The 57,805-nt window shown below is 43.2% G+C and overlaps 2 protein-coding genes and 1 long non-coding RNA gene across 3 annotated transcripts; 2 read left to right on the top strand and 1 right to left on the bottom strand.

Moving 5' to 3' along the window:
* Positions 1 to 6,143: 6,143 nt before the first annotated feature.
* Positions 6,144 to 11,087, top strand: LOC132867083 (endonuclease domain-containing 1 protein-like). Its single transcript, XM_060899803.1, has 2 exons — positions 6,144 to 6,812; positions 9,357 to 11,087. The coding sequence occupies exons 1-2, from the start codon at positions 6,522 to 6,524 to the stop codon at positions 10,746 to 10,748; spliced, it is 1,683 nt and encodes a 560-aa protein (XP_060755786.1). The 5' UTR covers positions 6,144 to 6,521; the 3' UTR covers positions 10,749 to 11,087.
* Positions 11,088 to 26,787: 15,700 nt separating this feature from the next.
* On the top strand, positions 26,788 to 30,714 carry LOC132867867 (uncharacterized). Its single transcript, XR_009650784.1, has 4 exons — positions 26,788 to 26,830; positions 26,919 to 27,017; positions 29,627 to 29,678; positions 29,781 to 30,714. It is a non-coding gene; the product is annotated as an uncharacterized LOC132867867 (long non-coding RNA).
* An 8,152-nt stretch (positions 30,715 to 38,866) lies between these two features.
* LOC132867866 (acyl-coenzyme A thioesterase 9, mitochondrial-like) lies at positions 38,867 to 44,912 on the bottom strand. Its single transcript, XM_060900838.1, has 5 exons — positions 44,858 to 44,912; positions 44,686 to 44,771; positions 44,502 to 44,589; positions 42,282 to 42,432; positions 38,867 to 39,121 (listed from the first exon to the last, which is right to left on the bottom strand). The coding sequence occupies exons 1-5, from the start codon at positions 44,900 to 44,902 to the stop codon at positions 39,063 to 39,065; spliced, it is 429 nt and encodes a 142-aa protein (XP_060756821.1). The 5' UTR covers positions 44,903 to 44,912; the 3' UTR covers positions 38,867 to 39,062.
* Positions 44,913 to 57,805: the final 12,893 nt, after the last annotated feature.

Below are 57,805 nucleotides of genomic sequence, written 5' to 3'. Positions count from 1 at the left end.
ACTTATTTTTGTACTTCATAATTGTTTTGGGCATACTTTGCATGGAAGGAAAATTGACGTGGTGATCTTTGTTTACATGAAAGTAGTATCGTGCTAGCTAGTAGGGGGTAGGGTTTTCCTTAATGTCATGCAAATGAGTACCATTATGTGCCCACCCTACACCCAGAGTAGCTGAGATGGAAAACTTTGAGGGCGATTTTCTCCCTTTTCTGTTTTAAGAAGTATACACTTTCAAAAGGCCACACATTCTTCAAATATTGTCAGATCTCCACATGGAAGGCATCATTGGAAAGCTTAGAAACTGTACTTTCTGAATCTGTCAATAACTCAAAATGCCCCCGGGCAGACATGTGTCCCTGGATTCTGTGATCTGCCACAAATGGTAAGATTATTGAGTCTAGTTTCTTGAAAAAGGTTTTAGTGATAAATATTGGTATGTTCTGCAGGAGATAAAGAAGTTGGGGAAGGAAAACCATCTTAACAGTGTTCAGTCGACCCAGTAAGGAGATTGGTAGTGCTTTCCAAAATTCTATACGGTTTTGAGTTTGTCAATTAAAGGAGTAAAATTTCATCAAACAGGGCTTCAAATTTTTTCGTGATTACAATTTCTAAATAGGTGAATTTCTCCGCGGTTATTCTGAAAGGGAGTCGCTTCAACCATTCGTCATCTGTAAACTGTATTGGCATGAGCTCGCTTTTATCCCAATTGATTCTATATCCGGAGAAAGTTCCAAAGAGATTAATTACCTCCAAAATTTTTGGAATTGTAGTCTTGGGCTGAGTCACATACAGTAATATGTCATCTGCGTAGAGAGAGATCTTATTTGAAGTGTAAGCTGTGTTATACCCATATATGTCTGTGTGTGATCTAATTGTTTGTGCAAGAGGCTCCAGGGCTAAAGCAAATAATAGGGGACTCAGTACACATCCTTGCTTACAGCCTCTACCAAGTGCAAATTGTGAAGACAGTGTCTGGTTGGTCAGGATCCGAGCATTGGGGTTGCTGTACGGTAATTTAATCCATGCAATAAACTTGTCTCCAATTTTAAATTTTTTCATTACTGAGAGCAAGTATGACCATTCTACCTGGTCGAACGCTTTTTCTGCGTCGAGACTAAGAACTACAAGTTCCTCCTTAGGGTCATTGGGGGAATGTGTTATACTGAAAAGGGGTCTAAGATTGTAGAATGAATTCCGTTTGGGCATAAAGTCTGTCTGATCCGGGTGCACCATCTTTCCCATACACGTACTGAGGCATCTTGCTAGAGTTTTGGTTAAGATCTTTTGGTCTGTGTTTAAAAGAGAGATAGGCCTATAAGAGCCCACCTTTTCTAGGTCTCTACCTTTCTTGGGGATTAGAGTTATTATGGCTTCGTTCATGGTAGAAGGGAGGGTGCCATCCTCAATGGCTCTATTATATAATCTAAGGAGGTAGGGAGCCAGAACTTCACTAAATTGTTTATATAACTCATTGCTTAAGCCATCTGGCCCTGGGCTTTTGCCATTCCTCAGCGACTTGATAGATTTTATGATCTCTTCACAGGTGATCTCTGCATCTAAATATTTACGGTCATCCTGATCTAACTCTGGCAATTTGCAGTCACCCAGAAATGATTGCATTAGCCCTGGCAGTGCACTGCTCGGAGATGAATACAGCCTTTCGTAGAACATTTTAAATTCGGCATTAATGTCCTCGTGTAGTGTATTAAAAAGCTCCGGATTCAGATTTTATTTTATGAATATTCCTGTCACTTTCCAATTTGCGTAGCTGACTCGCTAACAATTTATGTGGTTTGTCACCAAATTCAAAAAACCTTTGTTTTGTGTATTGCAAGGCTCTACTTATTCGGTCAGATAAAAAATTATTAAGTTTATATTTGAGTGCAGAGATCTCATTATGCTTTTCAATTGTGGGGTTTTGAGCGTTGTCCGAATCCAATTGTTTTATTTTTTTCTTCCAATTCTAATTGTTCAATCCTGCTACTTTTTTTGGCACTGGACTGGTATGAAATGATGCACCCTCTCAAATAAGCCTTGAAAGTCTCCCATAGTAACACAGGTGAAACATCGTCCTTGTCATTGGTGTCAAAGAATAATGTGAGATTCCAAATATTCACAGAATTTTTTGTTCTCAAATAGTTGAGGGTTAAACCTCCAATTCCTCTGCGGTCTTGTGAATGAATCTAACTTTGAAGAAAAGGTGACAGGACTATGGTCAGAGATTATAATCTTATGGTATTTTGGATTAAAGGCATACTGCAGCATTTTCCCATCTACCAAGAAGTAATTGATTCGGCTATAAACATTGTGGATTTTGGAATGAAATGAATATTCTCTACCTAACGGATTGAGTGTTCTCCAAAGGTCAACTAGATTCATATTCTCCATGTACGTTTTCACCAGCTTGCATGAGTTGGAGGGGGTTATTCTATGAATGTTAGATTTATCCAAGTACGGATCAAATACAACCCCGATTCCCAAAAAGTTGGGACAAAGTACAAATTGTAAATAAAAACGGAATGTAGTGATGTGGAAGTTTCAAAATTCCATATTTTATTCAGAATAGAACATAGATAACATATCAAATGTTTAAACTGAGAAAATGTACCATTTAAAGAGAAAAATTAGGTGATTTTAAATTTCATGACAACACCACATCTCAAAAAAATTGGGACAAGGCCATGTTTACCACTGTGAGACATCCCCTTTTCTCTTTACAACAGTCTGTAAACGTCTGGGGACTGAGGAGACAAGTTGCTCAAGTTTAGGGATAGGAATGTTAACCCATTCTTGTCTAATGTAGGATTCTAGTTGCTCAACTGTCTTAGGTCTTTTTTGTCGTATCTTCCGTTTTATGATGCGCCAAATGTTTTCTACGGATGAAAGATCTGGACTGCAGGCTGGCCAGTTCAGTACCCGGACCCTTCTTCTACGCAGCCATGATGCTGTAATTGATGCAGTATGTGGTTTGGCATTGTCATGTTGGAAAATGCAAGGTCTTCCCAGAAAGAGACGTCGTCTGGATGGGAGCATATATTGCTCTAGAACCTGGATATACCTTTCAGCGTTGATGGTGTCTTTCCAGATGTGTAAGCTGCCCATGCCACACGCACTAATGCAACCCCATACCATCAGAGATGCAGGCTTCTGAACTGAGCGCTGATAACAACTTGGGTCGTCCTTCTCCTCTTTAGTCCGAATGACACGGCGTCCCTGATTTCCATAAAGAACTTCAAATTTTGATTCGTCTGACCACAGAACAGTTTTCCACTTTGCCACAGTCCATTTTAAATGAGCCTTGGCCCAGAGAAGACATCTGTGCTTCTGGATCATGTTTAGATATGGCTTCTTCTTTGAACTATAGAGTTTTAGCTGGCAACGGCAGATGGCACGGTGAATTGTGTTCACAGATAATGTTCTCTGGAAATATTCCTGAGCCCATTTTGTGATTTCCAATACAGAAGCATGCCTGTATGTGATGCAGTGCCGTCTAAGGGCCCGAAGATCACGGGCACCCAGTATGGTTTTCCGGCCTTGACCCTTACGCACAGAGATTCTTCCAGATTCTCTGAATCTTTTGATGATATTATGCACTGTAGATGATGATATGTTCAAACTCTTTGCAATTTTACACTGTCGAACTCCTTTCTGATATTGCTCCACTATTTGTCGGCGCAGAATTAGGGGGATTGGTGATCATCTTCCCATCTTTACTTCTGAGAGCCGCTGTCACTCCAAGATGCTCTTTTTATACGCAGTCATGTTAATGACCTATTGCCAATTGACCTAATGAGTTGCAATTTGGTCCTCCAGCTGTTCCTTTTTTGTACCTTTAACTTTTCCAGCCTCTTATTGTCCCTGTCCCAACTTTTTTGAGATGTGTTGCTGTCATGAAATTTCAAATGAGCCAATATTTGGCATGAAATTTCAAAATGTCTCACTTTCGACATTTGATATGTTGTCTATGTTCTATTGTGAATACAATATCAGTTTTTGAGATTTGTAAATTATTGCATTCCGTTTTTATTTACAATTTGTACGTTGTCCCAACTTTTTTGGAATCGGGGTTGTAAAAAAAATAAAAATTTCCTTTGCAGAATGTCCTGTTCATAATCCTACAAGCTGTGATTTTGAAACTTTGATAAGGAATGGTTCACACACACTTCCTGTCCATGGTAACAAGCGTTCAGTTTCATTCATTCCATGTTGAATTAGCACCAAAAGATGACGGACACTTCAGCAGTCTTGCATCAATGAGCTCAGTCCAGTGTTTCGAGAGTCAAATCACACACAGGTTGCAGCCAAAAAGTGGAAAAAATGCACAAGTACCACACCTCTTGTTTTTATTTTGATGTGAACATACAGCCACACACTGATCCAATCGACCTACACCTCCTACGCTGGTGCTGTAGAGCTTGATGGCTTGTAGGAGCAAGCTTTGGATGACTTTCTTTTCCCTCTTGCTCCACCTTTTAGCGATATCATGTGGATTCTTTCCAGCACACGTTGATGTCATGCCACATGGATAATTTGTCTATCCAGCCATCAAGTCCACTCAGGAATTTTTGATCTTTAAGTTTGGACTGAGATCCCATGAGCCGATTAGCTCAGCAGGTTCCTGTCACCTCGATTCTCCCTGGCTTCTGTTTTGGAATCAGGGTTGTATATTGATGTGAGAAATTATTGGATGAAAAAAATGCCCATGATGGCCATTATTCTGGTATGTTATGTTAGGTTATCAATACATATGATCAATACATATTTCAGCGAAATGGCCACACAACAAGCAAAGAAACAAAAGCTTCCAGACTGTCAGAGACAGCAAATTGGGACTGACACGTGACATGGGCATTCTGAACTGCACTTCAGTGTGTATTGTCAGTATCCAGTGTTTCATCCCGAACAGAAATGTTGAGAAGCATGGAATTTGAGATCGAGTGAACCACACCCATGTTGGCTGATATTTCTTGTCTGCTTTCCTGTTAAAAAAAAAGATGAACCTTATCTCTTTAAACCTGCAGTAGGTAACCTGTATTTAAAAAAAAGCCTCTTTGACATATTTGCTAGAACTATCACTATGCCATGACAGTAATACATAGACAGATAACCTGTGAAAAATCACGCTCCTCTGCCTCAACCTAGTGCTCCTAATCATGTTTTCAACAACCCACCACGCTCAAATCAAAGCAACCAAACAGAGCCAGGAAGAGTGTCTGATGGTGTGTTGCTGCTTGTGCACATGCTATGGACCACTGATTTTCTTTTCAATCTGATACTGAGTCATACTGTACTGAGGCTAGTGTCCCAACACCGATATGAATACTGATACTTTAAAAAGTCTTCTCGGGTACACAGAAACAGGAAATCTTTGTGATTTCTATAGTGAAAGTTGGTAAATGCAGACATCAGGAGTTGTACTTGAAAGCTTTTGTTTTAATTTTGAATGAGAGCAATTATAAAACGCAGGTTCAGTCAGGTTGAAAAATGTCCAACAAATGTTAATATACATTAGTATCCTCTTCCGGAGTTATTCTTCACATCAACAGGTTCAAGCATTTTCAAAGAACAGCGCTTTGTTTCCATTCTGCCATTGTGAGACTGACTAACAGGCACACACTGTTTCTCTGCATGCCTTACTCCTGCCTTTCTACATGCTAGTACAGAGAGTGGAGTGAGAAGGTAGAAGGAAAAGCAGTTTCTATCCTAAACAACAATAAAATAAATAAATGGATGAAATTAAGTTAATAAAATCACTACTTAAAGATAGTGCCTATTATCGATTTTTTTAAAATATGAAGATCGATTTTCAAACCCCATCCTTAGCTGTCACTCGGTGGAGGGAGCTACGAGACCTGAAAGGATTCACAATTGATGCTGAATAAGCCATATTTCTGTTTTATTCCAGGTGGCACGGTGGTGTAGTGGTTAATACTGTCGCCTCACAGCAAGAAGGTTCTGGGTTCGAGCCCAGTGGTCGACAAGGGCCTTTCCTTTCTGTGTGGAGTTTGTGTGGGTTTCCTCCGGGTGCTCCGGTTTCCCCCACAGTCCAAAGACATGCAGGTTAGGTTAATTGGTGGCTCTAAATTGACCGTGAGTGTGAATGGTTGTTTGTCTCTATGTGTCAGCCCTGCAATGATCTGGCAACTTGTCCAGAGTGTCCCCCGGCTCTTGCCCATAGTCAGCTGGGATAGGCTCCAGCTTGCCTGCGACCCTGTAGAACAGGATAAGCAGCTACAGATGATGGATGGATAGAAAGATTTATTCCTTGATTGTTGGCATGCAACGTTGCCATTTCACAAGGTACACGGCAGCCTCTTCTGAGGGGAGGGGCTTTGGAGGCAACGGAGCAGAGTGGAGAGAGACAGGTTGGGACTTGGAGGTTATACTTGTTTATATTTTCAAGCTACATCCACTGTCTTCTCAATCAGATTGTGCAGCTTTAACCTTGTCTTCAGGTATATGATTGTGAACTTTAAAGCAAAAGAATTGACAGAACTTGACTGCCTCCAAAACTTTACACCATGATCATTTTGGCTCTGTTCATCTTCATGACCCTGGCAGAAGTGCCCATTTGGGCAGAAGTTGTTAATAATTTTAACGGGTGCCGTAAGTTCTTTTATGAGCACACTGAACCACAGGGCATGGATCAAAATGCCAAGAAAATCTGCCAGAAATATAACTATGGTGGGTATTTCTATGCTTCACTTTACTCAACATACCACAAGATTCCTGTGTACAGTGCATACCTTCTTGATAACAACTGCCGCAGCCAGGATGGACGAAAAAGCAGCAACTGGTTCATTGAACCTCAGGTAAGATGTTTTTCTTCTTTGGAGAGTGAGAAGGATCAATTCTGAAAAATATGCAATATGCACCACTGCTTAACTGAATATTCAAGTCTAAGTATCCACCCGTTTTTTAACCTTATTTTCAATTCCTTGCCCTTGACAAATTCGCAGGTTTAACAAACTCTGAGCTGAACCCTGAACTCTGAGTCTGTGAACCCTGAGTTGGGAAACACTGTGTTTTTGGTTCCAGAACAGCTGATCTGAGTTAGTTCATTTACTTCCATTCTACAGAAATGAAGCCTAAATACCTCTGCCATGTTGTTGCTAAACCTTTGGTGGCTTCACTTTTTATAGATGAGCTCTAAAGTGCAAATGCAAACACTCAGTGCACAGGGTGACTCTTCCACATGTTAGCATTTCCATCATATGATTACTTTGAAATTAGAGGGAAGGTGAATGAAAAGGTGAAAAGAGTAAAAAGACTTGAATATCAGATAAGAGGAAACCTGTATTTAATAAAAGAAGAATCAGTCCGGGTGGCACGGTGGTGTACAGGGTTCCTACAGATATTTTATGTTGAATTTACTACCTTTTTACTACCTTCACAATTTTTTTTACTACCACAGCGACAATTTGGATTTGGACATTTTCTCATAATTTAACAAGGTAATCTTTGAGTGTATGTGTTAGTCCAAGTGAATGTGCCACATATAAGTTAGTGACAACTCTACCCAAAGAGTTGGATTGATGAGACAAGATAGAAAGAAAATCTGAACGTACCGGTAGTGTAACTCTTTCCCTTTGGACACATAATAGAACCTCCCATTGCTAGGGCTACACATGGAGTAATGCATATTTGCATAAAAGAAAACAAACTTCCACATATAAGTTATAATTTTATTGAACTGTGAAACTGTGGCCCATAACCTCTTAACGGGTACACAGATTTGCACTAAACCTTGTGTGTCAACACTTCACATTAGGTACAAGATCTGATTACATTTTGTCGGCCAACACTTTCAAGATGGCCAACCCTTTGTTTGTGGAATAATCTTTTGCACAGGTGAACAGATTTGCACAAAAAATCTTATGTGCTTAGGTACATCAACTCATTACATTTAAATCAGGTCAAATGGCAAACACGAACCCACACACACACACACACACACACAAAGCGCACCAGGCGCACGCACACATGGGTGCACACACACATGACAAAGACAAGACACACACCCTAAAGATACAAAACACACATAACCCAAGCCCTATTTTGGCAGTCTCTCAACACATTGCCAAGTTTGCTTAAGATAGTCATTTGCACCAGTCCTGTAGTCGTGAAGGCCCGTGGGCAGAGTCAACACCTTCCTCCCAGAGATCAGTGTTTTAGAGGGTTAATCTTAATCATTTGAACAGTTCAACAGATTTGCTCATCACATTTTGGATGCCTCAAATGGCGCGCGCACAACGCACCAGGCGCGCGCGCACACACACACAACGTACCAGGCACACACACAACGCATTACATGTGCCTCAGTTGTTTGACCTTTTCTTCGATCAACTTTTCAATGAACGCCTCTCGCCGATTGCCATCTACCGCCTTTAGCCAGTCTTTAAAATCAGGTTCCTCCAGCCAGAGGTCTGAAAATTTGCATTTCCCCATTGTGTAATTCTCGTGCAGATGTCGCCAGTCGGGTCAACAGATAGATTCAACTAGAGCTGTATAAACAAAGTCAGTCTCGTACTAAACAATCTCTGGTATAAATTTATACTGGATTCGACCATTATTGGAATTCAATACGCATGTGCCACCAACTCCTCACTGCAGTCCTCCTCGATACATAAAAATAAATTCGCCCAAATGTAGTAATTTATGGCTATTATGGCATGCAGGTTAATTAAACGAATTAGAAAACACATAGGCCCAGTTGGATGGGGGTCAAAAAAATTTACTACCACGTCAGATTACGTTTACTACCTTTTACTACTTTTTACTGGCCATAATTTAGCTTATTTTAATTAACTACCTTTTATTACCTTTTAAAACCCCGCGGGAACCCTGGTGTAGTAGTTAGTGCTGTCGCCTCACAGCAAGAAGATCCGGGTTCGAGCCCCGTGGCCGGTGAGGGCCTTTCTGTGTGGAGTTTGCATGTTCTCCCCGTGTCCGTGTGGGTTTCCTCCGGGTGCTCCGGTTTCCCCCACAGCCCAAAGACATGCAGGTTAGGTTAACTGGTGACTCTAAATTGACCGTAGGTGTGAATGTGAGTGTGAATGGTTGTCTATGTCTATGTGTCAGCCCTGTGATGACCTGGCGAATTGTCCAGGGTGTACCCCGCCTTTCGCCCGTAGTCAGCTGGGATAGGCTCCAGCTCGCCTGCGACCCTGTAGAACAGGATAAAGCGGCTACAGATAATGAGATGAGATGAGAAATCAGTCCTTTTAAATGTCATTGAGCCACTAAACAAAAAGCTTCACTGATCAACGAAAATATAGTAGTCAAATTATATATTACAGATGAACAGAATTTGTCTATTCATTTGTTGGTTAATTTATTTATTTTATTTTGTTCAGCTTTCAGGCATCTCAGATAAGACAATGCAACCAGAGAGCAAATATGACAGAGATTTGATCAAGTCCAGTCAAGCTCTGAATGATGATTACAGCAACACGGGCTACGACAGAGGACACCTCAACCCCAACAGTTTCCAGTGTGAGGATGGCCGTGAGGCTACGTTCACCCTCACCAACAGTGCACCTATGGATGCCTGCTTCAACCGTGTCCACTGGAAACAATGGGAGCAAGAGGTCAGGAGGACTTTAAGTGCCCGGTCTTCTGTGGGAACTGCCTACCTGGTAACAGGAACTGTACCTTCAAAATATTATAAAATTCCAAGACAAGGGGTATTTGATAAATCTGGCACAAGAGATTTTGATAGAGTCACTGTTCCTACACATGTCTGGACAGCTGTCTGTTATAAGAATGATGCTGATGATGAGTTGTCCTTTTCGTTTGGCTACATAGGGCAAAATCAACCTGACAGCAGAATAAGCATAATGAGTGTACCACAACTTAATCAACAGCTGTCTTCTCTTTATCATACAGATGTAAAAATTTTCCAAGATGACTGTTTTTCTAACAAACGTAAATCTGAGGAAACCATCAAGTATCTTTATAAGCATATCCAGCTGCCCTTTAGTGACAAACTGGAAATGTCTGATGATGTTCAGAATAAGCTTCATACTGCCATAAGCCAGTCTGACACTGAAGGCAGCGTGCCTTTAAAGAGGCCAAGGCTAACAGGTGTGATAATACACGAGACTTTCAACAGCCTGAAGACTTGGTTTGAAAAGATAGAGGGCATGAAATATGTGTCTGGGTTGACTTGTGTACTGTCCCAACAATTTACTGGGCCCATTAAGAGTCTTAGTAGCACAGGGATTCAAAGAAGAGACACCGCTGATGATTCTCAAGAGCTAGTTTGTAGTCTCGTTCCAGAGGAGGTACGGGGCTGTACTACCTCTTGCCTGTACAAGGAGGAGGCTAGAGGTTATTATTGCTACGATAAAGTTGAAGAGAAATCGTGTTCTCCTGAGTATTCCATAATAACAGTTAGTGGAAAGACGTGTAACAGTAACGACACCTGTGGAAAACACGGGTATGACTACTACTGGTGCTGGGAAGGCGATTCATGGGAGTACTGCAGTCCCCCCTTACCAATGGGCAAAGGAAAGGGAGGGAAGTCTTGCCGTTCCAACCACAACTGTGCCTTTTATGGGTATGGTTACACCTGGTGTTACACTGATTACAATGATAACTGGGACTACTGCTGCAAGATTAGTGATAATCTTTCAGCTCTAAATGGCAAGACCTGTAAGCCTGACCATCCATGTGGTTACCACGGTTATAATTACCTTTGGTGCTATACCACAGATGGGTCTTCGGAATACTGCTGTACCCAGTGACCCGCCCACACACAAACCCACACCGACAGTGCACGCATGTTATAAAACAGGTGTATATATAAACATACACCGATTAACCATAACATTATGACCACTGACAGGTGAAGTGAATAACATTGATTATCTCATTACAATGGCACCTGTTAAGGGGTGGGATATATTAGACAGCAAGAGAACAGTCAGTTTTTGAAGTTGATGGTTCCATCTCAGAAACTGGTCTCTTATTTGGGACATTATGGTCAAAAAATAAATTTTCTAATTTTACTTTTTTTTTGCATTCATCTAACACTCTGTTTCTTCTGTCATGTTTAATAAGAATAAAGATAGTATCTTGCTTTATCTGGCCTCCAGTGTGGAAAATTCTTTTGATTACAATTCAAATGCTTTTGTAAAATTGATTTTCATATAAAATAACTCCATCATGAAGAATTAAAGCCCCTCCTTCACGGATGAGTGAAAATATTGAATAAATTTCTTCTTTTTGATTGCTTGGGTAAAAAAAATGCCAAGTTATGATGACTGAATTGATTATTCACTTAAATATGAATAATATGATACATTTTCAGGGCTCGAAATTTGTATATTTTTTCACCAGCCAGCTGGACTAGTTACCTTCCAAAGTAACTAGCCAAACAGAAAATCAACTCGCCAAAATTTATTCATGTATGAATTTTACTCAGGGGTGAAAGTAACTTTTATTGCTTGCCTTTACTATTATTTTGAGTCATAGTGTGCGCGTGTATCATCCACCTGTATCAGTTTTTGATTATAAATAAAATTGCAAACATCATTTCAACAACACAATCATTTTAATAACATTTTTTTTAGCTGAACAGTTGAAAACTAACTTTTCATTTTAGACATTCTGTCTACTAAAACACTTTGGATACCAGCTGCACACGTTGGCGCAAGATGGTTAAGCAGTGGGCTCCGCGCACTATCTCGCACGCTGTCTGTCGAGTGAAACACGGAAGGAATTCACTTCAGACAGAATTCAGAGACAGGTCAGAATGAGTTATATGCAATGTATATTGAGGAAAACATGTTGCTTTTGGTAAATTGACGTTAGCAGGTGTGTTGTTATGCTGAAAGTGCATTTTTTTTTAAAGAGACAGTATATTTTTCTTTCCAGTACGGCCAAATCTTTTAGTGGTACGCCGGACCAACCAGGACCGGCTTACTTTCACCCCTGATTTTACTTTTGTCAAAAATAACACAAAAGAGAGTAGTTACCATTGTTCATGACTAATGTGCATTTATTTCAAGAACCGGAGTATTTTGATACTTTTGTTAAATACATAAATGAGAACAACACAGAGCACCATAATATAATATCAACAAATAATAATATATTGGGGCGGCACGGTGGTGTAGTGGTTAGCGCTGTCGCCTCACAGCAAGAAGGTCCGGGTTCGAGCCCCGGGGCCGGCGAGGGCCTTTTTTTGTGCGGAGTTTGCATGTTCTCCCCGTGTCTGCGTGGGTTTCCTCCGGGTGCTCCGGTTTCCCCCACAGTCCAAAGACATGCAGGTTAGGTTAACTGGTGACTCTAAATTGACCGTAGGTGTGAATGTGAGTGTGAATGGTTGTCTGTGTCTATGTGTCAGCCCTGTGATAACCTGGCGACTTGTCCAGGGTGTACCCCGCCTTTTGCCCACAGTCAGCTGGGATAGGCTCCAGTTTGCCTGCGACCCTGTAGAAGGATAAAGCGGCTAGAGATAATGAGATGAATGAATAATATATTGGACATTTTTCCCCATCAGCGGGGGGGGTCTGCAGGTTGGGATGTCTGTAAACCAATCAGGATGCTCTTTATCTAGCATGTGCTACATGAACAGGCACACACGCAGCCTCCCTCGTGCATTCCGTCATATGCGCGATGCAGACATTAATGTTTCGCGTGCACGCTCTTGCTCGCTTGCTCTAGATTCCGGGAGATATTCTCCAATTTTTGGGCATCAGGGAGTCACTATCAATATGCGGGAGACTCCCGGAACTTCCGGGAGACTTGGGATGTCTGTTATATGCATGCGCAGTAGTGAAAAAAACGACAGCCTGACCGTCCTGCCGATAAACACAGCGATTAACACAGACACGGCACGCGCTTAATATGTGGTGGCTTTAGTTGACGGTGTGTCTGAATCTTCGCTTCATATAGCTTTTTTATTTTCAACTAGCCAGCCGGGCTGGCTAGTGACAGGAATTACTCACCAAATGACAAATTAATTCGCCTCGGGCGACTGGACCACCACAAATTTCGAGCCCTGATTTTGGATATTTGATATGGCGAAATAGGACACAATGGAAAAATCAAGAACACACTGGAAAGATGAGAATAAGGGCGGTGGTAAAAGAACAGCGACTGCACTGGCTGAAGGTCGCGCGGGTCTCTGCTGCGGCATGTGAGCAACGGGACATCACTACCGCACCGGACGGAGCGGGGGCGGGGCAAAATGACTGGCCGTAGATTCTATCAAAAGTTTGATCTAAATTGACCATGGTTGCAAAATATTGGCCAAAAATACACAAACACTATGAAATATGAAAGTAAGATGAAAAAGAGACATTCTGTTGCCTTATACTGCAAGACTAAAACAAAACTGTCAAAACTCACCTTTTCAGTGATGACGTCCAAACAGATCACTCACGTAACAGAAAGACTGCAAATGGAAGCACGATCAACTTCTAACTGTTGGAGTGGAAAATTCCATTCTACACATGCAAATTGTTAATGTGTGTCCTTCCCCGCACACAAATAACATGCTACGGTAAAAAATAGACCACAACTCATTTTATAGTTCAGAAATTCATACAAGACCAGCTAACATCGTAACATATCCTGTAAGAAACATATTCTAGACCTAACTTTCAGCTTTCGTTTTAAAAAACAAAATCGCAGATTTATAACTAAATTTTTATATGGCGTAGTGATTGTAAGTTACTACTTTTGGTGAGGTAGTGACCTTGACCCTGAGGCTTTCCGTTTAGATCAAAACACACGATCGTATTGGTTTTGGGTATGCGAAAAATGGAGTTACGACGGTGATGAAATATTTTGCATGATGTTTTATTACGGTTATGATTATTCTGTGAGCGCACCAATCCTTAGGTGTATAAAGTTACAACTTAAAATACAATTAGTGATAACTGTAGACTTTTCAGTGGACTACAACCTTTTTAAAGAAAGAAAGCACAACTTTATTCATCACACACTTGTGAAATTTCCTCTCTGCATTTAACCTATCTAAAGCAGTGAACACACACACATAGCAGTGGGCAGCCATGCTAACAGCGCCCGGGGAGCAATCAGGAGTTAATAGGTGCCTCACTCAAGGGCACCCTGTCCCATATTAACCTAACTGCATGTCTTTGAACTGTGGGAGAAATGGGAGCACCCAGAGGAAACCCACGCAGACATGGGGAGAATATGCAAACTCCACACAGAAAGGCCCTCGCCAGCCACTGGGCTCGAACCCAGAACCTTCTTGTTGTGAGGAGACCATGCTAACCACTACACCACCGTGCCGCCCGGAATTTTAAGGGAATGCGATGTAGTCAACCATTTATCATGTCTCAGACCAAGCTGCCATTTTTTCACAAGTTTGCAGAATTTTTGCCAAATTCTGAATAGAGTATTCACATCAAAGATTTAGTTTTATCTGTATTATTTCTTTCATCATTTTATTTCAAATTAAAACCAACATCACCATTCAAAACCATATAGTTTATTGATTTAGTATATTAAGTGGGGTACCCCATTCTTGTGTTGTTCCTGGGTGTCAGAAGGGGAGTCGGCCTTGCAGCTTCCTCTTGGCTGTCACTGCACTGCGTCATGCGTCTCCGTTGTGGGGAGCCTTCTTCTCCTAGGCCAGCTTGGTTTTGGATTATCGTCAGTGCTTCGGTAACAAGTCTTTTTCTAGGTAAGGTTGTTGGCCTTATGCAAATCCATTTAACCTCTGCGAGAGGGGTTGGCGGAACTGCTAATTAGTACCTCCCTGGCGTCTTAAGCCCCCCGAAGGTTACAGGTCTCCCATGCACCAGACCCGGGCAGACAAACCAGGTTGGAACAAGCTGCTACACCTCGACAAGGTTACACAGTTCCTTATCCTGGTGGGGTGCAGGCCCCCAGGATCGCAGCAGCCAGGATCGCAGCAGGACGATGTACCAGGCAGAGAGAACCTTCCTTGTGCTCCCTCAACCAACTAGTGATAGGAGGTAGTATATTTCCCCACAAGAGGATACACAAGGCCACTTGGAGATCCCCAGACCACGCCACAGAGAACCAGATTGACCATGTCTGCATCAGCCGGAAGTTTAGGCGATCATTGCAGGATGTAAAAGTGATGCGAGGGGCCGATGTGCCATCCGACCACCACCTCCTTGCGATGTCAGTCAGACTTAGGTTGAAGAGGCACAAGTCAAACAGAACCACCAAACCCTGCAAAAGATTCAACGTGGGCCTGCTCAAGAGCGTAGATGTCCGGACATCCTTCCAGCTAAACCTGTTGAATAGGTTTCATGCTCTACAAAACCACCTAGAGAGCGAAGACATGGACATTGAGGCACAGTGGCAACACATCAAGGATATTTGGCTGGGCACATGTGAAGAGGTACTTGGCAGGAAGAAAGCAGAACACAAAGAGTGGATCTCTGCCTACACCCTACAGAGACTGGAGGAGAGGAAAGAGAGGAAGGCAGTACTCAACATGAGCCGCACACGATCAGCCAAGGAAAGGGCACAGGAAGAGTACACTGCTGCTGACAAGCAAGTGAAAAAGAGCATCAGAAAGGACAAGAAAGATTACATCGACAGTCTGGCCAAAAGGGCAGAGGAAGCAGCAGGACAGGGAAAACTCAGAGAACTATACCAGGTGACAAAACAGCTGGCAGGAAAGTTTCAACAGACAGACAAGCCGATCAAGGATAAACAGGGAAACCCACTCACAATAACTGAGGAGCAACTCAGGAGATGGGCAGAACACTTCAGGGAGCTGTTAAACCGATCGGCCCCTAACGCACCACCAGACATTCCACCAGCAGAGGCAGACCTGCCAATTAACTGTGAGAAACCCACAAAGGCAGAGATCAGGAAAGTGATCAAGTCCCTCAAGAATGGGAAAGCAGCAGGACCAGATGAGGTACCAGCAGAAGCCATCAAGGCTGACATGGAGACGGCAGTCAGCATGCTGCACAGCCTCTTCAACAAGATCTGGGAAGAAGAACGAGTACCAGCGGAGTGGAAGGAGGGTATACTCATCAAGCTTCCGAAGAAAGGAGATCTTGGGGACTGTAGCAACTACAGAGGAATCATGCTCCTCTCAGTACCAGGGAAAGTCCTTAACAGAGTTCTTTTGGAGAGAATGAAGGAGGCAGTAGATGACAGGCTCCGAGACCAGCAGGTAGGTTTTCATAAGAACAGGTCTTGTGTTGACCAGATAGCCACCCTGCGCATCATAGTGGAGCAGTCACTGGAGTGGAACTCCCCCCTCTACATTAACTTTATAGACTTTGAAAAGGCTTTTGACAGTATGGATAGGGAGACACTATGGAAGCTAATGAGGCACTATGGGGTACCCCAGAAGATCATCTCCATAATCAAGGGAACATACAAGGACATGACATGTAGAGTATCCCATGCAGGACAACTGTCAGACAGTTTTGAAGTAAAGACAGGAGTATGGCAAGGATGTCTACTGTCACCTTTCCTGTTCATCCTGGCAATAGACTGGATCATGAGGACTACCACAGAGGGAAGGAACAACGGAATACAGTGGTTACAGGGGAGACAGCTAGACGATCTGGACTTTGCTGACGACCTAGCACTCCTTTCACACTACCACAGTCAGATGCAGGACAAAACTATCCGCTTGGACTCAACATCTGCCAGAGTGGGACATAAGATCAACAAGAAGAAAACAGAAGTCCTAAAGGTCAACGACACCACTAACATCCCCATTACAGTAGGTGGAGAGACAATCAAGGAGGTGGAGTCCTTTGTGTACCTGGGAAGTGTGATGGACCAACAGGGTGACACAGAACAGGATGTCACAGCCAGGATTGGCAAGGCAAGAGCAGCCTTTGTCATGCTGAAGAACATCTGGGCCTCCAGGGAAATCCACATCGACACCAAGGTGTGCATCTTTAACTCCAACGTCAAGTCAGTCTTGCTATACGGATCAGAGACATGGAGGATGAACAAGACAACACAACACAAGATACAAACATTCGTCAACAACTGCCTCAGATGCATCTTCAACATCAGGTGGCCAGAGAAGGTCAGAAACGAAGAGCTGTGGTGTAGGGCAGGACAGGAACCTGTTGTCAAACACATCCTGAGAAGGGAATGGGGGTGGATTGGTCATACCCTCAGAAAGTCAGCTGACGGTACCACCAGACAGGCACTGACCTGGAACCCCCAAGGCAAGAGAAGGAGGGGCCGCCCTAGAAACTCTTGGAGGCGAGACACGGAGCGGGAGCTGATTGGACTGGGGATGCGTTGGGAAGATCTGGAGAGGGAAGCCCAGAACCGAGCTGGATGAAGGAAGATCATCGGTGGCCTATGCTCCGCATGGATCCAAGGGCCCAAGTAAGTAAGTAAGTGGGGTACCCCCACAGTACCCAGTTTCTGAGACAGACCCTGAGGTGCTGGAAGCAGAAAAAATGGGCAAGCGTAAGGATCTGAGTGACTTTGACAAGGGCCAAATTGTGATGGCTAGATGACTGGGTCTGAGCAGCTCTCAAATGACACATCCTGTGGGGTGTTCCTGGTATGCAGTGGTTAGTACTGAACAAAAGTGGCGTTGGAGTTGGCTTTGCCGTCAAGAACACGCTGCTTCGCATGATTGAATACCCCTCAGGTGGTTGTGAGCGCACACTCATCTTGCGCCTGTCTACAACAGCCGGCCCTGTGAATCTTGTGTGTATCTATGCGCCAACCCTGCGAGGTTCTTCTGAAGTCAAAGACCATTTCTATGAACTTTTGGATCGCATAGTACAGCAAGCCCCCTTGACTGAGCACCTCTATCTCCTCGGAGACTTTAATGCTAGAGTGGGAGCTGACCGAGAATCCTGTCCAACTGTCCTGGGTCACCATGGCATTGGAAAGATGAATGAGAATGGCCAAAGGCTTCTAGAGCTGTGCTGTTACCATGGCCTGTGCATTACGAACACCTTTTTCCAGAACAAGGCTTGCCATAAAGCATCCTGGAGACATCCAAGGTCAGGCCATTGGCATCAACTGGACATGGTCATTACTAGGCACAGCTCTCTCAACAGTGTACAGAACACCAGAGCGTACCACAGGATTGGCTGCGATACCGACCACTCACTCATAGCCTCAAAGATAAAGCTTCGGCCTAAGAAACTCCACCGCTCTAGGAAGAACTGCCAGCCTCGGATTAACACCTGCTATGCTGCCATTCCAGCCAAAAACCAAGAGTTCATGCAACGTCTCGTGGAGTTGCTGCCAAATAGCCATGCAGAGAATGCTGCAGACAGGGGGAACTTCCTTTGAAGTGCCACTCATGATGCTGCTGCCCAGACTTATGGCAAGAAAGAACGGATGAATGCAGATTGGTTTGAAGCCAACATTTCGCAACTGGACCCTGTCATCGACACCAAGAGGAAGGCTCACATCAACTACAAGCAAGATCCCAGTCAGAGAAATCTACTGGCATTCAGGGCTGCACGCAAGCAAGCCCAGCAAACTGCTCATCGATGTGCTAATGACTACGGGTGCCAACTGGCAAGCAGCATCCAACAAGCATCTGATACTGGTAACATCAGGGCAATGTATGAAGCAATAAAACAACCAACCAACCAAAGAAGACTGCACCTCTGAAATCCAAGACTGGTGAAACAATCACTGACAAGACCAAGCAGATGAGATAATGGGTTCAGCACTACCTGGACCTCTACACCAGAGATAGATGCCATTGAGCGCCTCGCTGTCTTAGAAGAACTGGACACCGAATCCTCAGTAGAAGAACTTGCCAAAGCCATCGACGCCTTGAAAAGTGGGAATTCACCAGGAGAGGACGCCATACCACCTGAGATCATCAAATGCGGAAAACAGGCCCTGCTGGAACCACTGTATGAGCTGCTCCTCCTCTGCTGGAGAGAAGGCAAGGTGCCACAACACATGTGAAATGCCAAGATTGTCACTCTGTACAAAAATGAAGTGACCGCAGTGACTGCAATAACTACAGAGCAATTTCACTGCTAAGCATCATTGGCAAAGTCTTTGCTAGGGTGGTACTCAGCCGACTACAAGTTCTCACCAACCGTATCCACCCTGAGTCCCAATGTGCCTTAAGTGCTCAGAGATCAACGGTGGACATGATCATCTCTGTTCGACAACTCCAAGAGAAGTGCCAGGAACAACAGATGCCACTGTATGTTGTATTCATTGATCTCACCAAAGCCTTTGACTTAGTGAGCAGAAGAGATCTTTTCCAACTCCTAAGCAAAACTAGCTGCCCTCCACAGTTGCTCAGCATCATTGCCTCCTTTCATGATGGCATGCTGGGTGTAGTCAGCTACGATGGAGAGACCTCAGAGCCCTTTGCTATCAAGAGTGGCATCAAACAAGGATGCGTTTTAGCACTGACTCTGTTTAGTATCTTCTTTTCCCTACTGCTGAACTTTGCATTCAAAAACTCCACAGAAAGCATCCACCTGCATACCAGAAGCGACGGGAAGCTATTCAACTTGGCCAGACAACAAGCAAAGACAAAGGTCCGCACCATCCTCATCAGAGAACTGCTCTTTGCAGATGACGCAGTTCTGATCGCTCACTCTGAAGACGACCTCCAACAGCTGATTGTTCAGTTCTCCACTGCCTGCAAGAAATTTGGTCTAACCATCAGCATTAAGAAGACGAAAGTCATGGGTCTGGATGTTCTAACTCCTCCATTCATCAACATTGATGACCAAATGCTCAAGGTCACCAGCAGCTTCACCTACTTGAGCACCACTGTCAGCTGCAACCTGTCACTCAACAACGAGTTGGACAAATGAATCACCAAGACTGCTGGTGTCATGGCCAAGCTCAACAAAATAATATGGAGCAAGAACTATCTGACTAGTAACACCAAAGTCAAAGTACACAAGACCTACGTCCTCAGTACTTTTCTTTACAGCAGTGAAACATGGACAATCTACGGCAGGCAAGAAAACTGCCTGGAAAGCGTCCACCTCCACTGTCTTGGACTTATACTTGGCATCACATGGTGTGACAAGGTCACCATCACCCCTGTGCTGAAGCATGCTGGCTGCCTCAGTATGCATCTCACCCTTTGTCAGAGAAGGCTTTGCTGGATTGGACATGTGCGCCCTATGCAAGATGGCCACATTCCCAAAGACCTGCTGTATGGGGAACTTGCGTCGGGGCAACGCTCAGTGGGCTGTCCAGTTCTCCGCTTCAAAGATGGATGTAAGTGTGACATGAAGCTGACTGACATCGACCCTGACAAGTGGGAACAGCTGTCTTGCGATAGGAGAAACTGGCGCCATGCAGTCTGCTCTGGAGTCAAGAGGGGAGAAGAGAGCCGCAACCAGCAGCTGAAGGACAAAAGGGGAAGTCAAAAGCAGAGGCAACAGGAGCGGGCCCTCAACCCACCATCCAACTCCATCTATGTCAACTGTGGAAGGGACTGCCACGCAAGAACTGGATTTCTGAGCCATTCTCGACCCTGCTCCCAACTAGACTGATGACCAGCCAAGGCACTACCATCATTTCTCGAGATGGACGGATGCCACACCATTTATGTTAACTTATTAATCTTAAAATCATTAATGTAAAATTTTGTAATATATACATATATGTATGTTTACATATTTACATGAATACATTATACCCTACTTTACCACTACCAGATATAAGTCTGATTACTATTAATTTATAATGTTCATTATACGAAAAAATTCTCATAAAAGCATGACATCCTCCTATCCCCAAGAGGGGGGAGGATGAGGAGTCCATTCGGACGGACCAAAGAACACCGACACACAGCAATGGAAACACAACTAAGAGTACAGAATGCTTCTGTGGCAAAGTGTGCAAAAACCCACATGGCCTGAAGATCCACCAGGCCAAGATGCGATGTGTGCAGACGGTACATGTGTTACAGTGCACAAGGAACAACCCTGGTGAGATGCAGGAGGAACTAGGCCTGGAGTCAACCCACAGTGCCCTGAACCTCCAAGTGACACAAGCCCCAAACCCACACAGAACATCAGAACGTCGGGTCAAGTGGCCCCAAGCCAACAAGGAGAAAGAGTGGGTCCAGTTTGACAACGATGCCGAGTTCATCTTGGAAGCAACAGCCAAGGGTGAAGTTGACCGATGCCTCCAGACAATGACCACCATCATCATCAGCCTAGCAGCTGAGAGATTTGGGCTGGAGGAGAAGAGAGCAACGAAGCTCCGCTACACCATCAGCAACAGAGCGAATAAGATCCACCAGCTTCGGAAGGAGCTGAAGAACCTGAGGAGACGGTTCAAGGAGGTAAGGGAAGAGGAGAGGAGACCTCTCACAGAGCTGCGTAACATCTTCCGCAAGAAGCTCATGACCTTAAGGAGAGCTGAGTGGCACAGGAGAAGGAGGAAAGAGAGGGCCAGGAAACGAACTGCCTTTATAGCGAACCCATTTGGGTTCACAAAACAGCTGCTTGGGTAGAAGCGTAGCGAACAGCTCTCATGCTCCAAAACTGAAGTCCACCAGTATCTCAGAGACACGTTCGGTGACGAATCCAGGGAGCAAGATCTAGGCCACTGCCAGTCTTTGATTGATCCACCTGCACCAACTCTGGACTTCAAGGGGAAGGAGCCTAGCTGGAAGGAGATCCAGGAGGTGATCAAGAAGGGTAGAGCAAGCTCAGCCCCAGGACCAAGTGGGGTACCTTATAAGGTATATAAGAACTGCCCGAAGTTACTCCACAGGCTCTGGAGGATCCTTAAAGTGATCTTGAGGAGGGGAAAAGTAGACTGATGACCAGCCAAGGTGCTACCATCATCTCTCGAGATGGATGGATGCCACACCATTTATCTTAAAAACTAATAATTTTAATATTAATAAGTTTTATATATATATATATATATATATATATATATATATATATATATATATTTACATGAATACAATATATTCTATTTTACCACTCCCATATATAAATTTGATTACTATTAATTTATAATATTTATTATACTAAAACCATGTCATAAATGCATGACATCCTACGATTAAACACTAATACTTTTAACAATAACCAGAAATATAAACCTACATGCTGATTTTTTAAAGTAATTGCTAGAACTGCTTTATTCTAAAATTGTTACTACTATTTAAATACGTTACTATTAAATTAATGATTATTATGTATGAGTCTCGGGATAAAATACTTACCACAGATACTTACTACACATCTACTGATGAAAATGTGGTGATGAATGTGAAGTGTTGAGGGTTATAACTCACTCAAAAATAATAAGAAAATTCTACTTCTGGTCTAGGATTGGGATGGGCCTCCTAATGAAAGCTCCTCAAGTTATTCATCAGGAGTCAATCGCTGCCTTCTACGGGGAGGGGCTTCTTCAACATTGTCTTCTTCATCCATCCTCCTCCTTATCCCGTGGCACTGGACAGGACTCATAATACTGACAACAGGAACCAGCATATAAGGGGACGGGCCCAATGAAGGCAATGGGACAATCAAAGGGGGTGGGCTCCAGATGCAGAACGGGGTTCTCAAAGGGGAAGGGTTCCCTAAGGGGGACAGGGTGCTTAGAGGAGATGGGTTCCCAAAGGGGGATGGGGCGTTCAGAGGGGTGTTGGTCCTCAAATGGATATGGTTCCATTTAGGTGTCAGGTTCCTCAATGGGGTACAAATCCTCACAGGGGGAGGGTTCCTCAAAGGGGTCAGAATCCTAGTGGGGTTTGGGGTCCTCAAAGGGGCTGGAATCCAAAGGGGGGTCAGGGCCTGAATGGGGGTCGGGGTCCTCAAAGAGTCCGGGGCCTGAACGGGGGTTGGTTCCCTCAACTGGGACAGGGTCTGGTTCCCAAAAGGGGACAGGTTGAATAAAGGGGATGGGGTCCAGTTCCCTGAAGGGTAGGAGGTCATAACAGGGACTGGGTCCAGTTCCCGAAAGGGGACTGGTCCAATAGTGGGGACAGGGTCCCAAAAGGGGACAGGTTGTGTAAGGGGGATGGGGTCTTTTTTGGGTTCAATAAAGGGAATGGGGTCCAGTTCTCTGAAGGGGAGGGGGTCCTCAATGGGGAAGGGGTCTGATTCCCAAAAGGGGACAGGTTGTGTAAGGGGGACAAAGTCCCAAAAGGGGACAGGTTGTGTAAGGGGGATGGGGTCCCTGTAGGGGTCCATAAAGGGGATGGGGTCTGGTTCACTGAAGGGGAGGGAGCCCTCAATGGGGACGGGGACTGGTTCCCAAAAGGGGACAGGTGCAATAAGGGGGACAGGGTCCCAAAAGGGGACAGGTTGTGTAAGGGGGATGGGGTCCCTGTAGGGGTCCATAAAGGGGATGGGGTCTGGTTCGCTGAAGGGGAGGGAGCCCTCAATGGGGACGGGGTCTGGTTCCCAAAAGGGGGCAGGTGCAATAAGGGGGACAGGGTCCCAAAAGGGGATAGGTTGCATAAGGGGGATGGGGTCCTTGTAGGGGTCCATAAAGGGGACGGGGTCCGGTTCCCTGTAGGGGAGGGGGTCCTCAAAATCACCTCAAACCCATGCTCATTCTCATCAGGCCTGTGGTCTTCATTCTTGTCTCTCTCCTCTGTGCTGTCGTCAAGCTGACTGATAGGATACGTCCTTCCTGTGTTCATAGAGATGAAGAGACAGTGAGACACATCTGCATGTCTCATTAAATGAAACAGAAACCTTCTTTTTTCCAACAGAGTCTGTTTTGTACAGCAGGAAATCCTCACTCCAAACATCCTTTACACCAGATGCATTTACACAAGTGATGCTACTGCAAACTCAGAAACAAACAATTCGGGAATTTCAGCTTTTTTTCCTTCCTTTTATGAGAAATACATAAAGATGTGCAAAGACAATTCTGTACACAGAATCTGTAATAAACATTCTCTTCAGTTGTCTTCACCTGCTTGTGTGTTTTTTTTTAAATGATTAAACAGCATGATCGCCTTAATAAAACCATGAAAACATTTTTACACTTAGTTATCACACAGTGCAAATTTTGAAAACTGTTTTAATAAATGCTGCAGTGGAGTTCCTGCGAGCGGAGCCCCATAACAATAGAATGTGGATACATTAAGAAACCTATCGAGTTGTTTTCTGATGGTTTCGGTCCCGTGCCCGCCTGCGAGCATACCAGTGTTAGTAATTACCAGGCATACACACCGCCTAGTGGCCAATATTAGGAATTACCAGACATACACACCGCCTAGTGGCCAGTGTTAGTAATTACCAGTCATACACGCCGCCTAGTGGCCATTGTTATAGTAATTACCAGTCATACACACCACCTAGGCGGCACGGTGGTGTACTGGTTAGCACTATCGCCTCACAGCAAGAAGGTCCGGGTTTGAGCCCCGTGGCCGGCGAGGGCCTTTCTGTGCGGAGTTTTTATGTTCTCCGGGTGCTCCGGTTTCCCCCACAGTCCAAAGACATGCAGGTTAGGTTAACTGGTGACTCTAAATTGACCGTAGGTGTGAATGTGAGTGTGAATGGTTGTCTGTGTCTATGTGTCAGCCCTGTGATGACCTGGCGACTTGTCCAGGGTGTACCCCGCCTTTCGCCCGTAGTCAGCTGGGATAGGCTCCAGCTTGCCTGCGACCCTGTAGAAGGATAAAGCGGCTAGAGATAATGAGATGAGATGAGATGAAACATCACCTAGTGGCCAGTGTTATAGTAATTACCAGTCATACACACCACCTAGTAGCCAATGTTAGACTACGTTCAGACTGCACCCTGAAACGACCCATATCCGATTTTTTTGCCCATATGCGACCTGTATCCGATTTGTTATTGACAATCTGAACGACACAGATCCGATTTTTTCACATGCGACCCAGGCCGCTTGGATATGTGGTCCTAAATCCGATGCATATCCGATATGCGTTGGGTAATCCCGCCTCTTTGGTGGAAAACAACAACATTTGTACAGTTTTCAGAATTTAAATAGACTTTTATAGAATTGATCAAGCTAATGGTGGATTTGGTAGGGACCTGGATGTTGATCTGTTAGCCTGATTAAATAAAACAGTTTCTATAACTGATTTATGACTTAAACCATCCTGTATTACAAGATTATAAGATTGTTCTGGAAATTTCCAGTAATTTGACACCTTCGGTCTCATTAGTCTGCTGCCCACATTAATCAGATTATTGTGTGAGTTCCGCCGCCGCCACAAAAACCACATCGCCAGCTCTCGCCTCATCTCCATAGCAAACTGCACTGGTGTTTATGCACCTTGAGCCAGCGCTGAGAGAATTTGCAGAATTCAGCTGGCTATAAACAATCTAAATAAATATTTATAAAAATGTAGAAAAAGTTTATTAATATGACGAAATAAATATGTGCAAATTATTAAGCCTGAATTAAGAGTTTGGTAATACAGTGGCCGTATCCCAAATGACTGCCTACTGAAGCTCGAGTGCACTATATAGAGTTTAAAAATCCATTACTTCCTAGGAACATGTAGTGCACTTATATAGAAATTACAGAGACATTTAGGAGTCAACCCTCGTTATCAGGCTACACGTTTTCATTTCAGTTCAGAAACAAAAACACACACAAGACCTCACACTTTAACCAGATAATTAAACAAACAAACAAACAAACAAACAAAAAAAGAAATCATTAAACTTGAAGAGTGCGCTTTTTTTTGTATACGTATTACGTAGATGTGCTTATTACGTGTCAATTTGCGCATGCAGGACACTTTTGGGTCGTTTTCCGTTCTTATTGGAGATCGCATACAAGTCTCATATAATTGGTAATGTGAACGGCCTAACAAAAAAATCGTATTTCACAACAAATCGGATATGGGTCGTTTCAGGTTGCAGTCTGAACGTAGTGTTAGTAATTACCAGTCATACACACCGCCTAGTAGCCAATGTTAGTAATTACCAGTCATACACACCGCCTAGTGGCTAGTGTTATAGTAATTACCAGTCATACACACCACCTAGTAGCCAATGTTAGTAATTACCAGTCATACACACCGCCTAGTGGCCAGTGTTATAGTAATTACCAGTCATACACACCACCTAGTAGCCAATGTTAGTAATTACCAGTCATACACACCGCCTAGTAGCCAATGTTAGTAATTACCAGTCATACACACCGCCTAGTAGCCAATGTTAGTAATTACCAGTCATACACACCACCTTAGCGGAGCTCTGGCCCACGCGAGTGATGTCCCATAGGCATAGTGTGGATACATAAAGAAACCCATCGAGTTGTTTTTTGATGGTTTCGGTCCTGTGTGTGCCTGCCACCACAGGAAACCCAACAACTAGTGAAGGGAGTAGTGAAGTTTGAAGTAGAGTAGTGGTCGGGACAGTATAGTAGTGAATAACTTGTCGCTGTTGTCACCCGACGTCACCGTGTGTCATGCAGTGTGTGTCACACACACACACACACACACACATTTATATATATATATATATATATATATATATATATATATATATATATATATATATATATAAATGCCTGGCCGGTCAAGGGGGCATTTGCCCAATTCACAATCCCCCTTTCCCACATTATATATGTATATATATATATATATATATATATATATATATATATATATATATATATGTTGAGCCCAAATTGCAAAATTAATCAATCAACTAAATAATGACATCCTAAATACAAAATAACAATTTAAAGAAACAAACACAAAATATACAAACATCCAAAATAATTTTCATTAACCAAAAACCCTTCAGTGCATAGTAAAATACGTTTCCCCAACACCAGTAAAACACCCCCGTTAAAATAGTCCGTTCTACCAAACACCTGCGAAACCCCTCCATAACAAGCCAATGGTACAGTCCCTCGGTTTCTCACAACAAACAGGAAGGATGTGGAGTTCGCGTGATGAGTTACTGAAAACTGTTTTGTGTTATAAAAATGCTAGAACTAAATAAACTTGACGTTAGAAATAACCAGTTTATACTTGTGTTTCCTAGACCATAGACAATGCTTAACAGATGGGAGATGAAAATGCTTAGAAGCGTGTGATGCGTTTTACATATGAGTGGAGCCAAACAAATGCTACTAGAATGCCGGTAGGCCTTTCCCTGCACTCAGAACAAATGCTGCTCTCGTTAGAAACTATGGCAAACGGTGGAGTACGAAATGCTTGAAAGCCAGTAATATCCATACAGAAAACAGTAATGGAAATGAAGTGCAACTCACAGCGACAGGTCAGCCAAGATGTTTGAACATTGCCGGCAGATTGCTGCCTATGCGCTGTGCACTTGCGTGAGAGGTGTGTGTGTGTGTGAGAATGAAGGTGTGTGTGCACGAGCGTCACGTCTCACTCTGTGACACACACACACACACACATATATATATATATATATCGTGAGCGATAACGGAGGTAACCGTAATGAAATATTAGATTCCTCCTGACTCTATCTTTGACAATTTAAGTAAAACGTACCTTTGTGCTTTTTTGTTTTGATGTGCTCCTGGATGTTTCTAGCGCCTCTGTTTCCATAATTGATCATATCTGAGCACAGAATACACAGAACCTTTCCCGGCACGTCCACTTTTCGGATATGTTCCGTCAGGCACGTCGTCACAGTTTGTGCCCCTATTTGCACGGTAACGCTACTATCGAGCCATGCCCATCGGAAACTGTTCTTTATCCCGTTCGATTTATCGATTTCCCTGGCACGATCCTCATTTTTGCGGTCCAAAACTTTCGCCATATTGGCGAAGTAACTTTGAAAACTAACCAAAATAACTAGAACTTAAGAAGTGATCAAAACCTTGTACGTGTAGCTTGTTTCTCCGTGAATTGTAGAAGTGAGATGAAACTAGCGCCAAAACGTTGGCGGAAATCGTTGTGAGTTGTTGTTAGCATAAATATTGAAGAAAGCAATGACGATTTCCGTTATCACAGCTGCAACTAATTTTGCGATGAGCGTTGCCAGAAGATGCTGGCGGTCGGTCGGTCGGTCCTGCCTGCTTGTGCCACCACAAGCCTCGCCTCGTGCCGACCCCTACCCCCCCCCCGAAATTTTCCCAATGGATTTACACGTTTCACAAAAATGACATTTTCAGCGGGAAAAACTCGGAATTCCGCAGATCCGCGGAAAATTCTCATCCCTGGTCATGTACTCGTGTGCCTGCCATCACAGGCAACCCAATCATGGCGGGAAAATCTCCATGCACGACACGCACGCATCATGCCTGAATTTTTATTTTGAATTATTTCCGATTCTTGATTTAAAAAAACCTGACTCATTCTCATCTCATTATCTCTAGTGACATCAACCCCATTGCCACCTCACAATGGCGAGCTTTTGCTAAAACCTTATTCTTTTGTTATCTGCCCTCAAAATTAACCCGAGGCCACGTTAAATTATTGCTCAACTCAACAATGAAACAAGCTTAGCCAGTGTCCCAATGGAAATGTTAGTGCAGTCAGCTGGCAATGTTAGGAGATGTATCAGCTATCATTTAATTCAAACCCAGTAGGCCTGCCTTACTGTAATGCCAAGAATGAGGTCAAGTCTGCTCTGATGATATTTACTGATTCCTTGTTTTGTCTGGTCTTTGCCAGTTTTCTGGAAAGTAACATGGGAAATGGGGAAGGAAGAGTAGAAAGGAAAGCAATGGAGAGAGATGGATGTTATTCCAGGTGGATTGTGAAGGAAAGGGGGATAAAAGTGATGAAGTGGTAGAAATTGTGGCGGCACCAATGTAAGAAGGAGTTCTATCTATAAATCTATTTGTTATACTAATCTGTAAACGTTACTGTAGTACCACCATTGCATGTAGGTGACAAAACTGCACTTGTTCATTGTGTGAAGTTCTCTTTTATGTGTCACCGTTGTGTGATTTTGTGTTATGAAGTTTGCATGATGCCATGTCATGCCTGTTCGTTGTGTGAAATGATGAATATTCTTATTTTTAAACATACCGTTGAGTGTCACTATTGCTTGGCCCAGTGGCATGTTGGGTTACATCTAAAACTAAATAAAAAAGGAAACACAAAATAAAAAGTAAAATGCACCCATAAAGTCATTGTTGGTGATAAATTGTGTCACATTCATCTCATTATCTTAGGCAGAGCAGTGGGTTTAAAAACAGGCTGATGAATATATGGACTAGTTGAATGAGGACTTATTGTTGAGTCTCTAAAATAGTCATTGAATTAAGTGACTTTTGTAGGTAAAATTAGGTGTTTAACAACCTGTTAAAATACACCAGAATGCAGGAAATGGCATCTAATTAATTAAACATTTTCTGGGGGAGGACCCCCGCCTGTGTGTCCCCCCCCACATTAAGAATGCTTCTGACACCCCTGCCTATGATCAGGTGAAGGAGCACAGAATTTACTGCGATTGGTTTCAAATGCATTTTATTGTGATGAATTGATTATTATCCACGAATCCATGAAAGGTTGGAGGTTTTTTTTTAAAGGAGTAAAATAAAATACATGCACGCAACACAGGTGTGATCAACACTACATTTGTTATCTGTCAGTCTGAATATCTGTGTAGTGACATCCAGTATTAATAATATTACTTATTGATGTGTGGTATTTTATCATAAAATCCAACCATTTTTTAAAGTTAATGTCTTTAATTCATAAATGCATAATGCTCACTCGTTTTTATGTGGCCCATGACATTAACCATTTCCTTTTTATTTGTTTTTATAGATTATCAGAGAAAGGTTCTGATGCGCCTAGATGAAATTGTGCAGAATTATCTGTAAGTACTTACCTCTTGCAAATATTTTATGTGTACATACATCACTTAATCTGACCATATAATAGTAAACATCGATTTCCTAATTTATCATTATATTTGCAGGCTCGCGCTGCTGTGGCTGCAACAACTAAGGAGACAACTACTGTACCAACCCACCATTCATCTGATTCAGAAACCAGAGACAGCTGTTTGCTCTTTCACTGCTAGAATTTCTATTATTGAATACTGGTTCACCATGAAATATTTTCTAGAGCCAGAACAAAAATAATGGTTGGCATGTGTGTAAATATTGCAGTCAGTCTCTGTAGGTTTTTATGCCATTTTAGTGTAATGTAATATCTGACCAGCGGCCATCATAAAAGTGCAGAATAATACCTTTAAGTTCCTTTGCATATTCATGATTACATTTGATTCAGGTAATGCATGTATTAATCTTCTATTTCATCCTGTGAAACTACAACACATGACCTGTTATGATTGTCAATTGTACTAGTACATGCAGTTTTATATATATCTCATCTCATCTCATTATCTCTAGCCGCTTTATCCTTCTACAGGGTCGCAGGCAAGCTGGAGCCTATCCCAGCTGACTACAGGCGAAAGGTGGGGTACACCCTGGACAAGTCGCCAGGTCATCACAGTGCTGACACAGACACAGACAACCATTCACACCTACGGTCAATTTAGAGTCACCAGTTAACCTAACCTGCATGTCTTTGGACTGTGGGGGAAACCGGAGGACCCGGAGGAAACCCACATGGACACGGGGAGAACATGCAAACTCCACACAGAAAGGCCCTCGCCGGCCCCCGAACCCAGGACCTTCTTGCTGTGAGGCGACAGCGCTAACCACTACACCACCTTGCCGCCTGTTTTATATATATATATATATATATATATATATATATATATATATATATAACTACAACACATGACCTGTTATGATTTTTAAGTGTACTAGTACACACGGTTTTATATATATATATTTCACATTTCTAACCTAACGTGGCTGATGCAGCTATTTATTTGGTTGAAATAAATGCACCAACTATGCAAAATTGCTTCTTCCATGTTTTCTGCATAATATTACTCAGGTTTTGGGATGTGAAAATGTAAGATGGTGAGAACTTGCCCATATGAGTGTGAAAGTATCCATAGTGGGAAGGTCCCCATAGGGTATTGGGAAGGTGCCCATAAGGTGGTGGGTATGTAATTTCTCTACGCAACTTTATGACGTCGTAAAAACGTTGCTGGTAGTCCAGACTTTTACACAGTAACTATGTAAAAACACTACGTAACATCTACCAAACCATTACGCTGTAAGTACGGAGTAACTACGTAAATTGTTACCTGGGTTTATAGCACAATACAACATGAGGTAATAATTCATTTACTGATTTTGTATTTCAATGTTTTATTGAAAGAAGTATCTTAGCACAAAGACATTCATACAAATATACCCAGTTTTTAAGATTAAAGACAACAAACAAATGTAACAACAACAAGAGACACACACACCCCTATTCTCCTCCCTCCTCCCCCAGGACCTCCTGAACCATGGCAACATTGAGGCAGTCAGATCATACCATGAATTAACTCAACCATTTACTGATTTTGATCCAATCCTATAATTATCCTATGATCAGGAGAAGGAGCACAGAATTTAATTTCAAATACTTATAATTTCATTTTCACCCAGACTTCATGCAGATGAGGATATTTTGTTAAAGATGTTCTTTTCACACTTTCATAATATTCCATAAACGTAATAATTTTACAACAAATGTTTTAATGAGTCTGATTTTTGACTTTGACTTTTGAATTACTAACACACTGTGTTTTCTTGCCAAAAGGAACATAAAAACAAAAATGCATCATGATCGGAGGAATTTTTCATTTTTAGGGGGCAACTGATGCACCCTAGTGGTGAAAGTAGAAAGGAGGTTGAGCTGGGTTTGGAGAGATGGAGGTCTCATCTCATCTCATTATCTCTAGCCGCTTTATCCTGTTCTACAGGGTCACAGGCAAGCTGGAGCCTATCCCAGCTGACTACGGGCGAAAGGCAGGGTACACCCTGGACAAGTCGCCAGGTCATCACAGGGCTGACACATAGACACAGACAACCATTCACACTCACATTCACACCTACGGTCAATTTAGAGTCACCAGTTAACCTAACCTGCATGTCTTTGGACTGTGGGGGAAACCGGAGCACCCGGAAGAAACCCACGCGGACACGGGGAGAACATGCAAACTCCGCACAGAAAGGCCCTCGCCGGCCCCGGGGCTCGAACCCGGACCTTCTTGCTGTGAGGCGACAGTGCTAACCACTACACCACCGTGCCGCCCGCATGAAAACTTTACGTGGTTATTTTTGTATGCCTCCACCACCTTAAGGTGCAGGAGGCATTATGTTTTCGGGTCGTCCGTCCGTCCGTCCGTCCGTCCCGAAACCGGAATTTCCCCAAACTTTCACCATTTGTGCCAGAGATGTGACCAGAATGGCATGTGTGGGTGGGCAGTTAGCTCATCTGGGGGGGCAGAAAACAATACCTGAAAAATCGGTGGAAAACCACTACTACAATTACTAGGCCTAATAGTCCAATAATAATAATAATAATAGTAATAATAGTAATAATTCAATTCGGTAATCAAAATATGGTCACACTAGCATAAATCATGACCGTCAATTTTGTTAACAGTGTGGAATTTTTTTATGAAGTTTTTTTGTTTTGTTTTGTTTTTGTTTTTTTTTTTGTAAAGAAAAAAAAAACTACAACTTTTTTTGAAAAGCCTGGCTATGCTGAATGGAAATTTAAATGTTGACCTTGAAAATGTTGGGATGCACCATCTACTGGTCTTCATGAATAGCTGACCTTTGACCTGGACCATTATCTACAGTACAAGTCTGCAGTTACACTTAGCAAATTCTGAAACTGTTAGGGTTTTGCTGGGATTTGAACCTGGTTCGTTGGTGTGATGATCCAGCAAACCCCCACTAGGCCACCAGGGGAATGACTCAAATGCAGAGGTGTGAGGCGGAAGTAGAAAAAGTAACAAAAGGTTTATTTATACTATGTACACTATATACAATCCAGGGCAAAACAAAAAAAAAAAACAAAAACAAAGAGTATAATTCAAAAAGAAAAAGGCAAAAATGCAAAAGCTCAGAAGATCCACAAAACAGTACAAAGGAAACTGGAGATAAACATAACAGCACAAAGACTCCGTGACAAGAGGACTGAACTCAGGGGTATAAATACACAAACTAATTAAGGACACAGGTGAAGATAATTAGGACTAACAGGCAATTAACAAAAAACCCCCACAAAACACAGGAACAGTGGCGGCCTCTAGAGGCCAAAATAAATATGACACGAAAAGGAAATAACAGCGGCCTCTAGAGGCCAAAACAGTCCAAGTCCTAACAGAAACAAATTCATTCATGTCTAGATTTTCTGTGATTTCCTTCTCATGTGCCAGAATGACTAAATTTTTCTTCCTTGAATGCAGCATTGTTCTGCGTAGTGGAGTGAGGATGCGGTTCAAGGTGGAGAAAGAGCTTTCGCATGCAGCTGAAGACACGCCAATGACAAGTGCTGTGACATATATTGAATGCAATATGGGGAAGGCCTCTTTGTACTGCTGAATGCATTTGCATGCTTCAGAGAGGTTAGCATCAGTTGACAATTTATTGAGCAACATTGCTTTTGCCACAGAAATTTCATTTTGCAAGCTTATGCTGTTAAGCTCTGTGCCTGCAAGCACCTGAAGTGGTTTCAGGAGAGAGGGCTCAAGAAAGGACTTTGATTTTGGCAGGAGAAATGATGTGGACCTCATCAGTTCAACATTTCTCTGAGAGAATCTTGTCTCCATCTCTACAATAGCTCTGTCAAGAATGTTTAACATGGCCCTTTTAAAAGTTTGATTAGGAGCTATTTGGTCATCAGAATGCCCAAGTGTTGACAAGACAACGCTATCACCAAGCTGTGAATTAACTTTGCGTTTTCTTTTAGGTGGGGGCGAATTGGTAGGCCTACTTCCACCCTGAGAGAAATGCTCCTGCCAGAATGAGTCACTCCTCATCTCCTTCAGAGTAGCCAGTGAAGCTGTCACCACCTCCCCAGCAGTGCACATATCCACTGCTTGGGCCTGCAGAATGGCATTAGCTGGTTTCAGTGCACCAAGGACCTGAAGGAGGAACTTTCCTGTGTTAAAGAAACACTGTCGTTTTAATTGGGTCGAAAGACCCAATGCCTCTGTGCTGATGTCAAAAGGAGCAGTGTCATCCTCTGCTACATCTGAGAGAAGCCCTCTGATTGTGTCCTCATTGGTGACAATGGACTTTGTGACCTCATAATGACTGGTCCACCGTATTTCCAGTAGTCGTTTCAGTGTAGGTGTGTTGTATGTGTGTGCAACATAATGTCATCTCACATCACATTACATTATCTCTAGCCGCTTTATCCTTCTACAGGGTCGCAGGCAAGCTGGAGCCTATCCCAGCAGACTACGGGCGAGAGGCGGGGTACACCCTGGACAAGTCGCCAGGTCATCACAGGGCTGACACATAGACACAGACAACCATTCACACTCACACCTACGGTCAATGTAGAGTCACCAGTTAACCTAACCTGCATGTCTTTGGACTGTGGGGGAAACCGGAGCACCCGGAGGAAACCCACGCGGACACGGGGAGAACATGCAAACTCCGCACAGAAAGGCCCTCGCCGGCCACGGGGCTCGAACCCGGACCTTCTTGCTGTGAGGCGACAGCGCTAACCACTACACCACCGTGCCGCCCTGCAACATAATGTCTGTGACAAAATGTGTTTAAAGAATTTGACCAGTCAAAGAACTTCTTTGCCAGGGGTTCTGCTTCCATTGCGTGAACCATTGCCAAATGGAGCCGGTGGTTGTAGCAGTGCACGTATGGAATGTACTTCCCCACTTTGTTTTGCAACAAAGCTTGGACACCACCCCTTCCCCCAGACATGACAGACGCACCATCATAGCACTGACACACTAAATATGGATAGGTCTGGTCTGTAACCCAGGTCAGTCAAATGTGAAAGAATGTGGTCGGAAATGTACTCAGCATCAAGCTGATGTAGTTCAATTAATCCAATTAGGTGTTCCTTGGGGACAGAGTTTTGGACAAATCTAATTACTACAGACAAATTCTCTATGTTACAGCGATCTCTGGTACCATCACTTTTAATGCAAAATCCAGGAGAGTCTGCTTTCTCGTATCTGGCTTGGATATTGTTTAGCACCATTTTGGTGAGGGTTTCAATTATTTCATTTTGTATTATGTTTGACGTGTATTTTGCATTGTCTGGGATATGTTTTACAATTTCTGCCAATTTCTCATCTTTTTTGACTGTATATTCAAAAAACTTCAGGAAAAGTCCCTCCTCCCCACCCTCGTGATTGTGACCACGCAGAGCCAGTTCATTGACAGCCAGGAACTGAACGGCCTCCCCAATGCTCTTCACATAGTACCTGTTTTTTTCTATCTGCGTTTGACCCAGCAGGTGAGCTATGCTTTCACCCGTCTCTGCCCGACGCTGGTGTTCCTGCCACGCAGACATTGATCTGACGTGCGGGAGACTCGGCGCATGTTTTTGGAAGCCGGCGTCTTTTTCAAGGGCTTTTTTCCAATTTGTGAAGCCACGTTTGGTAAATATATCCTCGCGGTCCGAATGTGAAATGTTAAATTTGCGGCAGGCAAAGCAAAAGCTGGCATCGCGGATAACGGAATACTCGAGCCACGGTCGAGAATGATACCAGCTTGCACTAAAGCACCGAAGGGTTTGTCCAAATGGGCGCTTGGGGTAATTAGTTAAAATAGGCTGGGATGGGCTATCCATATTTAAGTCGGAAGGGACGTGCACATCAGAGGTTTGGGAGGACTGCGTACTTTGTGAAATGCAGGGGTTTTGAGTTCCTGAAGCGGCCACAGAACTGCAGGATGGCGCAGACCTATTCAGATCCTGTGAAGGGCTTTGCTCCACGTTGGCAGCAGTGGTGCTGGGCTCAACAGCGGAGTCAGAAGCTTGCGCAGCGACAGGGGCGGACGAGGTCTGCTTTTTAATGAGCCACCTATGCATGTCTTTTGGTGTTACGTACTAGTTAATAAAATGTTTTAATAACGTCTGTGTGGGTTATGCTTAGTGGCTGGCTGCCTGCCTAGGCTGGCAATTCAACTAGCTAGCACAGTCTCCTTGTCTTAATAATAGCAGGCTAGCACAGGCAGACTGCTGTAACTAGCTGACTTATCTACACAAATCAACAAGTAAATGAAATGAACAAGCTCAACTCAACAAAAACTACTACCACTACTTTGTGAAAAGATGACAGAGAAGAACGAAATAGGAACTGTATGGGCGCAAAGTAAACTCCCGCACAGCGTTGTGCTTGCTAGTTGAATGGAGGCGGACTGACACGCCCCCTATTCAAACGAACCAACTGGAAAGCAGTTTTGACGATTGTTCTGCCCCTTAAGGTTACGGAGGGGGGAAACACGATAACAAAACATAATTAAAGCTATAAACTTTGCAGATATATGCTGTTTTTAAATCAACACCAGCATTTATTCTACCAATACAAGACACAAACAGAGATCATAAATCGTGGCCTTTTTTCTGGCCAGTTTTCTTTGGATGGACAGGGCATTTCTCAGGGGGGCAGGACTTGTCCCTGGGGGGGCAGTGCCCACCCCAGCCCCCCCGTGGCCATGCCCCAGATTTGTGTGCTTTGGGCCAAACATGAACTGATTAGCTTTTGAGGTTAAAAGGTCACAGGTCAAGATTACTGTGAGGTCAAATGTCCATCCTCAAACCTTGTGAACGCCATATCACAAAGGCTAAAGCAAGGAATTTCACCAAACTTTCACCATTTGTGCACTTTGGGACAAACATGAACTGATTAGATTTTGAGATCAAAAGGTCTAAGGTCAAGGTCACTGCGAGGTCAAATGTCTGTCCGAAAACCTTGTAAACACAATATCTCCAAGGCGAATGAATGGAATTTCACCAAACTTTCACCATTTGTGCATTTGGGGACAAACATTAACTGATTAGATTTTGAGGTTAAAAGGTCACAGGTGGCAGCACGGTGGTGTAGTGGTTAGCGCTGTCGCCTCACAGCAAGAAGGTCCGGGTTCGAGCCCCGTGGCCGGCGAGGGCCTTTCTGTGCGGAGTTTGCATGTTCTCCCCGTGTCCGCGTGGGTTTCCTCCGGGTGCTCCGGTTTCCCCCACAGTCCAAAGACATGCAGGTTAGGTTAACTGGTGACTCTAAATTGACCATAGGTGTGAATGCGAGTGTGAATGGTTGTCTGTGTCTATGTGTCGGCCCTGTGATGACCTGGTTACTTGTCCAGGGTGTACCCCGCCTTTCGCCCGTAGTCAGCTGGGATAGGCTCCAGCTTGCCTGCGACCCTGTAGAACAGGATAAAGCGGCTACAGATAATGAGAGGAGACAATGGTTACGATGTCAGATGATGCAATTCTTGGTACATCTTGATCGGGAGACTCTACAAGTTTGACCCCAACCAATATTCGTCTGTTCATATCCTTGTGTGTCTTTGTCAATCATGGCTACAGAGGGAACATCAAGGAACATGTTATAGGAGTTGTAAAACTAGGCGACAAAATACAAAAAATTCCAACATGCTCGGCTTTTATTCAGGGTGTTGTGGGCCATCCGAGACTTTCTTTCTTTCTCTCGCACTATAAGGCCCATTCATCGTTTCCGACTTGCATATTCAGGCCCGATGCTGGAAATTTGTCAGCAGCAACAAAACTGTGTCAAAATCAGGCTGAATTTGTGTAACATGTTCAAATCCAGTTATGGTTCATCTTAGTTTACGGACAAAAACTAAATTTCTCTTCTGAATTAGGTGTTACTGTAAAAATACTTACATACTGTATTAAAATACGCAAAAGTAAAAACCCACCAACCTGTGATTTATTTATGGATCTGCTGTTAAAAAAAAATGAAACTGATCTGAGAATTCAAATGTATATTCTCCTGATCTCAGCATAAGACAAAAAAAAAAAGTCGTCATAAAAACTGTAAAGCGTAACCTTTACTATCTCTCCCGTGGTATAATTCTTACTGATACAAAACACTGACACTGGAGACTCCTTCCATAAATGTGACATCAGCATCTTACAGAAAATGTGAACATGTCAACAATGAGACATTTTCTTTTTGAAGTAACATTTTCAAATCCATTTATGATTTGTCTTAGTTTATGGACTAAATTTCTTTTCTGAATTAGGTGTTACTATAAAAATGATAGCATACTGTATTAAAATAAGCAAATAAATAAATAAAAACCCACCAACCTGTGATTTATTTATGGATCTGCTGTTATTAAAAAAAAACTGATCTGAGAATTCAAATGTATATTTGTTGCTGTTAGTAATAATAAAATCACAAGTGTGTACTGTATATATACACACAAACATTACATACACGATTCCATCAAAAATGTCTCTTATAAACTTAATAAGCACACTAAAATGTGTCTGATTAGATTTTATTAGGCTCTTTAACATAAAAACATGACCATTTGAGAAATACACAACAAATGTTTGTTATAGTAAAAAAAAAAAACAAAATCCTGGCATTTCATAGGTGATGTGCACACGCTAAGAATGTGAAACTTTGATTTACTGTGCTGACACCCTTCCGTTCCAAAGTAACTTTATTCTCATAATGGTGAATAAGTGCACTTGAAGTTTTCTTTTACTGGGACCATTGATCAAGATGCTCACAAGACAAAACTCATATTGCTTTCTTGCTTCATCCCTTCATTTACCTGCCAGCTATCCTAGTCCATGCGGTAACTTCTGGTAGCTAATCATTTTTTATTGTAATATACACGCACAAGACAACAACCACATAACATTGCTGTCGGGATGTGATACTGAAAAAAACTGGGAGAAAAAAAATATCACGGAGTGAAACATTTCAATCCATGATCAATTTAGTCTAGAAGTCAAAGACAGACAGACACTTTGGTTAACGAAGACACTCAGCAGCGTATCCATACAGCGATATAAAATACAAAACATCTCCTAATATCTTAATAATAAGTGCAATAGACACAGTCTAATACACTATTTTTGTAGTGAGAGTGTGTGTGTAAAAGTACAAGTGTTTAAAAAAAACGTTCAATGTTACTACGAGTATAAATATTTGTGAATATTTTGAATCTATATTTATAAATGAATAACGTATACATGCACACAAACAGAATCTGTCCAATGTAACATCGCCTCAGAAAAAGTGCAGTTGCATTCCTTTTGTTTGTCTGCTGCATTGCATTGGAAGACATCATCTTTTATGGACACATCGTACGCATACTGTTCTTTACTGGCTCTTCATTGTCTCATCAAAGTGTCTTTTCCCATCCAGATAGAGCATGGACTCTAGAGGAGACAAAAACAGATATTAAAAACATCATTTCGAGTTCTGTGTTAATCCATATAAACAACATCATCACAGAAGGCTCTCAGATTCATAATCCAGAAAGAACTCCTATCTTAATTCATACACTACTGTTCAAAAGTTTGGGGTCACTTTGAAATGTCCTTATTTTTGAAAGAAAAGCACTGTTCTTTTCAATGAAGATCACTTTAAACCAGGGGTCACCAAACTTTTTTCTCTGGGGGCCACATTGTCGTTCCTGACTGTGATGGGGGGCCGGGGTCGGGTCAGCTATATCACATAGAATTGTATGACCCAGACAAATATGACCACCAGCAGGCCTCATTGTGTAGTAGAGATTACTAGCCTGGCACGGCCATCCCCGCTACTATATCCCCACTACTATATCCCCGCTACTATATCCCCGCTACTATATCCCCACTACTATATCCCCACTACTATATCAACACTACTATATCCACACTACTATATCCCCGCTACTATATCCCCGCTACTATATCCCCACTACTATATCCCCGCTACTATATCCCCACTACTATATCCCCACTACTATATCAACACTACTATATCCACACTACTATACCCCCACTACTATATCAACACTACTATATCCACACTACTATACCCCCACTACTATATCAACACTACTATACCCCCACTACTATATCAACACTACTATATCCCCCACTACTATATCAACACTTGATTCCTGGCACATATTTGTTTATCTTTACTAGTGGTTTGCAAAAGTAGTAATTGAGTCTTCACACTTTGTTTTAATTTAAAATACCACAGATATTCCATTTATTTGTTTTCTAATAAAAATAACATCAAAGCTGTCAAGGTAAGAAACATCTGCCTATTTGAGGTGATTGACACTGGCAAAGATGAGTGGAAAATTATAAATTGTAGGTAGGCCTGTTGATATTATTAATAATATAAATAATAATTGTATGCAGCACTTAATAAAGGTCAAATAAATAGGCCTATAAAATAAATACATTTTAAAAAACAGTGAAATTATAATAATATGAGCAATAGATCACAGCAGTTGTGCTGTGTCCTGCACGTCATTGCTCTCATCCATGGCCAAAGCAAAAAACTCGAATTCTGACGCTTTCTCATTCAGCTGGTCATACATGTTGTCCCCCAAATCTTCGGTTCGCCTGGTCACAGTAGATGTGGAGAGACTCACCGCATCGAGCGCATCCTTCTTGTTGGGACACACCTCCTCGGCCACAGCAAGCACGCATACTTTAACAAAGTCCCCATCAGTAAACGGCTTTCCATGGGTAGCTAGTAGGTGAGCTACCTTATAGCCAGCTCGGACAGCAGCCTGGTTGATCTGGGTTTGGCGAAGGAATCAATTCTGTTGTGCAGCCAGTCCGCATTTCATCCTCCGAATCCTGTCTTCTCTTGTTTGCCCTCGCAAACTAACATACTCTTTGTGGCAGGTTTCGTAGTGACGACGCAGATTATATTCTTTGAAAACCGGCACACTTTCTTTACATACAAGACAAACTGCACGGTCCTTACACTCATAGTTCGAATTACGTGGGAGCCAATGGGAGCTGAGCTCCCATTCCCTCAGGCTCCCATGAAAGAAGCAAACTTAATTTTCTGTGGAAGTCTCTCAAATACGTCATATATCACCATAATAAGCTTGAATAGCCTATATCACCATATAAATATAAATAAAACTCATTTCATTTCCGATCACCATGCAGCCATAACTTTGTATTGAACGTGTTATTAAACCGCAACATGTACGGCTGTACTTCACCACCACACCACTATGCGCGCAAACTGAAATTTGCAGCCTGCGAAATCGAATGTGAAGTTAAGTCCGAAGAAGACTTGTCCTCTATCTCACAACGATCTTCCTTTGTTTAACAATATATATAATTATATATATATACAACATATATATAATTTGTTTAACTATATATATATATATATATATATATATATATATATATATATATATATATGCAACACCGTGTGTGTGTGCGTGCGTGAATGCGCGCGCCTGTGTGTGAAAGCTGTGCACTGCAGTGCGCAAAAGTGCGCTGGTCCAGGAGAGCGAGTATGCATTGCTTTTTTTTTTTTTTTAAATAGAGACCCCCATAGGGTCAAATTTATAATTCGAACCCTGCTTACACTGAACGAAAAAATAATCGGTGGTCCACTGTTCTTTAAAAACTCTGCACTCTCTGTCAGCTTTTCGCTGACCGCTCGCCATTTTGCTGTCCTGAACACTGACAGTTCTCTGCGCGTGCGCTGCCTGTCACTGCTTGATTGCGAGCATATGACGAAAATTCGGAAAATATGAATAGTTCATTTTATAACTAAATATCAATTTAATTGATAAAATCAACAAAATACAAGATGCAGACATGTTATTATTTGCCAAAAAGCAATTTAAAAAAATAGGCCATGACCACTTTTGGGGATTGCCTCATAGGGCCGGTTCAAGTGATGGGGGGCAGAGGGGCTGGTCAAAGGGGGGTGGCGGGCCGGATCTGGCCCGCGGGCCGTAGTTTGGTGACCCCTGCTTTAAACTAATCAGAAATGCACTCTATACATTGCTAATGTGGTAAATGACTATTCTAGCTGCAAATGTCTGGTTTTTGGTGCAATATCTCCATAGGTGTATAGAGGCCCATTTCCAGCAACTCTCACTCCAGTGTTCTAATGGTACAATGTGTTTGCTCATTGCCTCAGAAGGCTAATGGATGATTAGAAAACCCTTGTACAATCATGTTAGCACAGCTGAAAACAGTTGAGCTCTTTAGAGAAGCTATAAAACTGACCTTCCTTTGAGCAGATTGAGTTTCTGGAGCATCACATTTGTGGGGTCGATTAAATGCTCAAAATGGCCAGAAAAATGTCTTGACTATATTTTCTGTTCATTTTACAACTTATGGTGGGAAATAAAAGTGTGACTTTTCATGGAAAACACAAAATTGTCTGGGTGACCCCAAACTTTTGAACGGTAGTGTATGTAAGGTTATTCTTGTTATAAGGTTTTGCAGTTGTAAAGTGATGACTTCTTTTCTTGATCTCATTTATTCCATTCATCTTGAATTATTATTACTACAACACACACGGAGAGTGAAAAATAAAGATGCGAGATCTAACCTCCATAACTCTGCGGGACCACAGCTAGAACAGGCTTCTCGACTTGGAAGGTGAAGTGAAAGATGTTGGTGGTGTTGTGCTGCCGGGTCAAAGGGTCGAGCACCTCGGTGTGAACTCTGACCTGGACGTGGTGTCCTTCAGTGTAACACACCTGACGATGACAAAAAAACAAAAACACCAGAGTCTAGACACTTGCAGTTGAAAATCAATTAATAATGCAACTGTTAATAATCTTAAGCACTTTTAGATGTGATCGGATTATCGTGTCTACTGTAACAGCTCATTCACAAGGACTAAAACTAAACACACTTAAATGTGCAGCTTCAAAACAAAGAAAAATGTAGTCGTTGCTAAGGTGAAATTTTTTTGTAAGGATGTTTATTATGGGCCAAAACAAAGCAAAACAAAACTGTAGCTTCCTGCTGCATAATTTTTCTTTCACTGACTTAAAGAGACAGAAAATAGGGATGCTGATGAGTGAACGACTGTTTATATACCTGCTATAACGGCACGGACAGCGTTTATGGAGGACTGCGGGCTTGTTTATGCGGCCATGTTGCCAGGCGAGCTTTGTGTTTGCCAGCAACTGGCACAATACGCGAGCGACTGTAAGCCAAATTCAGTAAATATCTACAGATAAACTTGTAGAAGTTACATCTAAAAGAACAATGTCAGAGACCTGTAGTGCTTTTGGATGTAATAACAGACATGAAGATAAGCCTGGTTTAACTTTTCACCGCTTCCTGGCGAACCCAGAAAGACGAGAACAATGGCGAGCGGCAGTTAAACAGGAAGAAAAGCATTCCCATGTGTGTGGAGAACATTTTATACATCAGTTGGTGGGAAAGCTCTGTGCAACATGAAAATGTAGCTCTGGATGCGATATATTTTATGAAACCCCTAATGCTTGGCTCGACTAGCAGCATGTTCGTTATGCACCGGTAATGTAGATTCAGCTAAACACCATAAAATATGCTAGATCTAGGCCCTGGATTGTTTATTACTATTAGAAGGTCATGTTTTAGCTTACCTTTGTCATAATAAGGGATTTTTCTTTATCAGGAATTTCCCATAACATCTCATCTCATCTCATTATCTCTAGCCGCTTTATCCTTCTACAGGGTCGCAGGCAAGCTGGAGCCTATCCCAGCTGACTACGGGCGAAAGGCGGGGTACACCCTGGACAAGTCGCCAGGTCATCACAGGGCTGACACATAGACACAGACAACCATTCACACTCACATTCACACCTACGGTCAATTTAGAGTCACCAGTTAACCTAACCTGCATGTCTTTGGACTGTGGGGGAAACCGGAGCACCCGGAGGAAACCCACGCGGACACGGGGAGAACATGCAAACTCCACACAGAAAGGCCCTCGCCGGCCCCGGGGCTCGAACCCAGGACCTTCTTGCTGTGAGGCGACAGCGCTAACCACTACACCACCGTGCCGCCCTTTCCCATAACATTCCGGCACAAAACCTGCCTTTAAATATTGGTAGGCATCTGTACTTTTGTAAGTCTTTAGCATCTCCAGTGTAGGAATCCCAAAAACTAAATAGTTCAGGATGTCGTAGTGTCCCAAATCTGATAGCTGGTTTACCGAACACTTTTCAAGTGGAATAAAAACATTTGTGGGTAAATTACCTCTACCTTAATTTAAATTTTTTTTTATCTAATGTAAACTCAAGCACAGCGAAATTCCTCTTCTGCATTTACTGTAATCCATCTGAAGTGGTGAACACGCATACATGGGGGGGGGCAGAATAAATAATAAATACGTGTGTGTAAATTATATGGATCTGTGATGCCTGCATGTTTCAGTTTTTGGATGTAACGCAATCTGCTGGTATAATATAGATTTTTTTTTAAAATCATTTCAGAGAGATTGTACTGACTGCAGTAGTTCTGATTTTCATTAACTGTCGCGACTGTTTCTTCGTTTGCCTGGCAATAGAATGGACGCTGCGTGGTAAACAAAAATCTGTGATGTCACTGAAAGGCCCCTATACAGCTCCACACCTTTAAACATAAATATAACCTGTTAGTGTTGGCAAACTTCTGTGGTACAAGAGAAATAAAGCACTTCAGGACGTGCTGCAATTTCAAATTAATCAAGTTTGAAATGGTAATAGTAACTCCACTTCATCCAACCACCCTGTCATTCATTATTTTCCTACAATACCTATAGTATAGGAGTGGTTTGCTTTTTTTATTCTACCTGTGAGGACAGCAGTAGCAGGGAGCCGATCTCCACCGGCTTGCGGAACATGATGTCATCCACTGCCACCAGGACCGGCCGACAACCACTGTGATAAATACAGCGATAGAAACGTCATCAGTAAACACAACACCGATCACGGAGTAAAAGTATGTGAAAAGATCAAAGCAGAGCTGAACCCTACACGAATGTACAGGCATTGGCCCAGCCCAGCTCATACGCCTTTCTCATCAGGAAACCACCAAATATCCGATTGAAGATGTTCCTCTCCTGGATTGCAGACACACAAACACACTAAAATTTCATCCCCCCAAAAAAAGTTACATTTTCATTCACATGGGTGGCTTCTGGCTGACCTGTGGATGGCAAATCACCAAGCCTTTTAACTTTGCGTCCTCCATCCATACAGAGTTGGGGGGAAGGATTCGACCCCGGAAGCTAACAGTTCTATACAGGAGAGGAAAAAAAAAAGTCACTCTCATTTTAGTATAAATATGGAGGTGATCATCCATATTGAATGAATGATATAATGATGAATGAATAATATATTGGACTTTTGTCCCCATCGGCGGGGGGGATCTGCAGGTTGGGATGTCTGTAAACCAATCAGGATGCTCTTTATCTAGCATGCGCTACATGAACAGGCACACACGCAGCCTCCCTCGTGCATTCCGTCATCTGTGCGATGCAGACATTAATGTTTCGCGTGCACGCTCTTGCTCGCTTGCTCTAGATTCCGGGAGATATTCTCCAATTTGCGGGTATCAGGGAGCCATTATCAATATGTGGGAGACTCCCGGAACTTCCGGGAGACTTGGGATGTCTGTTATATGCATGCGCAGTAGTGAAAAAACCGACAGCCTGACTGTCCTGCCGATGGAAACCCACGCAGACATGGGGAGAACATGCAAACTCCACACAGAAAGGCCCTCGCCAGCCACTGGGCTCGAACCCAGAACCTTCTTGCTGTGAGGCGACCATGCTAACCACTACACCACCGTGCCACCCAGAATTTTACGGGAATGCGATGTAGTCAACCATTTATCATGTCCCAGATCAAGCCGCCATTTTTTCACAAATTTGCAGAATTTTTGCCAAATTCTGAATAGAGTATTCACATCAAAGATTTAGTTTTTATCTGTATTATTTCTTTCATCATTCTATTTCAAATTAAAACCAACATCACCATTCAAAACCGTATCGTTTATTGATTTAGTATATTTAGTGGGGTACAGTACCCAGTTTCTGAGACAGACCCTGAGGTGCTGGAAGCAAGAAAAATGGGCAAGCGTAAGGATCTGAGTGACTTTGACAAGGGCCAAATTGTGATGGCTAGATGACTGGGTCTGAGCAGCTCCCAAATGACACATCCTGTGGGGTGTTCCCGGTATGCAGTGGTTAGTACTGAACAAAAGTGGTCCAAGGAAGGACAACCGGCGACAGGGTCATGGGTGTCGAAGGCTCATTGATTCACATTGGGCATGAAGGTTAGCCCATATGGTCCAATCCCACAGAAGAGTTCCTGGAGCACAAACTGCTGAAAAAGTGAATGCTGATAGCTTTCTGATCCTTACGCTTGCCCATTTTTCCTGTTTCCAACATGTCAAATTCAGGAACCAACTGTTCACTTGCTGCCTAATAGATCCCACCCCTTGACAGGTGCCACTGTAATGAGATAACCAATGTTGTATATATTACATGTATCACCACTCTTTCAATTCACCTGTCTTTTCCAACATGGCAGGTATGTTAAAAGTATACTTTATTCATTTATTATGTTACAATCATAATAAACAATCATGAAATCTTTTATTTTTGTTGTTTAGATTGAACAATGCAAGTCGCTTCACTTTTAGAAGTAAATGAGATTTCAAACTGGATTCCAGACTTTAGATGCAAGAAAAAAAAAGCTTTCCTGCTGTTATTTACTTCATGTATGTGATTCTTATGTATTTCATGTTCCTGAAGGACATAAAGGACGATGCACTGTTGGAACCTGCCTGTGCTTGTGTATTCATGAAACATCATGACAATTAATAAATTAATCATTACGTTACCGTCATGTTTGTACATGTGCATGCCTTAAAAAAAAGTATACAGATACATACTCGTACTATACAACAATACATGTATGCAAGGATATTAGTTCATTCTTTTTTACTTTCTATAGAAGAAAAGCTTTGAGAAATATCTCTTTACATTGAAATAAAGGAAATTTCAAAAAATATTATGCCACACAATTCAGTGCAAAATACAGTCCTCTGTTCACCCTCAGTTTCCTGGCAGATGTGTCCATCTGGGGGAAAGTTGCTGATGGTTTACAGTGGTGCTTGAAAGTTTGTGAACCCTTTAGAATTTTCTATATTTCTGCATAAATATGACCTAAAACATCATCAGATTTTCACACAAGTCCTAAAAGTAGATAAAGAGAACCCAGTTAAACAAATGAGACAAAAATATTATACTTGGTCATTTATTTATTGAGGAAAATGATCCGATATTACATATCTGTGGGTGGCAAAAGTATGTGAACCTCTAGGATTAGCAGTTAATTTGAAGGTGAAATTAGAGTCAGGTGTTTTCAATCAATGGGATGACGATCAGGTGTGAGTGGGCACCCTGTTTTATTTAAAGAACAGGGATCTATCAAAGTCTGATCTTCACAACACATGTTTGTGGAAGTGTATCATGGCACGAACAAAGGAGATTTCTGAGGACCTCAGAAAAAGCGTTGATGCTCATCAGGCTGGAAAAGGTTACAAAACCATCTCTAAAGAGTTTGGACTCCACCAATCCACAGTCAGACAGATTGTGTACAAATGGAGGAAATTCAAGTCCATTGTTACCCTCCCCAGGAGTGGTCGACCAACAAAGATCACTCCAAGAGTAAGGCGTGTAATAGTCGGCGAGGTCACAAAGGACCCCAGGGTAACTTCTAAGCAACTGAAGACCTCTCTCACTTTGACTAATGTTCATGTTCATGAATCCACCACCAGGAAAACACTGAACAACAATGGTGTGCATGACAGAGTTGCAAGGAGAAAGCCACTGCTCTCCAAAAAGAACATTGCTGCTCATCTGCAGTTTGCTAAAGAGCACGTGGACAAGCCAGAAGGCTATTGGAAAAATGTTTTGTGGACGGAGGAGACCAAAATAGAACTTTTGGTTTAAATGAGAAGCGTTATGTTTGGAGAAAGGAAAACACTGCATTCCAGCATAAGAACCTTATCCCATCTGTGAAACATGGTGGTGGTAGTATCATGGTTTGGGCCTGTTTTGCTGCATCTGGGCCAGGACAGCTTGCCATCATTGATGGAACAATGAATTCTGAATTATACCAGCGAATTCTAAAGGAAAATGTCAGGACATCTGTCCATGAACTGAATCTCAAGAGAAGGTGGATCATGCAGCAAGACAACGACCCTAAGCACACAAGCCGTTCTACCAAAGAATGGTTAAAGAAGAATAAAGTTAATGTTTTGGAATGGCCAAGTCAAAGTCCTGACCTTAATCCAATGGAAATGTTGTGGAAGGACCTGAAGCGATCAGTTCATATGAGGAAACCCACCAACATCCCAGAGTTGAAGCTGTTCTGTATGGAGGAACGGGCTAAAATTCCTCCAAGTCGGTGTGCAGGACTGATCAACAGTTACCGCAAACGTTTAGTTGCAGTTATTGCTGCACAAGGGGGTCACACCAAATACTGAAAGCAAAGGTTCACATACTTTTGCCACTCACAGATATGTAATATCGGATCATTTTCCTCAATAAATAAATGACCAAGTATAATATTTTTGTCTCATTTGTTTAACTGGGTTCTCTTTATCTACTTTTAGGACTTGTGTGAAAATCTGATGATGTTTTAGGTCATATTTATGCACAAATATAGAAAATTCTAAAGGGTTCACAAACTTTCAAGCACCACTGTAGGTGACTGTGATACGTTCGTGTATTTTATAAAGGCTCTGGGTCACTGGGAATGTCTCATATAGAAGTAAGAAGCATTAAATGATAAACTATTAAAATGATTTAATTATAAATAGGTGGGAATTATAAGCCATAGGATATAGAGGTAGTACGCAGACATGCACAAGCTCATGGTATTAGTGAAGTCTCATTGGACCAGAAAACAAAAACGCAGTGACAGATGAACATATAAGACAGAAAAATGACTCATATTATTCTAATTATTAACTACTTGCCACTTTATTTATTTCTTTATTTACTTACGTATTATCTAACACTGCTTCGATGGATGCTTGGTTCAACCGTGTCCACTGTATAACAATCACCAGTCAAATGTAGACCTTGCTGTAGAGTCTGAATTAAAAAATAAATAAAATAAATAAATAAAAAATACCCGGACAAGACCATATGTTTGGAATACATGGTGGAACAAGCTACATGACTGGTGGTGAATACCTGAGAACTGGTGAGGTCTGTGATCAAATCAATAGTAATATAAGACCAAGGTCTGTTCAGTACAGGTCATGGTTCCAAAACACCTGAGCGTAGCCGTCATGGGAACTTAATCTGAGCACAAACTGGGCAGGCAGGATTTAACAATCTGTGTAACATCCTTTTTACATTAAACTGATATGCAGACGTTGTACTGAGGAGATGTGACCAAAAAGGGAGCAGAAGAGGGTGTATTATCGAGGTTGTAAAGTGTATGTAGTATTGAAATATTTTAGAAATGCACCTCATAGCAAATATTTATGGGATTCATTTAGATCAATTAATCACAAAGTACGTAATTCATTAGATTAGTTTTTTAATCTCTTGACAGCCCGAATAACAACGTATTGAAAAGACAGTGAAAAGAGCACGACTAATTTAAACTTTCCTCTGAATTACTGCCTTATTTTGGCAATATAGAATGAAAGGAATTAACCTTTTTATGCATGGTGCTCATTACAGTGGACAGATATTCAAATATTATTTAGTTGATGTGTGAGATGATGAGGGTCTGGAGGAGAAGTGTTTGTGTGTGAAATTCCTGCAATAGTCCTTTACACTGTAGGCATGGCAACAGTCACCTCTAGAGTTAGATCAGGTGTGTGTGTGTGTATTATGATATGGTTTTTGAAAACCCCCCATAAAGCTAAGATTGTAACAGTTACAGGAACACTCTGTAACACACGTCATGCTACTGTGATGGTGCAGTCTGGCTAACATTACCTTCTTTCCAATGCTCACAGAAAAAAATCCCAGACAGAACAAAAAGAAATCAAAACTCCCATTTTTATGTCTGTACAAGTTTCTTTTCCATTGAGGTGTGTGAGTTAAAGGTAAATTTAGTTTACAATAGGTCTAAGTAACATGTTTTGAATACATTTAGTGTTACTCTAGTACTTTGCTAGTTTCTAATTCATGTTTATTTAGAAAAAAAATACTTTTCCCGGTTTGGCCAGTATTTTACAGTAAAATGTCTGTAGTTATCGAAAAATTATGATCTACAGGGAACAGAAATATCATGGTTTTATTCAGTACATGTCTGGCAATCACAGCCGCCTGCATTCTACCATAAAATACACTGTACAATTATCTTTAATGTGTAGTAATAACACATATTTAGTGATAATATAATCAAACAGTTTGCTATTAATTTGTTCATGTAAAAGGTTTGGCTGTTAATTTTACAGTAAAAGTCTGGCCTTTGAATTCAGTCGTATAACAAAGAAAATCTGAATGTGTAAAACATTTTGATAAATTGGGAAAGTTGAAAAAAGGAAATGGAAACTGGTTATTTCAACCATCCTGAACTCAGTTTCTTCCTCATGGTGCATTTGATTGTAAGTTTTACCTGTAAACTAACAAACTGGCCAATTTGCCGCTGTTTCTTTGCTTCTTGATGAAATTGTTGCATTGAAATCCATCCATCCATTATCTGTAGCCGATTATCCTGTGCAGGGTCGCAGGCAAGCTGGAGCCTATCCCAGCTGACTATGAGTGAGAGGCGGGGTACACCCTGGACAAGTCGCCAGGTCATCACAGGGCTGACACACAGAGACAAACAACCATTCACACTCGCATTCACACCTACGGTCAATTTAGAGCCACCAATTAGCCTAACCTGCATGTCTTTGGACTGTGGGGGAAACCGGAGAACCTGCAGGAAACCCATGCGGACACGGGGAGAACATGCAAACTCCACACAGAAAGGCCCTCGTCAGCCGCTGGGCTCGAACCCATGGCCTTCTTGCTGTGAGGCGACAGTGCTAACCACTACACCACCATGCTGCCCCTAATTTTAAACTAACTTATCTTAAATAAATAAGTTCTTATGCACAGTGCATGTGTGTGCTCTAGTGCTGCAGTTGTGCGAGTGTGCTGTGCTTGTCATTCCCACATCCAGCTGCAGCCACCATCTAGCACCATGAGCAAAAAGAGGGGCCGAGTGCGTAAGACCTCTCCTGATGGTTCTACGGCTGCCACATCAAGACTCTCACAGTGCCTCCTTGTTGGCACACCACGGGTGACGCTGAACTGTGAGGGATCTAGGAGAGGGTAACTCTGACCACAAACCTCCGCTGCCTTGTGGCTACACCCTAAAGAAGAAAGGCTTCGGGAGTCAACCCTTGGAAAAATCTAGAGCTGGAGTCCCTCAGGCAGTCCAACATCAACGACAATGTTCTTCCGGCAACTCCTGCAGTCAAGCTGGCTCCAAGCGTAATGCCCGGCATTCCCACGGACACAGTCGGTTCGACTGAGAGGGGGGGCCCTGTTGACTGGGCAGCACTAGGTATCCATACAACTTGCCCAGGCCTGCACCCTGGAGAGGTCACTCCAGTTTCACCTCTAGGAGAGAGCACAACATGGAAGACAGCAGTTACGGGTTATAAGACCCCGCTTGATTGGTGAAGAGTTGGATGCCACAGGTTGTCTTCATCGATGGAAGGAATCATTGCGTTCCACTGTTCAGCTACTGCCCAACTCAAGCCAGGCAGCCCCCGGTCAGTAAGGTGCTGACCCTACCATGGTCTGTCTCCTCTAGTAGGTGCCTGGGGCTCAGAACATCTTTGCTCAACAGGGAGATTGTCAAACCTGCACCAAGACACTACCACAGAAACACAGCGAAGACTCCAGCTCTTCGAATTGCAAGCTGGAACATGCGCACCATGCGCACTGGCCTGTCAGACAACCTCCAAAAAAATCAATGACATTCGCAAGACAGCAGTAATTGACAAGGAGTTGCACAGGTTGGACAATGACATAGCAGCTCTGCAAGAAACACGTCTTCCAGAGAGTGGATCACTGAAAGAAGAACACTACATGTTTTTCTGTCAGGGAAAAAGTACAGAAGACCCTTGAGAACATGGAGTTGGCTTTGCCGTCAAGAACACGCTGCTTCGCATGATTGAATACCCCTCAGGTGGTTGTGAGCGCACACTCACCTTGCGCCTGTCTACAACAGCCGGCCCTGTGAACCTTGTGTGTATCTATGCGCCAACCCTGCAAGGTTCTTCTGAAGTCAAAGACCATTTCTACGAACTTTTGGATCGCATAGTACAGCAAGCCCCCTCGACTGAGCACCTCTATCTCCTCTGAGACTTTAATGCTAGAGTGGGAGCTGACTGAGAATCCTGTCCAACTGTGCTGGGTCACCATGGCATTGGAAAGATGAATGAGAATGGCCAAAGGCTTCTAGAGCTGTGCTGTTACCATGGCCTGTGCATTACGAACACCTTTTTCCAGAAAAAGGCTTGCCATAAAGCATCCTGGAGACATCCAAGGTCAGGCCATTGGCATCAACTGGACATGGTCATTACTAGGCACAGCTCTCTCAACAGTGTACAGAACACCAGAGCGTACCACAGGATTGGCTGTGATACCGAACACTCACTCATAGCCTCAAAGATAAAGCTTCGGCCTAAGAAACTCCACCGCTCTAGGAAGAACTGCCAGCCTCGGATTAACACCTGCTATGCTGCCATTCCAGCCAAAAACCAAGAGTTCATGCAACGTCTCGTGGAGCTGCTGCCAAATACCCATGCAGAGAATGCTGCAGACAGGTGGAACTTCCTTTGAAGTGCCATTCATGATGCTGCTGTCCAGACTTATGGCAAGAAAGAACAGATGAATGCAGATTGGTTTGAAGCCAACATTTCGCAACTGGACCCTGTCATCGACGCCAAGAGGAAGGCTCACATCAACTACAAGCAAGATCCCAGTCAGAGAAATCTACTGGCATTCAGGGCTGCACGCAAGCAAGCCCAGCAAACTGCTCATCGACATGCTAATGACTACGGGTGCCAACTGGCAAGCAGCATCCATCAAGCATCTGATACTGGTAACATCAGGGCAATGTATGAAGCAATCAAACAAACAAACAACCAAAGAAGACTGCACCTCTGAAATCCAAGACTGGTGAAACAATCATTGACAAGACCAAGCAGATGAGATAATGGGTTCAGCGCTACCTGGACCTCTACACCAGAGAGAACAGCTATAGATGCCATTGAGCGCCTCGCTGTCTTAGAAGAACTGGACACTGAATCCTCAGTAGAAGAACTTGCCAAAGCCATCGACGCCTTGAAAAGTGGAAAGTCACCAGGAGAGGACGCCATACCACCTGAGATCATCAAATGCGGAAAACAGGCCCTGCTGGAACCACTGTATGAGCTGCTCCTCCTCTGCTGGAGAGAAGGCAAGGTGCCACAACACATGTGAAATGCCAAGATTGTCACTCTGTATAAAAATGAAGTGACCGCAGTGACTGCAATAACTACAGAGCAATTTCACTGCTAAGCATCGTTGGCAAAGTCTTTGCTAGGGTGGTACTCAGCCGAATACAAGTTCTCACCAACTGTATCTACCCTGAGTCCCAATGCGCCTTAAGTGCTCAGAGATCAACGGTGGACATGATCATCTCTGTTCGACAACTCCAAGAGAAGTGCCAGGAACAACAGATGCCACTGTATGTTGTATTCATTGATCTCACCAAAGCCTTCGACTTAGTGAGCAGAAGAGATCTTTTCCAACTCCTAAGCAAAACTGGCTGCCCCCCACAGTTGCTCAGCATCATTGCCTCCTTTCATGATGACATGCTGGGTGTAGTCAGCTACGATGGAGAGACCTCAGAGCCCTTTGCTATCAAGAGTGGCATCAAACAAGGATGCGTTTTAGCACCGACTCTGTTTAGTATCTTCTTTTCCCTACTGCTGAACTTTGCATTCAAAAACTCCACAGAAAGCATCCACCTGCATACCAGAAGCGATGGGAAGCTATTCAACTTGGCCAGACTACAAGCAAAGACAAAGGGCCGCACCATCCTCATCAGAGAACTGCTCTTTGCAGATGACGCAGTTCTGATCGCTCACTCTGAAGATGACCTCCAACAGCTGATCGATCAGTTCTCCACTGCCTGCAAGAAATTTGGTCTAACCATCAGCATTAAGAAGACGAAAGTCATGGGTCTGGATGTTCTAACTCCTCCATTCATCAACATTGATGACCAAATGCTCAAGGTCACCAGCAGCTTCACCTACTTGAGCACCACTGTCAGCTGCAACCTGTCACTCGACAACGAGTTGGACAAACGAATCACCAAGACTGCTGGTGTCATGGCCAAGCTCAACAAGATAATATGGAGCAACAACTATCTAACTAGTAACACCAAAGTCAAAGTACACAAGACCTACGTCCTCAGTACTTTTCTTTATGGCAGTGAAACATGGACAATCTACGGCAGGCAAGAAAACTGTCTGGAAAGCGTCCACCTCCACTGTCTTGGACTTGGCATCACATGGTGTGACAAGGTCACAAACACCACTGTGCTGAAGCGTGCTGACTGCCTCAGTATGCATCTCACCCTTTGTCAGAGAAGGCTTTGCTGGATTGGACATGTGCGCCCTATGCAAGACGGCCACATTCCCAAAGACCTGCTGTATGGGGAACTTGCGTCGGGGCAACGCTCAGTGGGCTGTCCAGTTCTCTGCTTCAAAGATGGATGTAAGTGTGACATGAAGCTGACTGACATCGACCCTGACAGGTGGGAACAGCTGTCTTGTGGTAGGAGAAACTGGCACCATGCAGTCTGCTCTGGAGTCAAGAGGGGAGAAGAGAGCCGCAACCAGCAGCTGAAGGACAAAAGGGGAAGTCAAAAGCAGAGGCAACGGGAGCGGGCCCTCAACCCACCATCCAACTCCATCTATGTCAACTGTGGAAGGGACTGCCACGCAAGAACTGGATTTCTGAGCCATTCTCGACCCTGCTCCCAACTAGACTGATGACCAGCCAAGGCACTACCATCATTTCTCGAGATGGACGGATGCCACACCATTTATGTTAAAAACTTATTAATCTTAAAATCATTCATATAAAAATTTTTAATATATACATATATGTATGTTTACATATTTACATGAATACATTATACCCTACTTTACCACTACCAGATATAAGTTTGATTACTATTAATTTATAATGTTCATTATACGAAAAAATTCTCATAAAAGCATGACATCCTCCAATCCCCAAGAGGGGGGAGGATGAGGAGCCCATTCGGACGGACCAAAGAACACCGACACACACCAATGGAAACACAACTAAGAGTACAGAATGCTTCTGTGGCAAAGTGTACAAAAACCCACGTGGCCTGAAGATCCACCAGGCCAAGATGCAATGTGTGCAGACGGTACATGTGTTACAGTGCACAAGGAACAACCCTGGTGAGATGCAGGAGGAACTAGGCCCGGAGTCAACCCACAGTGCCCTGAACCTCCAAGTGACACAAGCCCCAAACCCACACAGAACATCAGAACATCATCGGGTCAAGTGGCCCCAAGCCAACAAGGAGAAGGAGTGGCTCCAGTTCGACGACGATGCCGAGTCCATCTTGGAAGCAACAGCCAAGGGTGAAGTTGACCGATGCCTCCAGACAATGACCACCATCATCATCAGCCTAGCAACTGAGAGATTTGGGCTGGAGGAGAAGAGAGCAACGAAGCTCCGCTACACCATCAGCAACAGAGCGAATAAGATCCACTAGATTCGGCAGGAGCTGAAGAACCTGAGGAGATGGTTCAAGGAGGTAAGGGAAGAGGAGAGGAGACCTCTCACAGAGCTGCGTAACATCTTCCGCAAGAAGCTCATGACCTTAAGGAGAGCTGAGTGGCACAGGAGAAAGAGGAAAGAGAGGGCCAGGAAACGAACTGCCTTTATAGTGAACTGATTTGGGTTCACAAAACAGCTGCTTGGGGAGAAGTGTAGCGAACAGCTCTCATGCTCCAAAACTGAAGTCCACCAGTATCTCAGAGACACGTTCGGTGACGAATCCAGGGAGCAAGATCTAGGCCACTGCCAGTCTTTGATTGATCCACCTGCACCAACTCTGGACTTCAATGGGAAGGAGCCTAGCTGGACGGAGATCCAGGAGGCGATCAAGAAGGTTAGACCAAGCTCAGCCCCAGGACCAAGTGGGGTACCTTATAAGGTATATAAGAACTGCCTGAAGTTACTCCACAGGCTCTGGAGGATCCTTAAAGTGATCTTGAGGAGGGGAAAAGTAGACCGATGACCAGCCAAGGCGCTACCATCATCTCTCGAGATGGACGGATGCCACACCATTTATCTTAAAAACTTATAATTTTAATATTAATAAGTTTAAAATATATATATTTTACATATTTACATGAATGCAATATATTCTACTTTACCACTCCCATATATAAATTTGGTTACTATTAATTTATAATATTTATTATACTAAAACCATGTCATAAATGCATGACATCCTACGATTAAACACTAATACTTTTAACAATAACCAGAAATATAAACCTACATGCTGATTTTTAAAAGTAATTGCCAGAACTGCTTTATTCTAAAATTGTTACTACTACTTAAATACGTTACTATTAAATTAATGATTATTATGTATGAGTCTCGGGATAAAATACTTACCACAGATACTTACTACACATCTACTGATGAAAATGTGGTGATGAATGTGAAGTGTTGAGGGTTATAACTCACTCAAAAATAATAAGAAAATTCTACTTCTGGTCTAGGATTGGGATGGGCCTCCTAATGAAAGCTCCTCAAGTTATTCATCAGGAGTCAATCGCTGCCTTCTACGGGGAGGGGCTTCATCATTGTCTTCTTCATCCCTCCTCCTCCTTATCCCGTGGCACTGGACAGGACTCATCATACTGACAACAGGAACCAGCATATAAGGGGACGGGCCCAATGAAGGCAATGGGACAATCAAAGGGGGTGGGCTACAAATGCAGAATGGGGTTCTCAAAGGGGAAGGGTTCCCTAAGGGGGACAGGGTGCTTAGAGGAGATGGGTTCCCAAAGGGGGATGGGGTGTTCAGAGGGGTGTTGGTCCTCAAATGGATATGGTTCCATTTGGATGTCAGGTTCCTCAATGGGGTACAAATCCTCACAGGGGGAGGGTTCCTCAAAGGGGTCAGAATCCTAATGGGGTTTGGGGTCCTCAAAGGGGCTGGAATCCAAAGGGGGGTCGGGGCCGGAATCCAAAGGGGGGTCGGGGCCTGAATGAGGGTCGGGGTCCTCAAAGAGTTCGGGGCCTGAACGGGGGTTGGTTCCCTCAACTGGGACAGGGTCTGGTTCCCAAAAGGGGACAGGTTGAATAAAGGGGATGGGGTCCAGTTCCCTGAAGGGTAGGAGGTCATAACAGGGACTGGGTCCAGTTCCCGAAAGGGGACTGGTCCAACAGTGGGGACAGGGTCCCAAAAGGGGACAGGGCCTGTAAGGGGGATGGGGTCTTTTTTGGGTTCAATAAAGGGAATGGGGTCCAGTTCTCTGAAGGGGGAGGAGGTCCTCAATGGGGACGGGGCCTGATTCCCAAAAGGGGACAGGTGCAATAAGGGGGACAAAGTCCCAAAAGGGGACAGGTTGTGTAAGGGGGATGGGGTCCCTGTAGGGGTCCATAAAGGAGATGGGGTCTGGTTCGCTGAAGGGGAGGGAGCCCTCAATGGGGATGGGGTCTTGTTCCCAAAAGGGGACAGGTGCAATAAGGGGGACAAAGTCTCAAAAGGGGACAGGTTGTGTAAGGGGGATGGGGTCCCTGTAGGGGTCCATAAAGGGGATGGGGTCTGGTTCGCTGAAGGGGAGGGAGCCCTCAATGGGGACGGGGTCTGGTTCCCAAAAGGGGACAGGTGCAATAAGGGGGACAGGGTCCCAAAAGGGGATAGGTTGCATAAGGGGGATGGGGTCCTTGTAGGGGTCCATAAAGGGGACGGGGTCCGGTTCCCTGTAGGGGAGGGGGTCCTCAAAAACACCTCAAACCCATGCTCATTCTCATCAGGCCTGTGGTCTTCATTCTTGTCTCTC

The sequence above is a fragment of the Neoarius graeffei genome, chromosome 19 (genome assembly GCF_027579695.1).
Source record: "Neoarius graeffei isolate fNeoGra1 chromosome 19, fNeoGra1.pri, whole genome shotgun sequence".
Lineage (NCBI taxonomy): Eukaryota > Metazoa > Chordata > Actinopteri > Siluriformes > Ariidae > Neoarius > Neoarius graeffei.
This window is presented reverse-complemented; position numbering and strand designations above follow the sequence as displayed.

Coding starts and splice junctions, on each gene's coding strand:
- LOC132867083 (XM_060899803.1), top strand. CDS start 6,522: ATGATCATTTTGGCTCTGTTCATCTTCATGACCCTGGCAGAAGTGCCC. Junction 6,813..9,356: donor ACTGGTTCATTGAACCTCAG/GTAAGATGTTTT, acceptor TATTTTGTTCAG/CTTTCAGGCATCTCAGATAA.
- LOC132867866 (XM_060900838.1), bottom strand. CDS start 44,902: ATGGAGGACGCAAAGTTAAAAGGCTTGGTGATTTGCCATCCACAG. Junction 44,772..44,857: donor TGGTGATTTGCCATCCACAG/GTCAGCCAGAAG, acceptor TCTGCAATCCAG/GAGAGGAACATCTTCAATCG. Junction 44,590..44,685: donor GCCAATGCCTGTACATTCGT/GTAGGGTTCAGC, acceptor TATTTATCACAG/TGGTTGTCGGCCGGTCCTGG.